General features: G+C 41.8%; 1 protein-coding gene and 2 pseudogenes across 4 annotated transcripts; all 3 read right to left on the bottom strand.

Annotated features, from left to right (window-relative positions):
* Positions 1 to 14,429: 14,429 nt before the first annotated feature.
* On the bottom strand, positions 14,430 to 14,546 carry LOC132000376 (U4 spliceosomal RNA; annotated as a pseudogene).
* A 30,409-nt stretch (positions 14,547 to 44,955) lies between these two features.
* ABHD4 (abhydrolase domain containing 4, N-acyl phospholipase B) lies at positions 44,956 to 63,954 on the bottom strand. Of its 4 annotated transcripts, none has more exons than XM_059372870.1 (7): positions 63,736 to 63,831; positions 60,136 to 60,224; positions 58,517 to 58,889; positions 58,235 to 58,389; positions 56,077 to 56,188; positions 53,137 to 53,323; positions 44,956 to 45,192 (listed from the first exon to the last, which is right to left on the bottom strand). In XM_059372870.1, the coding sequence occupies exons 2-7, from the start codon at positions 60,173 to 60,175 to the stop codon at positions 45,061 to 45,063; spliced, it is 999 nt and encodes a 332-aa protein (XP_059228853.1). In that variant the 5' UTR covers positions 60,176 to 60,224; positions 63,736 to 63,831; the 3' UTR covers positions 44,956 to 45,060. The 4 variants fall into 4 exon arrangements, with proteins under 4 accessions (XP_059228853.1, XP_059228850.1, XP_059228849.1 ...); XM_059372867.1 differs by lacking the exon at positions 63,736 to 63,831 and adding an exon at positions 60,892 to 60,910; XM_059372866.1 differs by lacking the exon at positions 63,736 to 63,831 and adding an exon at positions 63,847 to 63,954 and having other exon boundaries at positions 44,957 to 45,192.
* On the bottom strand, positions 47,480 to 47,574 carry LOC132000438 (U6 spliceosomal RNA; annotated as a pseudogene).
* Positions 63,955 to 71,933: the final 7,979 nt, after the last annotated feature.

Genomic DNA, 71,933 nt, shown 5'->3' with positions numbered 1-71,933 from the left:
ACAAACAGGCATAGGGGATGCCTCCTTGCCTCCTCTTATCCTCCTCAAAACTCAGACACAATGCTGAAATATGCTTGTGGGAGAATCCAGAATTGAATGAGATTTAATTTCCACTATCAGGTTAATGGGGCATCTAGGGAAATTAAGCTGAGATTTAAAAATTAAATTTGGTGTACTCAAGAGTTTGCAAACCGAGATTAATATTTGCTTTACCTGGCATCAGACAGTGTTATAAATCAGTTAATTAAATATGTATGTAAAATGTACAAAGGAGTAGAAGTACGTATATCAAATTGCTCTAAGTAAACTTTGCAGTCTAAATAGAATTTAGATTATTAATTCTTTCTCAATAAAAATGTGGCAGAGTTCTGCTGCCCTAAAGGCTAATGACTCTTAGTCTATTAACTATGTGGTAGAGTGAAAAGATCATTGACCTTAGCATCAGATAAACCTGGATGTAGATACCAGTTCTGGAATCTGCTAGCTGGTGACACTTATTCTCGGAGTCTCATTTTCCTCATAGGAAATAGGTACTCAACACACATTATTTTCCTTCCTTTTTAAAAAAAAATATTTTGCTTATTTATTTGACAGACAGACAGACAGAGATCACAAGTAGGCAGAGAGGCAGGCAGAGAGAGAGGGAGGAAGCAGGCTCTCTGCTGAGCAGAGAGCCCAATGCAGGGCTGGATCCCAGGACCCTGGGATCATGACCTGAGCTGAAGGCAGAGGCTTTAACCCATGAGCCACCCAGGCGCCCCCCCGACTTAAAAAAAAAAAAAAGATTTATTTATTTTAGAGAGAGTGGGAGTAAAGGGAGGAGAGAGAGAATCCCAAGCAGACTCCTCACTGAGCATAGAACCCGACAAAGAAGTTGATCACTTAAAAAAAAAATCTGTAACTCTTGAATAACAGTTTACCTGCTTTTTAAAATTTTTTAAAAAATTCATCCACTTTAAACAATATTATTTCCTTCCTTTTGGAAGGGTGAATAGCTTTGTTCACTTAAAGTAACCCCCTCTCTTCTCAAATGTCTCCTCACAGTTTTATTCTTAGTTTTAGTTCTTCTATACTTTTGAATCTTTAAGTAATATAAATCTCTCTTTTTTGACTCATTGGTTTGAATAGTATTTCTAGGCTTTCCAGGGAGAGGAAGAAATCGTCAACCTCCCTTTTTTTTCCACCTTTCCAAGATTCCTTCGATGAGATTTAATGGTATTTATTGAGACTTCCTTTGTGAATTTCCCAGGGATCAATTTTTGTAAATGATTGATGTGTGTTTAAAGAAATATACGTTCTCCAACTTTTGGATACAAAGTTCTATATTCATGAGAATAAGCTTGTTAATTGCATTCAATTTTTTATAGCCTACCCAATATTTCATCGATTGATATGTCAGTTTCTGAGAGATGTGTTAAAATTTGCGACTTATCAGTTACTCCCTGCAGTTCAGTCATTTTTTTCTTTCTATCTTTTAGGCTATGTCGATAGATGTGTACAGGTCCAGTATTGTTTTATCTTCCTTCCTTTCATTGTATATAACAACCTTCTTTATCCTTTATAATGGTTTGCCTTTCTTTCTTTCTTTCTTTCTTTTTTACTTTCTTTTTTTCTTTCTTTCTTTCTTCTTTCTTTTTACCTTAAAGCCTACTTAGTTTGATATTGAAATAGCAATATCAGCTTTCTTCTGGTATATCTTTCTCCATCCCTTTATTTTTATAGAACTTTTTGTGTTACTATGTATCAGATGTGTTTCCTTAAATAGCTTATAGCTGATTTGTTTTGTATGAGTGTTTGTTTTGGGGATCTCCTGTCTTTCAACCAGGGGCTTAATCTGTTATATTTATTGTGATTATTTATGTGCTTGGATCTATTTCTAGTAAACCATTTATAAAAAAGTTTATTTATTTTTTTAAGTAAACTCTACACCTAACATGGGGCTCGAAGACAGAACTCTGAGATCAAGAGTGGCATGCTCTTCTGACTGGGCCAGCCAGGCATCCCTCTATTAAACTGTTTTGCACTTTACATTTATCATGTTTTCCTTTTCTGAATAAGTAAAATCTTAAAAAAATTTTTTTAAACCAAGGAAAATAACTACCAACTTTTGATTCTGTCTCTAGCAAAATATTCATTCGAGAGTGAAATAAAATATCTTCATATCAAGACTGAGAGCTTATCACTTTTGAATCCTTGCTGAAAGGATTTTCTCTATATTTTCTTCTTCCCTTTCTGTGTTCTATTGGGTTGACCCAGTTTTCTTTATTGTTCATTTCTGACCCTTATTTTTCCATTGTTATTTTGAAAGTTGTACATTTTATTTCTGTGCTTTGACAGTCACCTAACATTTTTTTTTCACCTTACACTTTTAACATGCACTTTTTTTGCTTAACAAAATGCTAAGGTAATCAATAACCTTTCTTTTTTTCTGAACAATACAAATGATATAAGAACATTAACACAGACCAATCCCTCCCCTATCTTCCATGTTATTATCAACCCCCTTTCTTCTTCCATCTCATTTTGTTTTAAATAATATCTATCAAATCAGTCATAATAATTATTCCTTTTTATAGTTAATATTTGTTAGCTCTACCCACGTTTTTACCAACTTGTTGGCTTACCATGACTTTTGCATCTCTTGCCTTACTTCTAGATTCAGTCAGTTATTCTTTTGGAAGTAAATCCTTTAGCAGATCTTTCAGCAAGGATTCGAAAGTGATAATCTCTCAGTCTTGATATGAAGATACTTTTATTTCACTCTTGAATGAATATTTTGCTAGAGACAGAGTCAAAAGTTGGTAGTTATTTTCTCTTGGCTTAAAAAAATTTTTTTTTAAAGGATTTTACTTATTTATTTGACAGAGAGAGAGATCACAAGTAGGCAGAGAGGCTGGCAGAGAGAGAGAGAGGGGGAAGCAAGCTCCCAGCTGAGCAGAGAGCCTGATGTGGAGCTCAATCCCAGGACCCTGGGATCATGACCTGAGCAGAAGGCAGAGGCCCAACCCACTGAGCCACCTAGGCAACCTAAAATTTTTTTCTTTAAATTCAATTTAATTAGCATGTTTTGTATTATTAGTTTCAGAAGTAGAATTTAGTGATTCATCAGTTGCTTACAACACTCAGTGGTCATTACTTCAAGTGCCCTCCTTAATGTCCATCACCCAATTACCCTACTCCCCCCACCTGTCTCCTGTCCAGCAACCTTCAGTTTGTCCCGTATAGTTAAGAGTCTCTTTTGTTTTGCCTCCCTCTCTGTTTTTGTCTTATTTTATTTTTCCTTCCCTTCCCCTAGCTGTTGGCTTTTTGAGTGATTATTTCCATTGTTTCTCAATGTCTCAGTTGTTGAGATTTCTGCTGTCAACTTAGTATCTTTTTACCTTTTATCTCCAATGCCTCTTATTTTTAATGACCTGTAGTTTTACTGTGACAGACTTAAGGAGGATATACTGCTTGGGCTCCAAGGTGCTTTAAAAAAATAAAATAGAAATTTACTAATTATCATCTGTTTTTTTAAAAGTTTATATTCTTTAAAAAATTTTTAATTTTTTAAAAAGATTTTATTTATTTGACAGAGAGAGACACAGTGAGACAGGGAACACAGCAGATGGAGTGGGAGAGGGAGAAGCAGGCTCCATGCAGAGCAAGAGCCCGATGAGGGGCTCGATCCCTGAGCTGAAGACAGACAGTCAACGACTGAGCCACCCAGGAGCCCTGAAGTTTATATTCTTTATCTAAGTCATACATATGCACATTTATTTATTTATTTAAAACATTTTATTTATTTATTTGACAGAAAAAGAGAGAGAGAGAGAGAGAGAGAGAGCACACAAGCAGGGGGAGGGAGAATCAGGGTCCCTGCTGAGCAAGGAGCCCGATATGGGACTCAATCCCAGGACCCTGGGATCATGACCTGAGCCGAAGCTGGCTGTTTAACTGACTGAGCCACCCAGGTGCCCCACATATGCACATTAAAAAAAAATCACAAGGTCCTATAAGACTTACTATGAAAAGCAGTAGTCTCCATTGGTGCTTGAATCCTAGTTTCCCCTTTCCCAGTGGCAACCACTTATTTCTTTCAGTATTTGCCTCCATGTCTCTAAATAATATGCTTGTATGCTACTTCTTGGGTTTTGGTGTTAACATTATCTGTTGACTTCCTTCTACAGAAGATGAGAATTTCACTCTTTCTTTCCCCTACCCCACCACACATATGTGCTCTTCCCATCCCCTGCCTTTCCATACACTTATATTGTAATTTTGGTTCAGTTAATATCTGGTGCTTAAATTATTGTTGCATATGCTATTTACAGTCATTTCCTGTACTTTCTCAATCAGTTTCATTATCTTGAATAAGTCCCTCCCAGAACATTATGACCTGTTTCAATCTCAACTAATGGCCTGTCCTTCTATATCTGATTTATACCTACCACCATTACCTGAGGATCTCCCCCACCCGTTACCTTGTGGATTCACTAAATCTGATCCTTGTGTCCCATTATTTCATGTTTCTTGACTTCATTTGATGGGGTTTATCATCCTATAGCTTCCTGAGTACAGGAAATGTAATATTTTGAGAATTTGTGTGAAAATATCTTTCCCTGACAGATTGATAATTTGTCTGTGTATAGGATTCTAGGTTGGTTTAATTTCTGCAAGATAATGAAGTAACACAACTACAGTTTCCCTCCTTCAAGATTAATAACAGAGGAACCAAAGAGGGAAATTACAAAGATTTGAAAAAACCGTGAGAAAATCCTGGGATTCTGGAGATAAGGGGCAAGGGTGGTTTTCCTGCCTGTGTGTGTGTGGTCTCTTGCTGTGTTCCCCTTTTCTGGTTGCCATTCTCCTGAGTGAGAAATATATCCTTTCCCACCAGTGAGTATGCAGAATGGCCCATGGTGCACACCATCTCCATGTCTCAGCTTTGTCATCTCTTTTCTTTTTAAACAGAAACCTCATTTCTGTTTAACACAGGGCATATAAGCAAGTTCACTGAGCAGAACTGACAGAAATAAAAAAGGAATAAAATGTATTATTTAAGGCATTTCTCATATGGTTTCAGGGAGAGGTCCCCGCCCCCCCCGGCCAAGACCTGCAATCTGTTCCTTCTTGGTAGTTTCCTATATAGACCTATGTATGTGTGCATGTGTATGGATGGGATGATGGTTGGTGGTGAGACTGGTCTGCTCTACTACATTCCAATAAGCCCTAGGAGAAAGCTGAGGGGCTCTAACTGTTATTGGCTTCTCTGACTTAGAATATGGGATACTTACGACATTTTGTAGTCAGCTTTTTTTTTCCCCTGCCCACAATTCTAAGACAATAGGAATGATTCCAGTGGACATTTTACTACACAACTAGTAATAATTATTATAAACTACTCTAAGCCAAAAAATTATTCAAAGAGTATATATTTGTCACCCATTGCTGCATAACAACCCGAAACTTAGTGTCTTAAAACAAATACATCTTGTCTTGGTAATTTTGGCCATTCTAACTGGTGTATGGTGTATCTCAATGTGGTTTTAATTTGAATCTCCCTAATGGCTAGTGATTATGAACATTTTTTCATGTGTCTGATAGCCATTTGTATGTCTTCATTGGAGAAGTGTCTGTTCATATCTTCTGCCCATTTTTTGATATGCTTGTTTGTTTTGTGTGTGTTGAGTTTGAAAAGTTCTTTATAGATCCTGGATCTATACTGTCTATACTGTCATTTGCAAATATCTTCTCCCATTCCGTGGGTTGCCTCTTTGTTTTGCTGACTGTTTCCTTTGCTGTGCAGAAGCTTTTGATCTTGATGAAGTCCCCAAAGTTCATTTTCGCTTTTGTTTCCTTTGCCTTTGGAGACATATCTTGAAAGAAGTTGCTATGGCTGATATAGAAGAGGTTACTACCTATGTTCTCCTCTAGGATTCTGATGGATTCCTGTCTCACGTTGAGGTCTTTTATCCATTTCGAGTTTATCTTTGTGTACAGTGTAAGAGAATGGTCGAGTTTCATTCTTCTACATATAGCTGTCCAGTTTTCCCAGCACCATTTATTGAAGAGACTGTCTTTTTTCCACTGTATATTTTTTCCTGTTTTGTCGAAGATTATTTGCCCATAGAGTTGAGGGTCCATATCTGGGCTCTCTACTCTGTGTTGGAGAGGATGTGAAGAAAGGGGAACCTTCTTACACTGTTGGTGGGAATGCAAGTTGGTGCAGCCATTTTGGAGAACAGTGTGGAGATTCCTCAAGAAATTAAAAATAGAGCTTCCCTATGACACTGAAATTGCACTACTGGGTATTTACCCCAAAGATACCGATGTAGTGAAAAGAAGGGTCATCTGTACCCCAATGTTTATAGCAGCAATGACCATGGCCGCCAAACTATGGAAAGAACCAAGATGCCCTTCAATGGACGAATGGATAAGGAAGATGTGGTCCATATCCACTATGGAGTATTATGCCTCCATCAGAAAGGATGAATACCCAACTTTTGTAGCAACATGGACGGGACTGGAAGAGATTATGCTGAGTGAAATAAGTCAAGCAGAGAGAGTCAATTATCATATGATTTCACTTATTTGTGGAGCATAACAAATAATATGGAGGACATGGGGAGATGGAGAGGAGAATGGAGTTGAGGGAAATTAGAAGGGGAGGTGAACCATGAGAGACTATGGACTCTGAAAAACAACCTGAGGGTTTTGAAGGGGCGGGGGGTGGGGGGTTGGGGGAGCCAGGTGGTGGGTATTAAGGAGGGCATGTATGGCATGGAGCACTGGTTGTGGTGCAAAAACAATGAATACTGTTACACTGAAAAGAAATTTTAAAAAGAGAAGAAGAAAAAAAAAAACCAAATACGTCTTACAGTTTTTGTAGTCAGAGATTCAGGAATGGCTTAACTGGATGGTCTGGGTCAGGGTGTTTTGCAAGGTTGCAGTTAAGATGTTGGCTGGGGAGACCATCATCTGGAGGCCTGAATGGGGCTGTAGGATGTGTTCACTCACATGTCTGACAAGAGGGTATTGGATGTTGGCAGGTAGCTTCAGTTCCTCTTCAACTAGGTTCAGAGCAGCTACTTACTCAGTGTGTAGTCCAAGAGAGAGCAAGGCAGGAGTTGTAATGACTTTTATGACCTAGCCTCATCCTTTCTACAAAATTCTATTAATTACATGGGAAAGCCCTATTCAGTACTGTAGGGGACTGCATGAGGGCATGAATATGAGAGGCACTAACCACTGGGGGCCATCTGGAAGTTGGTTACCACAAGGTATCAGCATACCTTCTGGATCTTAATGGTAAGAGGGCACTTAGTTTCACAAAAGACCTAAAAACCAGATGCTAGGGGCATAAAATTCCTGCCTGTCTTTCTGCTTTTTTCTGTCTCTTTGTCTCTGTCTCTGTCTCTCTCTGTCTTTCCCTCTCCCTCTCTCCATTGATTTCCAGTCCATTGTCTCTGCATCTGCTTTTTCTTTCCTATATGCAAACTGGGTTTTGCTGCCTTGGCTGCATCAGTAAACATGGCTACCCACAATGGCCATCTCATTCTCTGAGTTTCAATCCATGTAATGAAGTGAACAGCATGGAATAACCAGACTCAAAGAATCCCAATTTCAAATTCTCAGGACAAGGCATCTGTTGTATATCCTGGCTAGATTAGCTACGGGAAGGAGTTCAAGAGGAATAAAATAAAGATGTGATCACAGCTTCCCAAAGAAGGGGAGATGGATGTGAACTGGCAAACACATCTAGTATCTGTTATTGTGATCATTATTGTTATATCTTCTTCAGCTTACAAAACTGAATTGCATCAAAATAAGCACCTTCAAGGATCCAGCTCTTACCAGGGCTCTTTTACTATAAAGTATTTAAAGTAGTGTAGGGCTCTTTTACTATAAAGTATTTAAAGTAGTGTGTGAAAGGTAGGTCTTTCACACACTATTTTAAAAACTCTACAGAAACTTAGGATTTCACTCATTGCTCAATTACGTTTTGCATAAATTCCATTTTTCAAACAAGCTTCTATAAAATTTGTTTTGTGTTTATGTCTAAAATTCTCCAAGATATTAGTCATATACTTCATGCTTTGAGAACATTCTGAAAGAGTTGACCTCTGAAATGTCAACAGCCTGCTAGAAGTAATTTTAGAGAGAGAAAAATGTTAAATCATCTCCTGGGAATATCTCTTATTAGGACACTTGCCTGGTATAGGTTGGAGCATTCTTCCTTTCTGTAACATCATAATTTAGAAGAGGTTTTCAACATTTTGGTTAATAGATCAATAGATGAAACAGAAAAAACCACTTAATGACAAAACATAGGAGAATAGATTGCTTTCACTTCAATGAAGTCCCAGTTTTCCTTTCACAGTGTGTTCTGCTGATGGGTATGTTGAAATAAACAAATGACTTGAGAAGCGTATCTTCTCCATAGTACAAAATTTATTATTCTGACATTTGGCAGCAGGATAAAATGATGGCTAAAACCTGGAGTCAAATCACACTGTAAGTCTCAATTTCCTCACTTGCAAAATGGAGTATCCTGGTTATAGTTGCTATATATAGTGAACAACCCTAAGCTTAGTGAGGTAAAACATGGGTCAGGGTGTCAGAAAGAGGAAATTCTCACTTTGAGGATCTCTTCTGCCATTGTAGTGAGAGATCAACTGGAACTGCAGTTATATGAAGGCTCCATGAGGCTGCACATCCAGGATGGCTCCCTCATATGGCTGGCAGTGAAGGCTGGTGCTATTGATTAGAAATACCTACATAGACATGGCCTCACCAGCATAGCATGATGGCCTACCTGCAGTAGGATTTAAGTTGTGGCTGTTTCCCCCCCAGAACAAACATCACAAAAGAGCCTGGTGGAAGTTGTAAAGCCTTTGCTGACCTAGCCTTGGAAGTTATATGACCTTATTCTGCCATACTCAATAGGTCAAAGCTGGCCCTTGTTCAAAGGGAGGGTACATAGGGCTGTGTGTTGATGGGAAGATTAGCAATATTACATTGTAGAAAAGCATTTGAGATGGGAGATATGGTTGTAACCATATTTAGAAAATATAATCTGCTGCACATGAATAATAATAACAATTGCTACTTCAGAAGGTCTTATGAGTACTGAATAAAAAGAGTATGTAATGTAGTATTGAATCAGCACTTAAGTACTGATTTAATTATTTAACTTAATCAAGTGCTTAATCAACACTTAACCAGTACTTAATATATTGCCTGAAACACTGGAAAAGCTCAGTAAATGTTATCATTATTGTTATTCCTACAGTGCTTTTTGGAGAATTTTTCCAGCTTGGGGTAAATACTATTTTGATTTTCTGAATTACTGTTGTTCTCAGATAAATCTGATTAAAATTAGACGGGCCGAGGCCAAAAAATACAACTGAGATTGGATGGAAATGTATTGTGGTTACCTTTGAAGTGTCTTCTTGTCACTTTATAAGAATTATGAAGTGTACAGCAGCCTTTACTTAGAAGTAAAATATCCCAGATCAGACGAAAATGCTTTGTGGCCCTCTTGCTTGCTTCAAGATAATGAAAACACTTTGGATGGGAACTTGCACTAGAGCATAAACAGCCTATTGCTTTTGCCTTCGTTTTCTTAACATTAGATCTGTTGTAATGTTGAAGTCAATGTCGACTTCCTTATCAAGGTTTGCAGTTCTGTTCTTAATGATTGGAAAAGTCACAGATTTTCAGATGTGATGAAATTTAGTGGCAGTAACTTTGCCTTCCCAAAATGATTTGAAATGAGCATCTCTGACAAACTCAGCTTGTGTTTTATTGTCAGTTGTGATGATTTAGATTCTTCTCTCCTTGGTTCAGAAATTAATGTGCCAGCTGCACTAGGTACCAGGCAAATGATATTAGTTTTATCTGCCTTTAGCTATGAAATTGTGTTCATCTTATCACTGTGGGTTGAAGGACATCTTTGTACCTGAACCCTTTGATTTGATGGTGATGTCAAACAGATTTTGACTCAAATAAATATTCAGTTGGGCAAAGAATTACAAAAAGAATCTTGTGACCTTGTTGTAATCAGGAGAAAGGTGGAATGAATTGAGGAAAAATGTATTAAAATAACGTTTTTGGATTTTTTTTCTACCAAAAAATAATTTATATTCCTCATAGGGAATTTTAGAAAATCCAAGCAAAAAGTGAAAAATAAAAAATCACCTGCATTCTTTTCACTTGGATGCAGTAATTAATTCACATTTTACAATAAACATCTTGTGCATACACACTTTCATATACACCAGAAATGTTTTCTAAAGTTTTTATTTATTTATTTGAGATAGAGAGAGTGAGAGAGCGAGACTGCAAGCAGGTGAGGAGGGTAGAGGGAGAAGCAGACTCCCCACTGAACGGGGAGCCTGATGTGGGACTAGATACCAGGACTCTGGGATCAAGACCTGAGCCAAAGGCTTAACTGACTGAGCCACCCAGACACACACCACAAGTTTTTAAAAACATTTTTTATTAACATGTAATTTATTATTAGCCCCAGGGGTTAGGTCTGTGAATTGCCAGGTTTACACACTTCACAGCACTGACCATAGCACATACCCTCCCCAATGTCCATAACCCCACCACCCTCTCCCTCCTTCTCTGCCCCTGGCAACCCTCAGTTTGTTTTGTGAGATTAAGAGTCTCTTATGGTTTGTTTCCCTCCTGATTCCATCTTGTATCACTTATTCTTTTCTTACCACCCAACACCCCATGTTACATCTCCACTTCCTCATATCAGGGAGATCATATGATAGTAGTCTTTCCCTGATTGACTTCTTTTGCTAAGCATAATATGTCGTCACAAATGGCAGGATTTCATTTCTTTTGATGGCTGCATAATATTCCATTGTATATATATACACCACCTCTTCTTTATCCATTCATCTGTTGATGGACATCTAGGTTCTTTCCAGAGTTTGGCTCTTGTGGACATTGCTGCTATAAACATTCAGGTGCACGTGCCCCTTTGGATCACTACGTTTGTATCTTTAGGGTAAATACCCAGTAGTGCAATTGCTGGCTTGTAGGGTAGCTCTATTTTCAACTTTTTGAGGAACCTCCATGCTGTTTTTCAGAGTGGTTGCACCAGCTTGCATTCCCACCAAAAGTGTAGGAGGGTTCCCCTTTCTCCACATCCTCGCCAGCATCTGTCATTTCCTGACTGGTTAATTTTAGCCATTCTGACTGGTGTGAAGTGGTATCTCATTGTGGTTTTGATTTGTATTTCCTTGATGCTGAGTGATGTGGAGCACTTTTTCATGTGTCTGTTGGCCATCTGGATGTCTTCTTTGCAGAAATGTCTGTTCATGTCCTCTGCCCATTTCTTTTTTTTTTTTTTAAGATTTTATTTATTAATTTGACAGAGAAATCACAAGTAGACGGAGAGGCAGCCAGAGAGAGAGAGAGGGAAGCAGGCTCTCTGCTGAGCAGAGAGCCCAATGCGGGACTCGATCCCAGGACTCTGAGATCATGACCTGAGCCGAAGGCAGCGTCTTAACCCACTGAGCCACCCAGGCGCCCCCTCTGCCCATTTCTTGATTGGATTATTTATTCTTTGGGTGTTGAGTTTGCTAAGCTCTTTATAGATTTTGGATACTAGCCCTTTATCTGATATGTCGTTTGTAAATATCTTCTCCCATTCTGTCAGTTGTCTTTTGGTTTTATTGACTGTTTCCTTTGTTGTGCAAAAGCTTTTGATCTTGATGAAGTCCCAATATTTCATCTTTGCCCTTGCTTCCCTTGTCTTTGGCGATGTTTCTAGGAAGAATTAGCTATGGCTGAGGTCAAAGAGGTTGCTGCCTGTGTTCTCCTTAAGGATTTTGATGGATTCCTTTCTCACATTGAGATCCTTCATCCATTTTGAGTCTATTTTCATGTGTGGTGTAAGGATATGGTCCAGTTTCATTCTTCTGCATGTGGCTGTCCAGTTTTCCCAACACTATTTGTTGAAGAGTCTGTTTTTTTCCATTGGACATTCTTTCCTGCTTTGTCAAAGATTAGTTGACCATAGAGTTGAGGGCCTATTTCTGGGCTCTCTATTCTGTTCCATTGATCTATATGTCTGTTTTTGTGCCAGTACCATACTGTCTTGATGATGACAGCTTTGTAATAGAGTTTGAAGTCTGGAATTGTGATGCCACCAACTTTGGCTTTCTTTTTCAATATTCCTCTGGCTATTTGAGGTCTTTTCTGGTTCCATATAAATTTTAGGATTACTTGTTCCATTTCTTTGAAAAAAATGGATGGAATTTTGATAGGGATTGCATTAAATGTGTAGATTGCTTTAGGTAGCATGGACATTTTCACAATATTTGTTCTTCCAATCCATGAGCTTGGAACATTTTTCCATTTCTTTCTATCTTCCTCAGTTTCTTTCATAAGTCCTTTATAGTTTTCTGAGTATAGATGTTTTGCCTCTTTGGTTAGGTTTATTCCTAGGTATCTTATGGCTTTGGGTGCAATTGTAAATGGGATTGACTCCTCAATTTCTCTTTCTTCTGTCTGTTGTTGGTGTAAAGAAATGGAACTGATTTCTGTGCATTGATTTTATTTCCTGACACTTTACTGAATTCCTGTACAAGTTCTAGCAGATTTGGAGTGGAGTCTTTTGGGTTTTCCACATATAGTATCATATCACGTATAGTATCATATCATCCTTTCTTCTTTGCTGAACGGATGCCTTTCATTTCTTTTTGTTGTCTGATTGCTGAGGCTGGGACTTCTAGTACTATGTTGAATAGCAGTGGTGATAATGGACAGCCCTACCATGTTCCTGACCTTAGCGGAAAAGCTCTCAGTTTTTCTCCATTGAGAATGATATTCCCTGTGGGTTTTTCATAGATGGCTTTGATGATATTGAGGAATGTACCCTCTATATCTACACTGTGAAGAGTTTTGATCAGGAAAGGTTGCTGTTCTTTATCAAATGCCTTTTCAGTATCTGTTGAGCGTATCATATGGTTCTTGTTCTTTCTTTAATTAATGTATTGTATCACATTGATTTGCAGATGTTGAACCAACCTTGCAGCCCTGGAATAAATCCCACTTGGTCATGGTGAATAATCCTTTTAATGTACTGTTGGATCCTATAGGCTAGTATTTTGGTGAGAATTTTCGTATCTGTGTTTATCAAGGACATTGGTCTGTAATTCTCTTTTTTGACAGGATCCTTGTCTGGTTTGGGGATCAAGGTAATGCTGGCCTTATAAAATGAGTTTGGAAGTTTTCCTCCCATTTCTATTTTTTGGAACAGTTTCAGGAGAATAGGTATTAATTCTTCTTTAAATATTTGGTAGAATTCCCTTGGGAAGCCATCTGGCCCTGGGCTCTTGTTTGTTGGGAGATTTTTGATGACTGCTTCAATTTCCTTACTGGTTATGGGTCTGTTCAGGTTTTCTATTTCTTCCTGGTTCAGTTGTGGTAGTTTATATGTCTCTAGGAATGCATCCATTTCTTCCAGATTGTCAAATTTGCTGGTTTATAGTTGCTCATTATATGCTCTTATAATTGTTTGTATATCTTTGGTGTTGGTTGTGATCTCTCTTTCATCACACCACAAATTTTTAAAAAAATAGATCATAATGTACATGTTATTTAGCACCTGGATTTTTTTATTTTTTTATTTATTTTTTTATTTTTTTATTTTTTTATTTTTTTTTTTTTTAAAGATTTTATTTATTTTTTTGTCAGAGAGAGAGAGAGAGCAAGAGCGAGCACAGGCAGAGAGGCAGGCAGAGTCAGAGGGAGAAGCAGGCTCCCTGCAGAGCAAGGAGCCCGACGTGGGACTCGATCCCAGGACGCTGGGATCATGACCTGAGCCGAAGGCAGCTGCTTAACCAACTGAGCCACCCAGGCGTCCCTGGATTTTTTTAAAATAAAAAAAACCTTGATACAGTGTGGGGATCTTTCCATGTCAGTAAATACATAAAATTGATTTAAATTATTTCAGTTTGTCTTCTATTCATCTCTCTGTAGGTATTTAGATTGTTTCCAGCTCCAATAATTATAAAGAACATTAGAAACTACATATTTTGCACACATATTTTTAAAAATTGTTTAAAAAATTACAGAGGTATTGGGTTATGGACATTGGGTGCGATGGTGAGTGCTGTGAAGTGTGTAAACCTGGCAATTCAGGACCTGTACCCCTGGGGCTAATAATACATTTTAATATATATAATTTAATAATATATATTAACATATGATATATAATATTATACATAATATGTAATATTATATATAATATATTATAATTATTATATCATACATATTATATACACATAATTATATATTATGTATAATACTATATATTATATGTTAATAAAATGTTAATGTTAATAAAAATAAGTATATTTATTTTATAACAATAAAAAGAATATATTAATGTTAATAAAAAATTAAAAACTAAAAAATATTATAGAGGTAGTGCAGAAATAAAATTTGAACATTATAGGAGGTTATAAAATGAAAAGTAGCAATAATCGCGCCTCGGATAAACCTCATTGGCTACGATACTGCCACTGCGCAAAGCAATTTTCTTTCCTCTTGCCTTAGTTCTGTTCACCACAAGCAGCTAAAAATACTTTCTGATTGGGATTATTCTCATGATTATTATTTTATTTTTAATTAATATTAGTATTTAATTAATATTAATCAATATTAATATTTAGTTAATTATATAGTTAATATTTCTGTCTTTAGTAATATTTCTGCTTTTTTTTCTTGATTTATCATCTTTTGACAGTGTCCATGGTTATAATCTGAAAGATGAGGAATTTATTGCTTCTATAGCACCTCTCACTTTCCCTGATTCCTTCAGCTCCAGATGGTGATAGTTACATTTTTTTCATGTAATTATAAAATAAATAAAATTTAATTGAATCTCTATTCTTATTGTCCTAATATTTTTATCTGTATTGTAATTTTATATTGATTGTCAAGATTTATAGCATTCCTATGCTGTTCTATAACTCCAATTATATCTTTGTATCTTGTCCATAGATTAATTTTAGAAGTGGAAAAAGCAGTAAACATTATTTTTCAATTTATCAGATAAATACTAATATAGTTTGATTCCACCCAAGGAAGGAAATATAATTCATGTCATTAAATGGTTTTTGCTTAGAGAAAAATCTTCCAAATACTAACTATCTAATCAAGGATGGATCCAAGTTTTGTAGATCTTGAATCTTTTACAATTTGGGTGGTCATCTTTAAGAGAAAAAAATGTAGAATTACAAATAGAAACTGTTAGGGCTCATCCCTTGGATTTGGAAAGTTCTGAAGTGTGTGAGGAGCCCTGAGGCTTATTTTCATTAGTTTCATAGGAAATCTGCCTCTGGGTTTAACAAATCTGCCTCAACATATTTTGGTTTCTTTCACTTCTTATTGGTCACATTCAGCTGCTGCTATGTATTTGGTGTCCTGTGTGTCCTCTTTCTTGGTTCCCTTTTCAATTTGCTAAAATCCTTCTCTAGCATTATATTTCCAAAAACTCTATTGGTACTCTCTACTCTGAGTGCTTGTGTGTATCATGTGCATTTATTTTTCCCAAACTCGATCTATTGTTTCACTTGATTTGGGTTGTTTAGAAATCTAAGTTCAGGAATGTGTGGGTGGCTCATTCGCTTAAACATATGCTTCTTCTCATGTCATGATCTGAGGGTCCTGATATTGAGTCCCTCATAAGGGCTCCTTGCTCAGCAGGGAGCTCACTTCTCCCTCTGCCTGCCATTCCTTTGCTTGTGCTCTCTCTCTCTCTGAACAACAACAAAAACACAATAGCAAAAAACCCTTAAGTTCACGTTCAGGGGTGCCTGTGTGTCTCTGTCAGTTGAACATCTATCTTTGGCTCAGGTCATGATCCTGGGAGTCCTGGGATTGGGCCCTGCATCAGGGTTCCCACTCAGTGGGGAATCTGCTTATCCTTCTCCCTCTGCCCCTCTCCCCCATTTGTGCTCTCTCTCAATTGCTCTCTCAAATAAATAAGTAAAATCTTAAAAAAAAGAAATCTAAGTTCAAAACCATCTTCTTAACTTTGAGGGTAAACAAGAAACTAATAGAGATGATTGTTCCTCCACATGAGGGAAATACTAATCAAAACCACAACGAGATACCACCTCACACCAGTCAGAATGGCTAAAATAAACAAGTCAGGAAACAACAAATGTTGACGAGGATGTGGAGAAAGGGGAACCCTTCGACACTGTTGGTGGGAATGCAAGCTGGTACAGACACTCTGGAAAACAGTGTGGAGATTCCTCAAGAAGTTAAAAACAAAGCTATCCTACCACCCAGCAATAGCATTACTAGGTATTTACCCAAAAGATACAAACATAGTGATCTGAAGGGGCACATGTACCCCAATGTTTATAACAATGAGCTCCACAATAGCCAAACTATAGAAAGAGCCCAGATGTCCATTGAAAGATGAATGGATGAAGATGTGGTGTATATATACAATGGAATACTACTCAGCCATCAAAAAATATGAAATCTAACCATTTGCAATGATGTGGATGGAACCAGAGGGTATTATGTTAAGTGGAAATAAGTTAATCAGAGAAAGACAATTATCATATGATTTCGCTCATATGTGGAATTTAAGAAACACAACAGAAGAACATAGGGGAAGGGGGAAAAATAAAATAAGATGAAATCAAACAGGGAGACAAACCATAAGAGACTCTTAATCCTAGGAAACAAACTGAGGGCTAATGGTGGGAAGATGGGTGGGAGGATGGGATAACTGGGTGATAGGCATTAAGGAGGGTACGTGATATAAATAGCACTGGGTGTTATGCGCAACTGATGAATCACTGAACCCGACCACTGAAACTAATAATACACTATCTGTTAATTAACTGAACTTAAATAAAACAAAATTTATTTTAAAAAAAGAGTGATAGGAACAATTTAAAAAAAGAAATGGTTATTATCTTTGGAAGTAGGTGAGTGGAAAATGAGGTGAATGGTGGGGCAGGGGGGATGTTCTGAACATTTTTAATGTAGTTTCATTCTTTTGCCAAGAAAAAGTATTACTATATTTACTTAATTAATTGGGGCACCTGGCTGGCTCAGTCGGTAGAGCCTGCAACTCTAGATCTCTGGGGTGTAAGTTTGAGTCTCGTGTTGGGTGTAGAGATTACTTAAAAAACCAAAAAAACCACAAAACTTTAAGAAAAAAAAATTCTTAAATTAAAAGAAAAATTAAATAAGTAAAGATACACAAACCTCTTTCCACCCATAAAAGCTTGAAAATACTGTTCCATTGTCTTTGAGCATTAAATGTTGTTGATGAGAAATTTGATGCCATTCGTATCCTTATTTTTCAGGTAACCTGTTTTTTCCCTCTTCTTCTCTGAGAGTTTTTGGGATTCTCTCTACCCTTGGAATTCCAAAATTTCATTACATTAAGTCTAAGAGTCAGTCTTTTTAAAATTAATTTTGTTTGCCTCAACTTAAATAATTTCAAAATGAAGACTCATGAAATTTGGGACAATCTTTAGCTCTTTCTCTGCATATTTCTTTTTTGCCATTGTCTCAGTTTGGAAATATTTTTTTTAAAAAAGGTTTATTTACTTTAGAGAGAAAGAAAGGAGGGGGGAAAAGCAGAGAGAGGAAGAGAGACTCCCAAGCAGACTTTGCACAGAGCCCAAAGCAGGACTGGATCTCACAACCCTGAGATCATGACCTGAGCTAAAACCAAGAGTTGGATGCTGAAGTGACTGTCACCCAGGGGTGCCTAGAACTTTTAGACAGATATTTGACTTCTGGATCCATCTTCCATGTGTCTCAAATTTATTTTTATATTTTTACATTATTTAATTTCTTGTTTCTATTATAGGAAATTAAACACAGTTTTGATTTCTGATTTAGTCTTCGTGGTCATTTTATTATTCAGACAGTCCAATGCAATTTTTTGACATTTATATTTTTAATGTCCAAGGATGTTTCTGTTCTCTGATTGCTTCTTTTTTCTCACAGACAGCGTGCTTTTATGCATACCATAGATTTTGAGTAATTACTCAATTACTTTGAGTATTGTAAAAATTTAGTTCCCTAATCATCTCAGATTCCTCCAATGCTAGTTGCTTATTTATTCATCTTTGTACCTTTTTCTTCACATCATTGATTTTTATTTGAATATTTGCTGTTACTCAAGTATCCAATTATATTTATGAAAAAAGTCTTTGTTAAATAAAGGTAGCTGGTGTGGATTTTTCTCCCTAGTTGGGTAGGTCTAGTTCCTTGAAAGGGCCATCCCCTGAATGAGAGGGCCAAAACTTTGGCTCTGTGTTAGTTGGCTGTAATTGTCAAGAGGTAGATTTTTCATTAGGGCAACAGGGTGTGAATTTTGCAGGCCAGTGATCCACGCGTGATGTTTGCCAGAGCGAAGAAGTCTTTATTCTGGTGGTGATACACTTCTGCATATCTCATCTGCTGACTGGGCTGCCTTTCTGTTGTCTTAATGTTTTATTCTGTAGTATGAAACTCAGCTGTTACCTAAACAGGAAACTACATCTCTGTCAGGTCTCAATACCCTCCCTAGGAGCCCTTTCTAGATCATCCATAGATGATCCATAGGTCATCTATTCTTTAGAGAATAGGTCTCCAGCTTTAGTCTAAGAGCAATGGCCCTGGCTATTAGCAATGTTCCTTTAGGGGGTGAAGGGAGGAATCCACAGCTCCAACTATTCCCAAGGTCCTTTGTTTACACATTTGTCTAGGATTTAGGGGACTGTGGGCAGGTGGTCTCTCGTACAAACAGGTGTGTTTGGGCAACAGTGAGTGACACATATAGCCAATTTTTAATTTGTTTGTTGACCACTTGTATTTTTTCTTTTGTAAACTACTCATGCTTGATCATTGCTCATTTTTACTGTGGTATTCACCTGGTTGAAAAATATTTGTTTTAATTTATAAGAACTCTTTATATGAGACTAAGAATCAGAAATAAGACAAAACTATAAATTTAAGACAATTAAAAAAATTTTTTAAAAGGATTTTATTTATTTATTTGATAGAGAGATGACAGCAAGAGAGGAAACACGAGCAGGGGGAGTGGGAGAGGGAGAAGCAGTCTTCCTGCCCAGCAGGGAGCCTGATGAGAGGCTTTATCCCAGGATCCTAGGATCATGACCTGAGCCAAAAGCTTAATGACTGAGCTACCTAGGCGCCCCAAATTTAAGACAATTTAAAAGAATCACAAGAGCTTACATGGAATGCTGTGGCAAAAACATAAAGTCATGACTTTCAAAAAATTTTTTGCACAATATTAATGATGAGGGATGGCTTGAAGAGACCAGTTAAATATTGGAGACTGGAAAGGTGACTAAAGATTTAATAATAAAAAGAGAGCAGAGCCAGCAAGACTCACAGCTATATTTTGTCTGATATTTCAAGACCAGACAACTTCAATGTTATTTAAACTATTCTAGGGCATAAAAAGAGTTAGAGATCTCCATGATTCCTTTTATGAAGCCAACATAACTTTGACATAAGACCCAGAAATAGAAGAAAGGGATATAGAACAAGCCTGCTTTAGAATATAGGAGGAAAATTCCTATATTAAATACTAGTAAATAAAATCCAGTATTTATCAAAGTGATAATAAATCATGACCTGGAAAAGTGTATTCCAGGAACACAATTATGTTCAATATCAGGATGTAGCAATACAATCTATGACAATAACAAATTAAGTGAAAAATAACATGATCATATCAATAGATGCTGAAGTCTTTTGATAAAATTTAGTAGTCATTCTTAATTTAAAAACTCTAAAAATAAGGATAGAGCAGGCTTTTTAAATATAACAAAAACCAATTACCAAAACACACCAGTAAAGCTAATTATATATGATTTCAATTAAAATTAGGAACCAGATAAGGATGCTTGCTATGGACATTATTTGATATTATCTTGTAAGCTTTTTAGCAAATATAGTCTCACGAAATGAAATAGCCAGCTGAGACATTGGAAAAGAAAAGATAAACATGTTTCTTCAAGCTGGTAATATGATTGTATAAAACCCAAGAGATTTAGTAAAATATCACTGGAGTTAATAAGGAATAAGCAAACGGGAAAATAATGTATTCACAACAAGGACTATTAAATGTTGTTTCAAACAAGAGACATCTTGTGAAGAAAATTATTTTATGCAAAACCTGAACGAATGGGAAGACATACCGTGCTCTTAGGGAGTCTTAATATTAAAGAAGTTAATTCTTTCAAAATTAAATTATAATTAGATTACTAGTGTGTGTGTGTGTGTGTGTGAATAAAATAAACTGAGAGTTTGAATAAAAGAATAAGTGTTTCAGAGTAGGCAAGAAATATTTCTTTTGTAGAAACATTAGCAACAATATGGTTGCCTTCTTATATACTACAATGTACTTTGAAGCTATATAGCAAATTGGGATGACTGACATAAAAATAGCAAGTAGATTAGTAGAATTGGATAGAGGATCCAAAATAGATTCCATTATGTGTGAGAACTTAATATACATAGAAAAGGTGTATTGCAATCAAATAGGAAAATGAGAAGCCTTTTAATTCTGTCTGGAATATGTAAATTTCCTTTGTTTTAACCTGGACTTTGTAGCTCTATTATCTGGTGCCTGGCTGGCTCTGTGGGTGGAGGATCTGACTCTTCTTGATCATGGGGTCAGGAGTTTGAGCCCGACATTGGCTGTAGAGATTACTTAAATAAATAAATAAATCTTTAAAAAAGTTTCCTTCTGTATTGGTTAATTTGTTTTCAGTTGAGGCTGCTGGAAATGAGACATAGTTTTATTTTCTTATAGCCTTTTACTTTGATATAACTTCCAGTTTACAGACAAGTTGTAAGGATAGTACAAAGGATTCTCATGTATCTTTCACCCAGATTCCCTGTATGTTAACACTGTAACCACACTTACTTTATATTTTTTTCTCTGGACATATTTCTCTTAACATAGGTGATTTTCATGTTTTTAACTCCAAATATTTGGCAACTAATATTTTCAATTAATAGTTGACATATATATGTATATACATATTCATTTCATTTCATATTCATTTCATTTCATTTTTAACATCATAAATGTATATATTTTTAAATTAAATGGTTATTACTTGAAATGACGTGAATCTCTTCTGGCTGCTAAAACCCTTGTCTCGTTGATAATGCTAGAGTTTTGTTGGACTACTACCTTCATTCCCAGACTCTAACTTTCTATTTATTTATTTATTTATTTATTTGAGAGAGAGAGAGAAAGAGAGAGAGAGTGTGTGTGTGAGTAGGGAGACAAGAAGGAGAGGGACAAGCAGACTCCATGCTGAGCATGGAGCTGACACATGAGATCTCAGCTGACCCTGAGATCATGACCTCATCCAAAACCAAGAGTTGGATGCTTAACCAACTAAGCCACCCAGGAGCCCCTGTATTTGCTATTTTCATACATTAATTGGTACTTTGTTTTTCTTTTTCTTCGAATTGCCTATTCCCATCTTTTCCCTACCAAAGTGATTAACGTGAAAAATAAATCTTCTTACCATGTTTTCCCCCGACACCCAGTTCTACTCTCCAGAGGCTTCTGTACTTAGCATTTTTTGGTGTGTATTCTAGAGATATTCAACGCTTGTAGAAACATACATATTCTTTTTTATTTAGTAAACTTTACTGAGGTATGATTTACATTCAGTAAAGTCCAACTATTTTAAGCATACAGTTTGATAAGTTTTGACAAATGTATACAACTGTGAAACCATCATGATAATCAATACATAGGATATTTCCATCATTCTGGTGAGTTGTCTCAGGCCCCTTTTCATCAACCCCATGGCTTCTCCTTTTCCCTCTCCCTGCTCCCACCCCACAAATGCCATCCCTGGGCCCAGGCAACCAGTGACCTGCCTCTCTTCCCAGTGGATTACTTTTGCCTATTCTATAATATCATATAAATAGAATCATAGAATGTGTACTCTCTTCTGCCTACTAATTTTGCTTACTGTAATGTTTTTGAGATTGCATCTGTGCTGTGTGTATCTACAGTTTATTCTGTTTTATTGCTGAATAGTATTCCATTGCATTTATATACCACAATTTGTGTGCCTATTTACATGTGGATGGAAATTTAGGTTGCTTTTGGCTACTATGAATAAAATGGCTATGAACATTCAGTACAAGTCTGTTAGTAGACTTTGTTTGTTTGTTTGTTTCTCTGGGCCAATAACTAGGGTATTGCTGGGTGATATGGTAAGTGTACGTTTAACTTTAAAAGAAACTGACAGGTTGTGTTGCCAAGTGGTTATACTGGTTGTACACCAGTAATGTATGATATTTTGTTTTTCATATCTTCATCAATTTTTGCTATTATGTCTTTTTCATTTTAGCTGTTCTAGAAGTTGTGCTGATATCTCATTGTGGCTTTATTGATTTTTGATTTTTTAAAGAAGATTTTATTTAAAAAATAAAAATAGAACAAAAGGTTTTATTTATTTAGTAGAGAGAGAGTATGAAAGAGTGAGAGCATGAGAGGCAGGATGGTCAGAGGAGAAGCAGACTCCACACTGAGCAGGGGGCCCAGTGCGGGGCTGGATCTTGGGACTCTGGGATCATGACCTGAGCTGAAAGCAGACTCTTAACTGACTGAACCACCCAGGTGCCCCTCACTGTGGTTTTAATATGTATTTCCTTGATGACCTATTTGCCATCTGTAACTTTTTATATGTGTAATATCTGTCCTTATTCTTTGCATATTTTGCAAATTGAGTTGTCTTTTATTTATTTATTTTTATTTATTTATTTGACAGAGGAGAAATTGCAAGTAAGCAGAGATGCAAGTGAGAGAGAACCAGGCTCCCTGCTGAGCAGAGAGCCCAATGCGGGCCTTAATCCTAGGACCCTGAGATCATGACCTGAGTCAAAGGCAGACAACCCACTGAGCCATCCAGGCACCCCTATTGAGTTGTCTTTTTATTGCTGAGCTTTAAGAGCTCATTATGTAGTCTGAAAAAGTCTGACATAATTTTTTTTCTTTTTTTAAAAAAGATTTTATTTATTTATTTGACAGACAGAGATCACAAGTAGGCAGAGAGGCAGGTAGAGAAAGAGGAAGGGAAGCAGGCTCGCTGCTTTGCAGAGAGCCCGATGTGGGGCTCGATCCCAGGACCCTGGGGTCATGATCTGAGCTGAAGGCAGAGGCTTTAACCCACTGAGCCACCCAGGCACCCCAGACTTACAATTTTTTCTATTATGGTTCATACATTTCAGGTTCTATCCAAGAAATCTTTACCTAACCTAGGGTCACAAAGATTGTTGTCTACATTTTGTTTTGGAAATGTTATGGTTTAAGCTTTTATGTTTAGGTCTATAATCTATTTTTTAAAAGATTTTATTTATTTATTTGACAGACAGAGATCATAAGTAGGCAGAGAGGCAGGCAGAGAGAAAGGGGGAAGCAGACTCCCTGCTGAGCAGAGAGCCGAATGTGGGGTTCAATCCCAGTACCCTGAGATCATGACCTGAGCCAAAGGCAGAGGTTTAATCTACTGAGCTACCCAGGTGCCCAAATCTATTTTAAGTTAATACTTTTGTTTGGTATAAAGTAATGGTTGATGATCATTTAAAAAATACTTATAACCAATTGTTTCAACACTGTTAAAAGAACTGTTCTTTCCACATTGAATTACCTTTGCATCTTTGTGGAAAATCAATGGGCCATATAAATGTGAGTGAATTTCTAGGCTCTATTCTGTTCCTTTGAATTATGTCTATCTTTCTGCCAATGACAAATTGTGTTGGCTACTGTTGCTTTATAGTAAGTCTTAAAATCAGATAGTGTAAGTTCTGAAACTTTCAAACATATATAACCTTGGGGTACAAACAAAACTGTATGTTGTGAGAGTCAAACTCTCTCTCTTCGCAGATGACATGATTCTCTATATGGAAAACCCAGAAGACTCCACCCCCAAACTACTAGAACTCATACAGCAATTCAGCAATGTGGCAGGATACAAAGTCAATGTACAGAAATCAGTGGCTTTCTTATACAATGAAAATACAGAAAGGGAAATTAGAGAATCGATTCCATTTACTATAGCAACAAGAACCATAAGATACCTAAGAATAAACCTAACCAAAGAGGTAAAGGATCTATATTCGAGGAACTACAGAACACTCATGAAAGAAATTGAAGAAGACACAAAAAGATGGAAGACCATTCCATGCTCTTGGATTGGAAGAATAAACATTGTTAAAATGTCTATACTGCCTAGAGCAATCTATACTTTTAATGCCTTTCCGATCAAAATTCCACCGGTATTCTTCAAAGAGCTGGAGCAAATAATCGAAAAATTTGTATAGAACCAGAACAGACCCCGAATCGCTAAGGAAATGTTGAAAAGGCGAAAGATTTATGCGATCTGAAGAGAAACCAGAGTATAGGAAATGTTGAAAAACAAAAATAAAACCGGGGGCATCACGCTACCTTTCAAGCTTTACTACAAAGCTGTGATCACTGAGACAACGTGGTACTGGCATAAAAACAGACACATAGACCAGTGGAACAGAGTAGAGAGCCCAGGTATGGACCCTCAACTCTATGGGCAAATAATCATTGACAAAACAGGAAAAAATATACAGTGGAAAAAAGACAGTCTCTTCAATAAATGGTGCTAGGAAAATTGGACAGCTATATGTAGAAGAATGAAACTTGACCATTCTCTTACACCGTACACAAAGATAAACTCGAAATGGATAAAAGACCTCAACGTGAGACAGGAATCCATCAGAATCCTAGAGGAGAACATAGGCAGTAATCTCTTCGATATCAGCCACAGCAACTTCTTTCAAGATATGTCTCCAAAGGCAAAGGAAACAAAAGCGAAAATGAACTTTTGGGACTTCATCAAGATCAAAAGCTTCTGCACAGCAAAGGAAACAGTCAGCAAAACAAAGAGGCAACCCACGGAATGGGAGAAGATATTTGCAAATGACAGTACAGACAAAAGGTTGATATCCAGGATCTATAAAGAACTTCTCAAACTCAACACACACAAAACAAACAAGCATATCAAAAAGTGGGCAGAAGATATGAACAGACACTTCTCCAATGAAGACATACAAATAGCTATCAGACACATGAAAAAATGTTCATCATCACTAGCCCTCAGGGAGATTCAAATTAAAACCACATTGAGATATCACCTTACACCAGTTAGAATGGCCAAAATTAGCAATACAGGAAACAATATGTGTTGGAGGGGATGTGGAGAAAGGGGAACCCTCTTACACTGTTGGTGGGAATGCAAGTTGGTGCAGCCTCTTTGGAGAACAGTGTGGAGATTCCTCAAGAAATTAAAAATAGAACTTCCCTATGACACTGAAATTGTACTACTGGGTATTTACCCCAAAGATACAGATGTAGTGAAAAGAAGGGCCATCTGTACCCCAGTGTTTATAGCAGCAATGGCCACGGTCGCCAAACTGTGGAAAGAACCAAGATGCCCTTCAACAGACGAATGGCTAAAGAAGATGTGGTCCATATCCACTATGGAGTATTATGCCTCCATCAGAAAGGATGAATACCCAACTTTTGTAGCAACATGGATGGGACTGGAAGAGATTATGCTGAGAGAAATGAGTCAAGCAGAGAGAGTCAATTATCATATGCTTTCACTTATTTGTGGAGCATAACAAATAGCATGGAGGACATGGAGAGTTAGAGAGGAGAAGGGAGTTGGGGGATATTGGAAGGGGAGGTGAACCATGAGAGACTATGGACTCTGAAAAACAATCTGAGGATTTTGAAGGGGCGGGGGTGGGAGGTTGGGGTACCAGGTGGTGGGTATTATAGAGGGCACAGATTGCATGGAGCACTGGGTGTGGTGCAAAAATAATGAATACTGTTATGCTGAAAATAAATAAAAAATAAATTAAAAAATAAACTATTAGTAGTGCTTTTATATTTAACTTAAACTTCTTTTCCTTGTAAAACCTTTTATAATAGAAGCATTTTGTCATACACAAATGTAGAGAAAATAGTATGATGAAAAGATGCTCAACATCACTGATCAAGAGGGAAATACAAATCAAAGCTACCATGAGATATCACCTCACACCTGTCAAAATGGTAAAATCAACAGGACAAGAACAACAGGTGTTGGAGAGGATGAGGAGAAAGGGGAACCCTTTTTTCACTGTTGGGAATGCAAACTGGTGCAGCCACTCTGGAAAACTATATGGAGGTTCCTCAAAAAGTTAAAAGTAGAGCTACCCTATGACCCAGCAATTGCACTACTGGGTATTTAATACAAAAATACTAATTCAAAGGGATACATGCACCCCAATGTTTACATTGCAGCATTATCAATAGTAACCAAATTATGGTGTATATGTATATACAATGGAATATTACTGAACCATTAAAAAAAAGAAGTCTTGGGGCACCTGGGTGGCTCAGTCATTAAGCATCTGCCTTCAGCTCAGGTCATGATCCCAGGGTCCTGGGATCAAGCCCAGCATCGTGCTCCCTGCTCAGCAGAAAGCTTGCTTCTCCCCCTCACACTCCCCCTGCTTGTGTTTCCTCTCTTCTTGTCTCTCTCTCTGTCAAATAAATAGAAAATATCTTAAAAAAAAAAAAAAGAATGAAGTCTTGCCATTTGCAATGATATGGATGGAGCTAGAGAGCATTATGCTAAGTGAAATAAGTCAGTCAGAGAAAGATAAACACCATATGATTTCACTCACATGTGGAACTTAAGAAATAAATGAGCAAAAGGGGAAAAAAAAAAGAGGGGGGGGTAAACCAAGAAACAGACTCTTAACTATAGAGAACAAACTGATGGTTACCAGAGGGGAGGTGGGTGGCAGAAGTGCACTTCCAGGGGCGCCTGGGTGGCTCAGTTGGTTGAGTGACTGCCTTCGGCTCAGGTCATGATCCCGGACTTCCAGGATCCCGGACTCCCAGCTCCTTGGGGAGTCTGCTTCTCCCTCTGACCTTCTCCTCTGCCATGCTCTCACTCACTCATTCTCTCTGAAATAAATAAATAAAATCTTTAAAAAAAAAAAAAAGAAGTGCACTTGTGATGATTATTGGGTGTTGTATGGAAGTTTTGAACCACTATATTATACCCCTGAAAGTAATATTACACTGTATATTAACTAACTGGAATTTAAATAAATACTTAAAAAATAGTATGGTGAAGGTCCATGTACCCAAAATGATAAATTTTTTACTAACTTGTTTCATCTAGATTTTTCTGTCACTGGATTATTTCGATGCATATACTGGACATCATATAATTCCATCTCTATATATTCAATGTGTATCTCTAAAAGCTAAGAACTATTTTTTAAAAAATTACAACTCTAACAGCATTTATGACACCTGAAATTTAGCAATTTCCCAATGTTTATATTAATAATCTTGTAAATTAGTATATGACAATACATATTAAGTCTTAATATATGACAATACATATTCAGGCTTAATACATTAAATAACCTTTTGTTTCATATCCTTATTTTCCTGATTATTTGGAAAAATTTGTGAAGAATTTGGATGAAAATCCAAACATGAACCACGCTTTGTAATTTTTTGGTGTACCCCTAAGACTTTGAAAATCTAGATCTTCACTCTGTCCATCTCTCTCTCCCTTTTTCTCACAGTTTTTTGGTTGCATGAACCCGGACGTGTGTCCTTTAGCATGCCGGTGGTCTCTGCTTATGGTGGACATTCTCATGCTGGGGTGCAATGTTTTCCTCTGTCCTTCTGTATTACCTGAAGACTTTAGAGGCTTTATCAGATTCAAGTTTGATTTCCTTGGTGAGAACCTTTCATAATGGTTGTATCCAATTCTTTCGTACTTTCTTTATTTAGTAGCTGGAATACTTCTATAAGAAAAATATTTATCAACTCTTTGGTTATCCTGTCAAGATTGTTTTCAATTTTTGCAGAAAGGCGTCAATGAATTCTGATACCTGGCTCATCAATTAAAAGCCACTCAAGCCTTATTGGTTGTGAAGAACCATATCTGAACTCCAAGCAGAAATATTTTTTTTTTAAAGATTTTACTTATTTATTTGACAGAGAGAGATCACAGGTAGACGGAGAGGCAGGTAGAGAGAGAGAGAGATAAGAGGGAAGCAGGCTCCCTGTTGAGCAGAGAGCCCGATGTGGGACTGGATCCCAGGACCCTGAGACCATGACCTGAGCCGAAGGCAGGCTTAACCCAGTGAGCCACCCAGGCGCCCTCCAAGCAGAAATCTTAAGGGAGTTCATTGGAAGATCATATTTATTGGAAATGATTCAGAAATATCACTCATAGACTGTAATTATCTCCTTCACTTAGTTTTGCTTCATTATTTCCTATACTTAAATCCAGTTCACGATTCCTGATAAAACTTTAAGGTATTCATTTAAAATGTATAATGAAATAATTTAACAGTGAGTAAAAAATTACATGAATTTATGTATTTATTTTTATATTGAATAGCAAGAAAAAAGAAATCTGTCACTTTTGTTTGAGAACACAGTTAAATATATTCTCAGTTGAGTCTTTTACCCTGGTTGTTTAATCAACTGTGTTTAAACTGAAAACGTATGAATTTAAATTTCTTATCAGCACAGAACAAGGCATTTTATAACAGCATCTGAATTTAAAAGTGTCTCGGGTCTGAGGAGATTACTTTTACAGTGTCTTTTCATTAGAGCTGACTTTCTATGGCTAAAAACTTCATTTGCAAGACTGCATCATAGCTAATTAGCATTCTGCATGAAATTTAGATTTTGTGGGATGCCTGGGTGGCTCAGTTGGTTAAGCATCTGTTTTTGGCTCAGGCCATGATCCTGGAGTCCTAGGATCGAGTCCTGCATTGGGGTCCCTGCTCAGAGCAGAGCCTACTTCTCCCTCTGCCTGCTGTTCTCGCTGCTTTTGCGCATGCACTCTCTTTCTCTCTTTGTCAAGTAAACAAATAAAATCTTTTTTTTTTTTTTAAAGTGTTTAGGGGCGCCTGGGTGGCTCAGTGGGTTAAAGCCTCTGCCTTCGGCTCAAGTCATGATCCCAGGGTCCTGGGATCGAGCCCCACATCGGGCTCTCTGCTCAGCAGGGAGCCTGCTTCCTCCTCTCTCTCTGCCTGCCTCTCTGCCTGCTTGTGATCTCTGTCTGTTAAATAAATAAAATCTTAAAAAAAAAAAGTGTTTAAAAAGAAAAAGAAATTTAGATTTTGTACGTGCAGGAAACTGTATCTGAGACCGTGTTATGTGGGGAGAGCAGGAAGGCATGACAAAGTCCTCAGGGTGTGTTCCAACATAGTTCATGGCAGGCAGTGTGATTGTGGGGCAGCCTTTTCCTGATTCAGCAGCTTCCTGCAGCGGAAATGGCATTATGTCCTATCCTAGCACAGGTACTCTGGGTTCCTGAAAGTACTGCTTCGACCCCTTTCTTCCAGCCCTTCCACTGACTTTGTAAACCACAAAAAAACCACCTTCTCCTTATACCAATTTGAGTGATTTCCATGATCTCCAACCCACTTCTCACTAATAAGATGACTGATTTTTGTATTATTTTTGTCCTCAGCCATCATACTCAATTTATTTATTGGCTATTATAGTTTTTCAGATAATTTTGGAAAGCTTCTATTAAAGTTGTATAATTTTCATCTCTTCTTTGCTAATTTCTTCATCATTTCTCTTGAATATTTGCACCTTGTAGTGCAGGTGATAGCACTTTGGTGTTTTTCTAACTTTAATGGGAAAGCTTCTAATCTTTCTCCATTGAGAATAATTCTAGCTTTGGAGATTAGAGATATGTAATGTTAAGAAGGTAGTCATCTTTGGGTGCTTGGGTGGTTCAGTAGATTAAGCATCTGACTGGCTGAGATAATGATCTCAGGGTCCTGGGATCAGGCTCCCAGCTCAGCAGGGAGTCTGCTTCTCTCTCTCTCCCTCTGCCCCTCCCCCTAATTGTGCACGCTCTCTCTCTCTCTCTCAAATAAATAAATAAATAAATTCTTTTTTTTTTAAAAAGAAGGTATTCATCTTTTCCCATTTTATTAATAGCTCTCTTTTTAAAAAAATTAAGAATAGAAATTGGTTGTCAGAAGTTTATTTAAACTTCTGTGGGAATGACCATTTTTAAAATCTACTCTTATGAGAAATTATATTAGTAGATTTTCTTTTTTTAAAATTTTTAATATTTTTGAAAAGATTTCATTTATTTATTTGAGAGAGAGGGCATGAGAGAGAGAGCATGAGCAGGGGGGAAGGACAGATAGAGAGGGAGAAGCATACTCCCCACTGAGCAGGGAGCCCGATGCCAGACTAAATCCCAGGACCCTGGGATCCTGAACTGAGTTGATGGCAGATGCTTAACTAAATGAGCCACACACGTGCCCCAATTTTCTTTCTTTCTTCTTTTTCTTTTGGAAACAGATTTTTTAATATCAAATTCACCTTGCATCCTTTGAAAAACTCCCCTTGGTCATAGTATATTATTTTTTTTAATGCTTTACTGGATTCTCATTAATATTTTATGATTTTTGCATTGATATTCATAAATGGGTAGTTTTCCTTTTTATATTATTTTTGCTCTTTTGTTCTACATTTCTTCTCAGTACAATGGTAGTTTATGAAAATAATTAGAAAATTTTCATTATTATTATGTTGTTTTCAGTTTCATGAAATTATCTGGATGTGGTGATTTGGGGAGGACTGTATAGAGGGTACAGACTTTGACAACTTTCTTCTATGCTACTTCTGTGCTACTTGGCATATTTAAGTTTTCCATCTTTTTTTAGGGTCAGCTTTGATATATTTCATATGAGTTTTCAAATATATTTTTGGATAGATGTGTGCAAAACAACAACAATATATGTAAGTAATTTCTGCTCTATCTGGTTACTTCTTTCTTTCCTATTTGGTGCGTTTGTGTTCTCCTTTAAAAAAAACAACAACAACACTACACTTGCTAGTTAATCTATTCAGTTGACTTTCAAAAATCCCCTTTTGTATTTGCTCTTTTTAAAAAGATTTATCTATTTATTTTAGAGAGAGGGAGAGAGAGCGAGTGAGGGAGAGAGAGAGTAGGGGGGCCAGAGGGAGAGGAAGCAAGAGAAATGCAAGCAGATTCCTCGTTGAGTGGGGACACTGAGGCGGGGTTTGATCTTAGGACCCTGAGATCATGACCTGAGTTGAAACCAAAAGTCAGATGCCTAAAAGACTGTGCTACCCAGGTGCCTCTGAATCTGCTCTTTCTAGTTACAAAAATTCATTATGTTCTGTTTTCTCTTTATTAATTACTTCCTCCCAATTTCCTTAGGTTTATCTTATTTTTCTTCCTAATTTACTGCTGTGCATTCTATTTTTTTTATCATTTCTTGTTTATTAATATAAGCATCTTAAGATGTGAGATTTACCTTAGGCATTTGTTTAACTATATTTTCCATAAATGAGGCAATTACAATGACAGTGGTGAATAAATCAGCCTTTCATGAAAATAGAGTTTACAACTTTAAGTGAGCACAGAGTCTTCTGAAAACAAACATTTTAGACACATGTGATTCCCAATAATAAATACATTTAATTTAAATGGTATAAGACAATTATCTGTGGAACTATTTAAAAAAATCTTTTGATAATGTCGGAAAGTGTTTTGTTCTCTTTAGTTGGCCGGTTTAGACAAATGCTTAGTTCTGTAAGCACAAGATACAGAAAAGATATAGATTTAACTAAATTTTTGAGTAACCGGTATCTAACTATTTTCTTATCTATCTCATAAGGTGAAGTGGTTGGTGTAGGGTTTTGTTTTCTTAAAGGATCTATGTCAATGGTCTCCCTTTCTTTCAAGTCACCTCATTAAGTTATTAATTAAGACTTTTGTCTTCAGTTACAATTTCTAACCAAGATCAAATGAATAAATACAGAGCTTACATTTTTCTGATTTCAAAGTTAGAATTATTAATATTTCACCCTTGAGTATAATCATTAGTTAGTTTTCTTGTGAATATTTGAAATTTCTTTCTATGCTTAAACATTTCATCTACCCATAAAAGCATTGACGCTTACTAAGAGATTAAAAACTTGGATCAAGTGGTAGGGGTTTAGTGCTCATTGTACTATTATTTATGCTTTTCTCTACATTTGGACGTTTCCACAATAAAAAGTTGGAAAAATCAGAAGTATTTATATAATTACAAGAGACATCTAGGAATACTACAGAAATGAAAGAAGAAAGAGGAAGTCAGCCGTGGGAAGGGACTAGTGACTGTTTGAATTTTGAATTATAGCAGAGAGTTGGTACCCTCTGTTGTTTTTCCTCATGGAGAGCAGAAATGCTCAGGAGTGGGTCAGGAAATATTTAGGTTAGATATTACAAGGGATGTCCTTCGGTAGGAGACCACGCAGCTGCTCTGCCTTGATGGTCCTTAAGAGCTCCGGAGATGCTCTCTGTCTAACAAGGTGGAGGCCATGTATGGGGGTGAGATGGCTCTTGCTTTGATTGGAGAGAGGAGGCAGTGGAATGGTTCTTCAAACAGACTGGGTGCAGCTGCAACTCATATGAGTGAATGGATTTAGTGGGATGGTGTCCAGTTGCCCTGAAAAGAGTGGGAAGGCACCAGGCAAGGATGCAGATTAGGTTCTGCCTCAGCAGACCTGCTGGGGTCCACAGGTTCCCTCTGTGAATCAGTGTCTGCTTTGCATCTGATCCAGAACAGTTCCATGACAACATTGAACACAAGGCAGGGAGGTGCCCTGGAGTTCACAGAGCCTAGCTCTTTGCTCTTCTTGGAATGAAGAACTCATACCAAACTGACACTCACAAAAGCACGGGATTTTCCAAGGGAAACAATCTCCATGACACTGGCCGGGCAAAATGCCCTGACAGTAAAAAGTCATTCATGCAAAGCAATAGTTGGTGCCCACTGTGTTCAGAGCCATACGAATTATATTCAGGATACTGGATAGTTTCCAGAGTTCCATGTACCTAACACCTAGGAGTACAGGTTCTGGATTCTGAGCTGGATTTAAATCCTGACTCTTCTATTAACTAGATGTGGAACTTGTAGCTCAACCACAGGCAATCCCAGTGGCATGCAGGATTATCCTTCATCTACATTCTGGAGTAATAGTCCAAGGACTTGGTATAAGCCATTCTGGGGAGACTCTGTGACTGTGTGTGCATCTAGTACAGACTTGGAGTAGGTGCATTTTTTTCCAGTTTCTATGGGATTTTGAAACTTGAAGTCCCAACTACAGATCCACTGAGAGAAGATTTCCCCTCTCTGGAGAGAAGTTGTGGGGTTTCTCCAGAGACTCATTACGACGCTGTGATAACAAGGCCCCAGCCACTTAAAATCCTTTGGCTGTTGATTGCTCTAATTTTAAAAATGGAAGTTTAGGGGCACCTGGGTGGCTCAGTTGGTGGAGCATGTGACTCTGGATCTCAGGGTTGGGAGTCTGATCCCCACACTGGGCGCAGAAATTACTGAAAAATCAACCAACCAACAAACTGGAGTGGGTGCCTGGGTGGCTCAGTGGGTTAAACTTTGGCCTTCGGCTTAGGTCATGATCCCAGGGTCCTGGGATCAAGTTTCACATCAGGTTTCCTGCTCAGCGGGAAGCCTACTTTTCTCTTAAACCCTGCCCCTCCACCCTGCTTATGCTTATTCTCTCTCTCTCTCTAATAAATAAATAAATAAAAATTCAAATGAATAAATAAAAACTTAAAAAATTTTAAAACGGGAGCAAAATAAGTCAGTCAGAGAAAGACAAATATCAAATGAATTCACTTATGGGTGGAATTTAAGAAACAGAACAAACACAGGAGGGAAAAAAGAGAGGCAAACCAAGAAATAGATTCTTAACTATAGAGAACAAACTGAGTGTTACTGGAGGGGTGGGGGTGATATGGGTGATGGGGATTAAGGAGGGCACTTCTTGAGATGGGCACTGGGTGTTGTATGTAAGTGATGAATCACCAAATTCTACGCTTGAAGCTGATATTACACTGTAAGGTTTACAGTATGATAATGTAATGTAACACACAGTGTTACACTGTGTGTTAACTAGCTGGAATTTAAATAAAAACTTGGAAAAAAAAAAAAAACCAAACAAACTCTGGAGGTTTTTCCTTTTTCCCTCCATTTGCAAAGCATAGGAACTTTGGAAAAGTTTGATGAGTCTGGTTGAGGGCGTAAGGGGAAAAATGGCAGGTAAGCTCTCTCTAAGGGCTAGACCAGTGAGTTAGGACCATGGGCATTGTATGGCTGTGGTACCTGGGTGGGGACCATGCTCCAGGAGCTGCAAGATAATTCCTCCTCTGCCCCTTCCTTAGGGGTCTCTGCCTGCCACTTGACCTCTTCATCCTCCTGCTCACTGAGCTTGCTCTAGCCATGGCTTCCTTCCAGCTCTTCAACCACACTCTCATCTGTCTCAGGGCTTAGACCCCACCCTTGTGGCATCTGCTCAGTGTCACCTCTTTAGATGGGCTTTTCCTGTCTACCTAATGTAAATAGATCCCTCCTTGTCAATCCCTGTCCCCTTCCCCTGCTTATTTATTTTTATTCATAACACCACTTAATATTTTATTTACATATTTATTTTTGCCTCTTTTTCCTACTAGGAGGAAAACTATGAGGATAGGGACTGATCTGTTCATTGCAATATCTCCTATGCTTAGAACAGTGCTTGACAGAGAGTAGGGGTTGAAAAAATTTTTTTGTGAAACAGACAGCAACACAGCTCTTGCCCAGAAGCATTTTTGCATGGAACAGAGTAACTATGGGGTACATATGGTCAGAAGGGGAGGCGTGAGCACACTTTGCAGCATTTTGCGGGGTTTGGGGCATAAGTTCCCTTTTGAGAAGGGGATGTGAGGCATGAGAAAACCAAAGGTGAATCATTTAGGCTAATTCAAGTCTTCTTGGGATTATTGGTCTCTCTCTTAAAACCAGCACCAGTTAACTCAAGATGTCTTCAGCACCTTTGACTGCTCCACTGAGACTGCTTTAATATATTCTCATCTCCGGGCCTCAAGAATGGGACCTACAGTGATAAGAAATGTGGAGGATGGGTACTCAAGAATATAGACTTGCTTCCAGCCAGACAGGAGCATTTCTTGTTTAAAGCATACCTCACACCTCCATGCTTTGGCCGCTGTCATTTCTTCTATCAGGAGTCCTCTTCCCACTCCTCCCTTTTTCCAGTTGCGACCCCCTCTTCAAGAACCAGTTCCAATTCTTTTGTGAAGCCCTCCCAGCCATCATGGGCAAGAACACCTCTTCCTCCCTCTGAACTCCTTTAAGTCTTACTGCTCACAAATTATGATTTAGCTATGAACAAATGGGGAAACGCAGGTAACAAACTCAGAAGTCTTTTTTTTTGGCTTCTCCAAAATCTTCAAATGGCATCCCTCCCTTTGGTGCTTAAAGTCACAACAGACCAAGCCTGGATCCTGATGAACAACCTGAACGTTCACGAGCCTCCTGGATCCCATGTAATTCCTGTAATTCCCAGAGGATGCTTACATTTTATGCCTATCCCCGCTGGTTCTGTAGTTCAGCTGGTCTTCTGGCCATCTTGTGACCACCTTCTCCAACTGTCACTCTTTTTCCAGACCTCCCACTCCATGTGCAAACAAAGGCCCCCTCTGTTATCTGTCCAAGTACATGAGAGACCAGCTGCATCAACTTCCCAAACTTCACAGAAAGCTTTGGGATAATAGGAGGAAATTCATTATAGAAAATGGATGGGGGGGAGGATCCCATGGAATAAGATACAAAGAACAAGAAGAAATTATTTTTCTTAGAGTCCAGTAACCATAAAGCTACATAGGTTTTTTAAAAAATAAATTACTTCCTTTACACTTTCCTCATCCTTCATTCTACTGCCACCATTGCTACAAAACTTGCCTTCAGCCATGTAGTGTCCTTCCCATATCTCTTCTTCTCCATTCACTGCTAGATGCAGGGTCCTGATCTCTGAGGGCCAGTGGGAAGTGAAAACCCCATTTGGGCCCGAGGACACATTCTGTTCAGCAGAGATGGAGTTCTTTCCCCAGTGTAAGCCGACTCACTGTCATCATGAGCAGTATAGCTCAGCATCGTCTTAACCTATTGAGGACATTATCTTGGCTTTACAGCCATAAAGCCATTGAAGTGTTTTTCCCAAACACACTAACAAACACAGTCTAGTCCCTAGTCCCCAAGTTGAATAAAAAAACTGTTGGTAATTTTAAAATAACTTATCTTGGCTTCTAGACATTACTTTAGATATTTAAAAAAAAATTGTGGTTCAAGCTTATTAGAACAGCCTGGTTTTTGTTTTTGTTTTTGTTTTTGTTTACTTTAAATGTGTTTTATATCTTACAGAAATAAAACAGTAAAGCATCAGAACAGTAAAGCATCTAGGAAGAGAATAGTGGTGTCGTCCAAATGAAGGCCAGGGAGATCTGTCCCCCACTTTTGGTGTGTCTAGGCACGCGTGGGTCATGCTTGAGAGAGAGTCACACTAACAGATATGTACTTGAATGATGAACATTTCAGAAAGACATTTTATTAATATCTCTGAGAAATAAGACTGTGAGGCGAGAAATGTTCTACCCAGTGCATTGTCCTATTCCTCATCTGAACCACTTGTTGAAATCTCTTTGACCCTTCATAACCAAGAAGGGTGTTCTTCCATTGCCAGTCCGTGTATGCTTAGACTGGAGAAGTCCAGGGAAGCAGACAGTACTTTAGAAAGAGATGAAAATTCCTCCCAGTCATGCTGCCAGTCAGGGAGTAGACAGTGATCTGCCTGCTGGATGAGCCCAAAGTTATCCAAAATTTCAGGGGCAGTCAGGCCCTGGATGGGGCTGAGTCCCCGGTTACCTCCTGGTACCTAGGGGACGATGGCAATCATGAGTTGTACTTCCCTCCTCTACCGCCAGGAGTCTGCCACGAGCTGGCGAGGAAGGCGAGTCAGGCACACAGGAACAAGTTAGATACCCAAGAGGTGCTGTAAGTGCTTGGGTACCTGCCAAGAGCTTAGAAATGAAGGAAACGAATGGTCCCAAATCACTAGTTTTTTTTTTTTTTTTTTTTTATAAAAGATTTTATTTATTTATTTGACAGAGAGAGATCACAAGCAGGCAGAGAGTGAGGCAGAGAGAGAGAGAGGAGGAAGCAGGCTCCCTGCTGAGCAGAGAGCCCGATGCGGGCCTCGATCCCAGGACCCTGAGATCATGACCTGAGCCGAAGGCAGCGGCTTAACCCACTGAGCCACCCAGGCGCCCAAATCACTAGTTTTTAACCATTTGAGAATTTGACTCTTCCCACTTCCCTCCTAAGCTGAATAGACATGCTAGTTTGCGTGTGATGTATGGGATTTCCCAGAATACCTGAAGTTCATCCGTAGGCTTTTTGCTCTAGGCTATCAACTCTTGGAGGGCAAGGACTGGGCTTATTCTCTGATGTGTGATAACTACTTGTTTAAAGTGCCTGAGATAGGGGCACCTGGCTGGCTCAGTGGGTTAAGCTGCTGCCTTTGGCTCAGCTCATGATCTCAGGGTCCTGGGATGGAACCCCACATCGGGCTGTCTGCTCAGCAGGGAGCCTGCTTCCCCCCCCCTCTGCCTGTTTCTCTGCCTCTTTGTGATCTCTCTCTCTGTGAAATAAATAAATAAAATCTTAAAAAAAAAAAGTGCCTGAGATATAAGCGGTGTCAGTAAATGTTTATTGAGTGGAAAGGAGCGGAAGCAAACCCACATGGGCTGGGCTGTGCAAATGCTAGAGGCATCAGCACCTCAGGAGGCTTCGGTAATGATTCCCTGTCCCTATTCTTTTTTTTTTTTTAATTAACATATAATGTATTATTAGCCCCAGGGGTACAGGTCTGTGAATCATCAGGCTTACACACTTCACAGCACTCACCATAGCACATACCTTCCCCAATGTCCATAACCCAACCACACATTCCCTACCCTTCCCCCCGGCAACCTTCAGTTTGTTTTGTGAGATTAAGAGTCTCTTATGGTTTGTCTCCCTCCAGATCCCATCTTGTTTCATTTATTCCTTTCCTACCCCCCAAACCCCTTACATTACCTCTCAACTTCCTTGTATCAGAGAGATCATATGATAATTGTCTTTCTGTGATTATCCCTGTCCCTATTCTTGATAGGAAAGTCGGTTAAAGCATAACTCTTGATTTCAGCTTGGGTCATGGTCTCAGGGTCCTGGGATGGAGCCCCAAGATTAGAGTGGAGAGAGTCAGGTTCCCTGCTCAGTGGGGAGTCTGTTTGTCTCCTTCTCCTTCTGCCCCTCTTCCCACTCATGTATATGCGTGCTCTAAAAAAATCACTTTCTGATGAGAAAAGTGATATTGTTTCCTCAGCCATCACACTTTGAATTTAAAAAACAGAGGCCTATTCAAGCTAGGTAACTAAACGTGCATGTGTGTGCAAGTGTGTGTGTACAATGTGCATGTGTGAGGGTGCATGTGGATAGCACTGAAGCTAAGTCACAAATAATGTGGTTGATTTTTTCCAATATAAGGTTGAGCAAAAGATGTCAAACACAAAACAACACATGTTATATGATTCAATTTATACGAATTTCAAAAACAAGCAAAACTAACACATGGTGTTAGAAATCAGGATGAAGGTTACCTTTGGGATGGAGGGAGGCAGGTTGAGAGCAACAGCTGGGATGCTAGTGCAATTTTGTCTCTTGATCTGGGTGGTGGTCACATGAGAGTGTTTACTTTATGGTAATTCATTGAGCTTACGCTCTCTGTGCATTTCTCTATATGTGCTATATTTAAATAAGAAAAGATTAAAAACACTCAAGTTCTACACTACAGATTCCTGATTCCAAGTGCAAGAGAAGTATGTCTAAAGAGGGACAACCTGGCTTAGGTTTAAGCAGGTGGGACAAGAGCTGGGCTCTAGAAATTAGGTGTATGAAGACTTTCCCAGTGCTAAGACACATGGGGTCCAGGGCCCATTTGGGGCAGGGTGAAGATAATGGCTTGTTGGAAATAAATGGTGTGTATGGAGTGTATCAGGTGGGAGCTGAGGTTAGGAGGTAATTCTCGGGGAGTCCAGGATTGGCGCTTTTGAGTGCTGGGATCAGTAGCGTGCATTTTTTCTTTTGGATGGTGGAAAATCAGTTAACATTTGGCATATTGATAGCAGTACTTTAGAATGTTCCAGAAGAGGATATTGGGGAGCATGGAGTCGTAGTTGGAAACAGTCGTCATGATGGGACTAGAGATGGGGAAGATGGAGGACTGTGTCCTGTGGGATTCTCTGAGGTATGTCTGGTGCTATTGATCTTGGCTCTGCTCCTACTCTGGTACCTGCTCATGTACACATGTTTAGGTTTGCATTCTTTCCTACATGGGCTTCAAGGTCATCAGGCTCAGGCAGTGGCAGTTCAGAGATAGCTTTGTAAATTGTGTCCCTGAAGACTCCCTATGATTGTATCCTTCTCAGGAAGTGCATGCTCCTACCTGAGCCAAACCTGCCCCCCCCCCACCATGGGGTCCAAGCATGACCCCAAACAGGAGACCATTCCCCTGTGTTGTCCCTTTTGGCCCTGAGAGTGCAGAGTCTGCCTGTGGCAGTAGAAACCTCAGCATGACAGTGCCCAAGCCTGGGAATACCCTGTGGGCACGACATGCTGGGGACTGGCCAGTCTGCCTCATTTAGGCAAATATGAGTATTGTTGAGTTCCATCTGTGAGAGTTGTTCTGAGTATTACTGATCCTTTTGTAGAATGCAGATGGTGGAGGACAGGGCGTTGGTTTCTTTATTCCAGGAATCCTAGGCAAGCAGGGTTAAGCAAAATTCTCCTGTATATGAGTATTTTCCCTTTGTATGCTGTCCAAGGAGAAAACAATTGATTGAGTGGGCACTATGGCCTGACAAGATATATTGGTAGGTTGGGCGGGATGGTCAATATCTCAGTAGGGACAAGGAAAACAGAATCTGTTCTTTGCTAAAATTACAGAATAGCAGAGCTTCTAGAAATAATGGCAACATCTTGTGATTTTATAAGGTACCTCATATGAATTATTTTCCATTCTGATTTCTCAACCAGGCTATGAGAAAGATGGGGAAAATAATATTATCCTTGATTATCAGGTGAGGATTCATGTGCGTATGTCCAGAAACGTGAGGTGATGGTAAGGATGGTAAGAGGTAGGACTTGACACCAGCTCTCTTGGCTCCAAGTCCAGAGTTTTCTCTGTGCACTAGTGATATTGCCCCTTGGCAGGATTCTACTTCCAGAAGAAGTTTAGCCCTACGGACACTTGGCCTTCCAGTCTCTGACGAAATCTGATGGGGAGGTGGTACCTGTTGGATTGAGGGCACATGGAAAGAGTAAATGAGAGAAGCAGAATGGTAATTGTTGCCCATCAGGTGAATGAGGTGTTCCTCTTCCCAAGAAGCAATGAAGACTGGGCTACAGGTATTGGACAGAAGACTGACGGGGCAGGGAATATGCTAGCAGGAGAGGGGACAAAGCACTATCCAGAGGGGCTCCTGGGTGGCTCAGTCAGTTAGGCCTCTGTCTTTGGCTCAGGTCATGATCTTGGGATCAAGTCCCACTTTGGGTACCCTACTCAGATATATAGATAGATATCTATAGATATCGATACCTATCTAGATATCTATCTAGATATCTAGATATCTATCTATATCTATCTAGATATATCGATATATCTAGATAGATTCTATATCTATCTAGATATCTATCTAGATATCTAGATATAGATAGATATCTATATCTGCTTTTAGTAATTGCCGTGTGTGTGTGTGTGTGTGTGTGTGTGTATAAGCTAGTGTGTCTGCCATACCTAGGTGGGTCAGGGCTTCTCCCTGAGGCCATGGCCTTTTCTTCTTCCACATTCTTTCTTCAGGATCCTTGGCAATAATCCATTCCACAACATGAATGAACCTTGAAAACATTGGGGTAATTGAAAGAAGCCAGACCATGTGATATATGATCCATTTCTAGGAAAATCCCACAGATGCGAAAAGTAAATTAATAATTATTAATAATTATCAGAGGTTAGAGGGGGTTGATAAAAAATGTTCTTAAATTGATTGTTGTGATGAATGCACAACTCTGAATGTACTAAAGCTATTGATTTGCATACTTCAAGTGGATGGATGGTATGGTCTATAAATTATATCTCAATAAAGCTTTCAAAAAAAAAGAAAGATCCTTGTGCATAGCAAGTTAGCTGGAGAGATTGTCCATGCGACATGGCTGCACGGATGTGGGGACAGGTCTTGGGGACAGATTCCAAGTGGAAGTGGCTGATACAGAATTCTGGTTTGGTTGGGATGAGCAGAAGTTACTTCAGTCGTCAGGACTTTTACTGTCTTTCCTTTATAGATGTATTCTGTTTTTCCTGTCCAGTCCCTAGACCTCTTGGTACTGGCAAGCACATGGTCCCTTCTATCTAGTGTTCAGCCCTGCCACCTGGTTATCTGAGCCCTATTTGACTTTACCCCGGGAATCTACCCATTTCCTTGGCATTTGGTTTGCTGTGTAGACTAATGGTCCAGGGCAAATATCCTATGAAAGTAATTTTGCTCTCCCATAATTTTTTCCTCTGTTTCTGTGACTTTCCCTGAACTCAGGTTCTTCCACTTGTCTTGAAGAGCAAGGGCTGTTGATGCTTTCCTGCCATCTCCAAAGACTCAAATCAATTGTAGACCCCTCTACATAGTCAGCTGTTATTATGTGCTTGCTCATATACATTTCCCTCCTACCCCTCAGAGCTACAATTAAATTACACATACATATTATTTAAGGATAACTCTAGCTTAGAGTCCTACCATCAGGTAGGTAATAGCCACTGTCTGGGTGGCTCAGTCAGTTAGGTGGCCAGCTCTTGATTTTGGCTTGGGTCACGGTCTTGGGGTTCTGGAATTGAGCCCTGAGTTGGGCTCTCCGCTCAGCAAGGAGCCTGCTTCAGGATTCTCTCTCCCTCTCCCTTCCCTCTGTTTGCTCACGCACTGTTCACATGAAGGCATTCTTTCTCTCTCTCTCTCTTTCTTGAAATAAATGAATCTTTTTTTAAAAGATTTTTTTTTTAAGATTTTATTTATTTATTTGCCAGAAAGAGAGGGAGAGGGAGAGAGAGAGCGCGCGCAAGCGAGCACAGGCAGGCAGAGTGGCAGCAGAGGCAGAGGGAGAAGCAGGCTCCCGGCCGAGCAAGGAGCTTGATGTGGGACTCGATCCTAGGACGCTGGGATCATGACCCGAGCTGAAGGCAGCTGCTTAACCAACTGAGCCACCGAGGCGATTTTTTATTTATTTGACAGAGAGATCACAAGTAGGTTGGGGGGTGGAGAGCAGGCTCCCCACTGAGCAAAGAGCCCAACTCGGGGCTCCATTCCAGGACCCTGGGATCAGGACCCAAGTTGAAGGCAGAGGCTTTAACCAACTAAGCCACCCAGGTGCCCCGAAATAAGTCAATCTTAAAAAAAATAATTACCATTGTTAATAGTTTGGCATATTCCCTATCTTCTTTACATACACATACATTTATATTATCTTTTTAAATATAAATTTTGGCATACACTAAAGAATATACTTAACATGTTAAAAAGAAAACTGCAGACCCCAAATGGTATCATTTAGATGAAGTCCCCAAACCATGGCTTGATACCTAATCTAATTGCAGTTTCAACCTCTCCCAGAGATGTAGTCTTGCCCAGTCAGTCAGGAGTTTTTCACTGAGCACCAATGAGTCTGCCACATGGGCCCTCTCCGTCTCTCTTAGGAGGATGAGGTAATCTGTGTGACAAGGCCCCTTACTTCTCCCCATCAGGAATAGTGGCCTTGCCTGGAATAATCCTTTGCTTTTGCTAATAACTTTCTTTCCTCATCTTCCTTCTATAAAAACCTTCCATTTTGTGCATCCCTTCAGACTCCTGTCTACTTGCTACTAGATTCATGAATCATTTAATAAAGACAACTGGATCTATAAAATTTACTCAGTTGAAATTTTGTCACTTAACACAATATTTATTAGAATCTAAATTATAAAGCTTTACAATATACTGAATGCCACTGAGCCCACTACCCGAATCCAAAACTAAGAATTACTAATATACCGATTCCTATCGATTCCTATGCCTTGCTTCCCACCCCAGAGATAACCATTGTTCAGAATTTTGTTTATCATTTCCTTCCTGACCATTCTGGGCTGACTACTGCACAGCTTGTAGATTGTTCTCCTTGCCTAGCTGCTTCAGAGTTTGTGGGCCCGAGTTGTCCTATCATATGTGGTCTGGTTGTTGGCCATTTCTGTATTCAGCATCTGAGCTCTTAATTGCATTGAAAGTTCTCACATTTTAAAAATTTGAACTGACAGACAATCCTCCCAAAGCAGACAGGGTTTAGATGTAAAAGTAGTAATGTTACAGGAGTTTTTTGCTCCATTGGTACCTCAGGTTCTTGGTCATGCTGCTTGGAAGAATGATGAGGTAGACCAGACTAGAGTGGTGCGGAGCGGAGCTTATTGAAGGATAGCTAAAGTATTGTACAAAGCTCCTGAGGAGGGAGGGGACCTGAGAGGGTTGCCACCAGAGTTTCTAGGTCTAGGGGTTTTTATGGGCTTGTTGGTGGGCTGTTTTAATCTGATAATCTGTTGGTGGCCTGTCACCCAATTAGATTTTTGGTCACCTATCTATCAGGTGGGAAAGGATGGAGGGCTCCCCAGGGTGGTACAAAATCCTTTGAAGGGTGGTTTTCTCTGAAGGCCGAGGGCCCCTTGTCCTTGCCTGCCTTTCTTCCAATTATCCTTTATCAGCAACATATTTCTAAATCCTTACTGGGAACCTTTAGCCAAGCACTTCCATTCTCAGTAGAAAACCAATCTTCCTTTTAGGCCTCTTCATCTTTTGTGGGTTTGGTGTGCTGGTCTGTCTTCCCCAAGAAACAGCAAATGCCACTAAGGCAGAAGACTGGGTCTTAATTTTTTGGGTTCCCAGCCATTTTTCTCCAGGAACCTCCATTAGTTTTTCTCCCACTAGATATGCCCAAAATATGTTATTAAAGTGAAGCTGTGTTCGGTTTAGTAAATTCTTTTTAAAAATGGAAATCTTAGCTTGGACTTGAGCCATTGGGTTGGGCCCAATTAAAAAAAAATAATTAAAAGGGGTGCCTGGGTGGCTCAGTCAGTTGAACGTCTGACTCTTGGCTCCAGCTCAGGTTCCCTGCCAAGCCCAATAACCTCGCCCCAAAAGCAGAAGAGAAAGAAAACAACTTGACTAATGAGTAAGAATGTGATTGAAAGAGGAGGACTTCGGCTGCCTCCATTTTGACCTCAAACTTTCTAGTTGGGTTCTTCTTTCCAGCTCGGCTCTTGGCTCAGATGGAAGACCCTGAGGGCAAAGTCACCCCATGGGAAGACTACCCCCTCAAGCAATGAGGACTTTCCTGAGCCAGCAAGATCCCACTTGTGACTGACTCCAAGACAAGGATCAATCTGGCCTTCACTGCCCACCTGCACCTATTCACCCCACACTTAGCCCCGCACCTTCCCTATATAAACTGATTTTCGGCACTTTGGAGACCGTCTTTGAGATACTAGTGCTGGTTCACTGTCTTCTTGGTGTTGGCCTCACTGAAATGAATTCCTTTCTTGTGTCACCAGCACTGGTTCTCTGACCTTGGATTTTTTCAGCAGCAAGCTGAACCTGGTCTGTTTGGGATCCTTGGAGTCAGGAGCTCTTGCAGCCCTGTACCGTCCCTGTTCCATGCTGAGCATCCCAGGCAACCCTCTACAGAGACTGCAGAGAGAGGAAGAAATCCCACCCTTTTCTACCGCTCCAACAGGTAAGAAGAATTGTACACATTTTGTCAAGATCAAAAACTAGTCCTCAGGTAAGAGGGCTTGATAGCACCATTTGTTGCCCAGTTCATCCCATAATCACTCGGTAATTGGGATGAGCATCTGTTAGCTAGTTGACTTTAATAACAGGAGGTTGTTTGGGAGCAAAGGAGAGAAGCGCACTTTCTTGAAGATGGCACTTCAAGGAGATGGTTTCCAGGTCCTTAAGAAAGACACTGTGAGGTGGGGAGGGGGGTGCCTGCGCACAGCAGGTGCTCACGCCCTGACCCCACCCGAGGAACAGGGCACGTTGGTCCAACTTGCAGGAAGGCTTCTAATAAAATCTTCCTAAGATTCTGAAAAAAAAAAAAAGAAAAAAAGAAAGACACCGTGGATTACAAAAATGGCCAGAGGCTCATTCAGATTTCTAAAAGATTTATAGAATGTATTTCAAAAAGACTGAGAAAGAACTTACAATTTTTTTTCAAGAAAATGTCTAAGAAAAGAAAGAGGGAGGAAGTCTGTTTATTTGCAGCAGCAAAAATTAAGCCTCTCTTTTTAAAAATTAATATATAATGTATTATTTGCCCCAGGGGTACAGGTCTGTGAATCATCAGGCTGACACACTTCACAGCACTCACCATAGCACATACCCTCCCCAATGTCCATAACCCAACCACCCTCTCCCACTCCCCTCCCCCAGCAACCCTCAGTTTGTTTTGCGAGATTAAGAGTCTCTTATGGGGGCTCCTGGGTGGCTCAGTGGGTTAGAGCCTCTGTCTTCGGTTTGGGTCATAATCCCATGATCCCAGGGTCCTGGGATCGAGCCCTGCATCGAGCCCCGAATCAAATCGGGCTCTCTGCTCAGCAGGGAGCCTGCTTCCCTTCCTCTTGCTCTCTCTGCCTGCCTCTCTGCCCACTCGTGATCTCTGTCAAATAAATAAAAATAAAATCTTAAAAAAAAAAAAAGAGTCTCTTATGGTTTGTCTCCCTCATGATCCCATCTTGTTTCATTTTTTCCCTCCCTACTCCCTACTACCCCCTGCCCTGCCTCTCAAATTCCTCATATTGGAGAGATCATATGATAATTGTCTTTCTCTGATTGACTTAAGACTTTTTTTTTTTTTGGCATTTGTCTTAATACAACTGGCCCTGGGATTCCAGTCCCACAGTGCTCTTTGCTTCCATAATGCTTTGTCAATTCCAGGTACATATTTGTGCTAGACCATGTATAAAGCCAGGCAAGCAGACCTGCTTCCTGCCTAAGGGAGCTCACCCCTGAAACCGACATCATGAATGTAAATCAAAATTAGGATCACCTTTGACTGGAGAGCTTTTTTTGTCTTTAATTGTAAAAACACACACTCATTGCCAAATTTTAGCCAGGATGGAAGTGCGTAAGTAAAACATGGGAATCTCACCAGCCAATTCCATCCACTCTGTAACAACAAAAATTGTTAAATATATTTTAAGCTTATAGGACATACATCTATTTATCCACACAGAAGTAGCTTTTATTCTACAAAAATGGAATGGGGTTACATGAATTATTTACTACTTGATGTTTTAAAATGTCTTTCCAGGGACGCCTGGGTGGCTCAGTTGGTTAAGCAGCTGCCTTCGGCTCAGGTCATGATCCCAGCGTCCTGGGATTGAGTCCCATGTCGGGCTCCTTGCTCAGCAGGGAGCCTGCTTCTCCCTCTGCCTCTGCCTGCCATTCTGTCTGCCTGTGCTCGCTCTCTCCCCCTCTCTCTCTCTGATAAATAAATAAAATCTTAAAAAAAAAATAAAATGTCTTTCCATGTCAGTACCTATAAAACCATATAATATAATTTATATGTCACTTTTATAGCCAGTGGACACAGATTGTTAAATGGTGCTAACATTTATTGGCATAAATTCCTACTATTAGGACTCATGGCTCAAGGTGTATGCCATTTTATCTTATTTATCTATTTAGTTATTTATTATTTTAAAAAGATTTAATTTATTTATTTGAGAGGGGAGTGAGTGTGAGAGAGAGAGAGCAAGCACAAGCAGGGGGAGGGGCAGAGGGAGAATCAGACACCCTGCACAGCAAGGAGCCCACAGCAGGACTTGATTCCAGGACCCATAGATCATGACCTGAGCCAAAAGCAGAAGCTTAACTGACTGAGCCACTCAGCTGCCAGATGCTGTCAGTCTTAAAATTCTTCTGACAATATTCATGTAAAAAGTAGTATCTCATTATTATTTTGTATTTACTGTATTACTAGAGATGTTGAAATCTTTTCATATGTTTATTGGCTATCTGTATATCTTTTGTGAATGGCTTATTCATATACTTTTTAAAGATTTTATTTATTTACTTGACAGACAGAGATCACAAGTAGGCAGAGAAGCAGACAGAGAGAGGAGGAAGCAGGTTTCCCGCTGAGCAGAGAGCCTGATGTGGGGCTCGATCCCAGAACCCTGGGATCATGACCTGAGCTGAAGGCAGAGGCTTAACCACTGAGCCACCCAGGTGCCCCTACTTACTCATATTTTTTATCCTATACACAAAGATAAAACATTTAGGGGCGTGGGTGTGTGTATTCCAAAATGTTTAATGTGGTTATTTCTGCATAGTAAATTATGGATGGCTTTTAAGTAATTAATTCTTTTAAAAATATGAATTGCTTCACAATTTTGCTTGTCCAGGGGCCATACTAATCTCTGTATTGTTTCAATTTTGGTATGTATGCTGCCGAAACAAGCACTGGATGCTTTTTCTAAAAAGTATTTGTTTTTTTTTTTTAACAATGAAATTGTTTTGTTCACATAAAAAAGGCAAAATGTTCTCGGAATTGAATCTCCTCTCAGATCAGGGAGTAATGAGGTTTCCTAATTGAGTCTCCCCCATGAATGCAGGTTTCATTTACCTTCCATTATGTTAGGGTTCTTGGCAGCTTCATTCTTTACTGCTTCAAACGGAGCACCCAGCCCACTAAAACATTCATTTTAGTTGAATGTTTTCATACAAACTGTCCCTGCTTTGCTTGTTTGGTTCATTTTTTAATGTAGGAGATGTGACCTTCATCTCTGCCCACAGTTTGATCACATCAGAAGACAGAGTGTGCAGCTGCTTCCTGATTGGTGAAGCCCTCCTTCCTCCTTCCTTCCTCAGCAGGATCCTTTGGGAGAAAACTTCTAGAACTTCACATTTGAGAGCTTGCTGTCCCTTTCGGGCCTCTTAGGTAATTTTCCTTGGAACATTTTAAGATCTGACTTCTCAAAATCCGTAAAAATTGCATCTGGCCATCTTCCTTCAACATTCTAGCAAGTGAAATTGTTAGCAGGGCAAAAATGTACTAGGTGCTCTGCTTCTAGCAAAAAGAACTGATGTCCTGATGCTTGCGACCTCTGGCACAGCTGTATCCTGCCTTAAATCACATTTATCATCTGAATTAAAAAAGCATTGCCCATGTCCTCTGTTTATTTTAACATCTATTCTGTACTCCTACCAGGTTTTATTTCCTGTTCGCTTCTTCTTTTATCCGCAGCCAAATGCTTCTTTTCGGAAGGTTTGTGATTTCCTTTTTGACATATACACTACTGTTGAAAACTGTAATTAGATCTACTTCCTCTGAGCCCTGTTATCTTTCCTGGGTCATCCACCAGTCATAAGCTCCTTATAATCTATTTATTTTCTTGTGATAAAATTCAAATTCTCATTCTGGTCTTCTTCTTCTTCTTCCTCTTTTTTATTTTAAGATTTTATTTATTTATTTGACAGGCAGAGATCACAAGCAGGCAGAGAGAGGAAGGGAAGCAGGCTCCGCACTGAGCAGAGAGCCTGATACGGGGCTGGATCCCAGGACCCTGAGATCATGACCTGAGCGGAAGGCTGAGGCTTTAACCCACTGAGCCACCCAGTCGCCCCCCATTCTGGTCTTCTATAATATAGCACTTCCCAGACTTTAGGATTTTTACTAAAATTAATTAAAATTTTGGGGAGAAAAACCCCCAAATTAATGTGTTTGGCAACAAGAAATGACAGTTCCTCCCACCCCCACACAATCTTAGAATATCATTATCTTTTCATAGAAGAACAATAAATTCATCCTGAAAAGGCTAGAAAGGACTTAATTTCAAAATTAATTAATTTCAAAATTTATTAATATCGAAAAAAGGTGTTATTTCATTGTAGACCTGAAATCCAGCTCCAGTCCACAGACCCATGTGGGAAACCACAGATAGAATATATGGTTTTGCAGTTCTCTTTGGATGCTTTTCCCTTTCCTCCGAAATTTTAGGAGGTCTATGATGCCCAGGCTTTGTGTTAGTTCCCTTGTCATTTATCAGAGGCCCATAAATCTTCTGTCACAGGCCACAAGCAGTCCTCACAATCCTGGTCTGTGACATTAGCCTTAGTTGTCAGGTTGTCCAGCCTCGTGCTCTTTCTTTTCCAGTCACTCTTCGAATTGGGTAGTTGAAAATATCACCACAACCACAAGTCCTTCAGAGTCCTCTGTAGTAACTAGCATGTCCCAGGTTTCTTTTGCTTGAATAATTTGTTCTCAGATGGCTCAATTAAAATACGAGGTTGCCGAATTACAACAAGCTCTATCTCAGGCCTCAGAATAACTTGGGGAAGGATCTTAATCATTCACAAGGCCAGGGCTGGCCTCCTATCCCCTTACAGAGTTACCAACTAAAAGAATAGGGTCTCATCCTCCTGGGTTGGAGGGAGGGCTGTGTGCCTCTGTTGGCATCAATGAAACTCAATCCTCCCGGGTACTCTACCAAAGGACGCATTATTCCTGTGGAAATATCAGGATGGGATTGTCTTTTCTCCTCAACTCTCCTGAAGAGTGATATTTAGTAGGATAAAGACAAAGACTTTTCTAGCATAATAATGCTGAATTTATGCTATGAAGAACAGTCGACATTCACAAGAGAAAAGATGGTTTGTTTTGAGCTATTTCATCCGGATGGGCTTCAGTTCTGACCCTCAAAAATCTCATGTCTGGCTTGCTTCTGCAAGATAGATGAAGACTTTGGGGGGAAGGCAGAGAAGGGAGGGATATTGGAGAAAAAGGACTTTCCAGACCCTATCCAGGAGGACCCTGTACGAATTGGAAGGTCATATGATGAGAGGAGTGACGTTTCTCACTGCCCATGGCAACTTGTGCTTGCTATCAGCCGGTAGGGTTACTTTCTTTCTGGTCCTGAACTGCATGCACCTGCACTCATGGGTTGACAGTGTGATAGTCAAAGCAGACAGATGTATTCACCATGTTTTTGGCAACAAAACCAGACTGCATTTTTAGCACGCATATTTTGTTGTCTGTCCCAAGAAGGAAGTTAAATTTAGCACATTCCCTGCTAGCCACTGAATAGGGAAGGACCTCCCCAATCTTGGGTTTCTCAGTCCTCTATGTCTGTTTGTGGAATCTCTCCTTGCAGACTGCTAGGCCTTTCAGCAACTCAAGTTATAGAGTGAACGGTACCCCAAATCCTTAGAACCCACCAGGAAAGGTGTAGACAAGTGGGAGAGTCATAGTGATTTCTTAGTCCCAGCCCTGAGAACATTAGGAATGACCCAGTCAGATGGAATGTGTGTGCGTGGGGTGTGTGTATGTGTGTGTGTACGTGCATACGTGTGTGTGGGCCTGGAATGTAAACAGGGTACTGTGGGGGTCCTTTCTCAGACTCTTCTTGCTTGTGGTCCTGAGGAATGTGTCTGCGTTGTGTTGGGTTCAAGAAAATCGGGTCAGCATGTTATGCAGGTTCCCAAAGAGAAGTGGTTCTGGAGTAAGCAGAAAATGGAACTTCCAGGGGTGCTTGGGTGGCTCAGTTGTTAAGCCTCTGCCTTCGGCTTGGGTCATGATCTCAGGGTCCTGGGATCGAGCCCTGCATCAGGCTCTCTGCTCGGTGGGGAGCCTGCTTCCTCCCACCCCAACCCCATCTCCCTCTCTGCCTACTTGTGATCTCTATCTGCCAAATAAATAAATAAAATCTTGGAAAAAAAAAAAAACAGGAGGGGGTGGCGTGGAAGCAGGTAGCTCTCTGGCCCCCTTCTCCGACTCAGGAACCACCCATCACTCTTGTCAGAGCTTCAAACATCACTGCCTCCAGTTTTTACGCATTTCTTTATTAATATAGAAAAGGAGCCCAAGGCAGCTGGACCAGTAGTACAAAGCACCAGGAGTTAATACTATTCTGGTGAAAGGGTCAGCTTTACAAAACTCAAGGGGCAGACAGAAGCTGCCCTGGTTCTGGGGCCAGGCCCAGCCCACGGCCCAGAACCTCAGAGCAGCACCTGGAACCAGCCCCTGGGAGACAGTGACAGGTAGGTCGGGGGCAGGAGGAGCTGAAGACCATGGGACAGATGGCAGGGATAGAGGGCCAGGCAGTGAGAACCATCCTGTGGCTGATGAGGACAGGGAACTGCTGGCTTGAGGCTCTTCATCAGACCATGGGCAGGGTAGAAAAACTCCGTGGATACTAGTGGGGACAAGGAATCCAGACACAGCCCTGGGGTTGAAGGGCCTTTCCCTTATCTCTCCACCAGGGGCCATCTTTGCTCTGTCCTACAGGTGGGGCTTTAGGGCCCAAGGCACAGAGGGAGGCCAAGAGGCCTCCCAGTTGGGACGATGAGGGGGCAGGGAAGGAAGCACTTGAGTGTCCCCCGCTTAGGCAGCCAGGGCCGAGACACACGGCCGGACAATAGCACGCCTGCACAATGGGGCTAGAAAGTGGGACAGGGATGGGCTTACCCTCGGCCAGTGACTAGGACCAGCCTCATGGCAATGGTGTCTGCCTTGAACTTTAGCAAAATGGAGTCTGCAGTGGGTACTAGGTGTCAGCAGACCTGGGTTCGAGCCTTAGCTCTCCCGGAGCAGAGCTGTATCACCATGGGCCAGCCATGTCCTGCCCTGGCCTGTTCCTCATCCGTTAATGAGCGCTTTGGATAGGACTTCTTAGGTCGTGGGAGGGACCTCACAGGTCAAGGGCACTCTGAGACCTGCTCTTGGTAGTTAAGAAGTTAGTAGTTAGTTGGTAGTTAGCTCCCAACCAGACTCTGGACAAAACTGGCATGGAATGGAGGCTGGGGGTGACGTAGGAGGATGCTTTTGCTTGGAACCTACCCCCACAAGCATTCCAGAGCTGGGAAAGGCTGCCGGGAGCCTCTCCCTCACCCGGGGGAAGAGGCCGCCCCCCACCCCCCACCTTTGGCACGGGGAGGGAACGTGGCTCAGTGCGATCCCGTCACAACCACCATCTGGGTAACACTTGGCATGGAGAGAATGGGTGGCACTATGCAACCCTTTATGTTCTTCCCCGGGGTGGGGTGCTCAAGGCCTCGTGCGGCTTCAGCCTCCAACCCTTCGTGTGGGTTCGGGAGTGCTCTTCTTCACTGTGGTCCTGCCCTGGGGACAGCCCAAGACTGCCTGGCTGGCACATGTTAGTTGGTAAGGAAAGGACACAGGGGCGAGTAAGCGGACAGGGAGGCGAGAGCAGCTCTCTGGCTTTCTCCTCTTCCTCCAGGGGCAGCAGCTCAGTCAACTGAGTCACAGATCTCTTCCACCACGGAATTGAAGATGTGTGGCTGGTCCGCATAGACGTGGTGCGAAGCACCCTCAATCTCCTGTGGGGAGAGAAGGAGCCCAACACAGGTGGGAAGGCCCTTTATTCCAAGCACTAGGCAGCTGGCACACCATTTCTTTCTCCTGTAGACCTGCTTGCCCATCGCCTGGGAGCACTTATCAGAAATAACATTCCAACTTTCTCCTAGAATTTCAGCACTTTCCTGTGGGGGTCAACAAATCCCAGCATCCCATTTTGGTTCTCCTCTGACTGTTCACTCTACCTCCTTCAATGCGGCCCCACTGCCATCCTGTTTCATCCACGGGTCTGGTACACCAGGGCCTGTAGGTAGCCCCCAGCCTCATTAAGCACACTGCTTAGCAAATGAGGGGCGAGAGGGACAAGAAAAAGGGAAGGCTTCATGAAGGCAGCCTCTACCACCTGCTCTACTGTTCATGGCACTGGTTTTGGGGTGGCCCAGGGGGTCCAGTGTGGTAGTATTGAACAAGAACCTGTCATTCAGCTGAACTGGACGCCACAGAAGGGAGAGCCCCCTAATCACAGTATCACAGAGTCAAGCCTTCCAAATCCACTGCACAATCTGAACCCACCTGCTCTCTTGCCCCCTGACTCTTGGCTCCCCCGGCCCTACCCCGAGGCTCCTCTATGCCCAGAGTTCCTTGCTGTGTGCCGGCATTCACCACACACTTCTACCTCAGTCCAGCTCCTTGGCTGGCCAACAAACATACCATGTCTCGGACGTAGGAATCTGGCCGCTGCATCTTTACTTTCTTCCCTGTGCTGGTATCTATCCAGGTGTTGGCCCCGTAGATCATGGTGATGGGCACATCTTTGCGAATCAAGTGAATCCGCTCCAACATGGGGCGCCGTGCCCAGCCGAAGGACTCCATCATGGCTTTGAACGCTGTCTCCCCACTGAAGGAGCAAAACACAGTGAGACTGCGCCCAGAGTAAACCCCGCTGCGTCCGGTGTCCACGTGCTGGCTCTTTGGAGGCTGGAGACGGGGGTACAGGACCCCCGGCATGTGTGTACTCCTCCCGGGACCCTGCACCTGGCTCAGGAAATACTGGGACGAGGAGACGGGTCCCAAGCTGCCGAGACCTCCCAGCACAGGAGACAGCTAGGGACGCACTCTGGAAAACTGACGCTGACAGCTGTCCAAAGATGCAATGGGTTAACATTTACTCAACAGATATTCCCCTGTCGTGCCCTGGGTGGAGAGTGAGGACATCCAAGTCAGACAGAGGTGGTGCTGGCCCTGCCGGTGCTCACAACTCTCTCATGCTTTAGGGAGGTAGGCATTACGTAGCTAATTATTAAAAATAAACAAATAAAGGGGCACCCAGGGAGCTCTGTCAGTTGGGTGTCTGACTCTTGGTTTCAGCTCAGGTCGTGATCTCAGGGTCCTGGGGTTGAGCCCTGCATTGGGCTCCCTGCTCCAGGGCACAGTCTGCTTGAGATTCTTTCCCTCGCCTTCTGCCCTTCCCACTCATGCTATTTCTGTCTCAAATAAATACATCTTTTAATAAATAAATAGCTATGATATGGTTATTTAACTTTGTATTTCTCAAGAATTATGAAAGGCTGGTGAACGGGCAAAGGGAGTTAAGCTTGCTGGGGGTGGAAGAGAGAGAAGAGGGGTTCACGTGGGGGGGCGCTGTGAGGAGCAAACACGAGCAGTGCCAAAGGCTTCCTGACGAGACTCTGGAATGGAACACTGGTCTCCAGAGGACACAGTGGGGGAAGCAGGGCTGATCTAATCTACCTTGCTCCCTGGCCACTTCCTTAGGCATCGCTGACTGAGAAGCGGCAGGAGGGGTCTGCAAGGCTGAGACGAAAGCTGACCTTCTGGGCTGCTCTGCAGTTTTTGTGGGAGGCAGGAGGGACGGGAGGTTCGGGGGACAGCGGCCTTCCAGGCCCAGCCTGTTCGGATATTGTCTCCCAGCCTCCTGTATCGTACCCTGGGATAAAGGTGAGCTTAAGTTTTGCACAGACCATAAAAAACAGAGTTCCTCTATAAGACATGGCAGCATGGTGGAGAATTACGGACTTTGGGAGTCAGGGAGATGTGAATTCAAATCCTACCTGTTTTCTTAGCAAGCCAGGTAACCAGAATACACTTTAATTTTTTTATCTACAAATTAGAGAATTATATCCTCTTTATTTACTCACTGAGGAAAATGAAAATATGCACAAGGCCTCTAAGATGAGGTGAAGCCAAGTAGGTAACCCCAAATATTTTTCCCTGGCTGGATTTCATGCTTTCCAAGGAATGGGTAAGAGTTACCATGAGCATGCCAGGGTTACAACTCAGAAACATGTGGGCGGCTATAAAATTGAGTGATGGCATTGTGGGGAGAGGCCTGATGACCACTGATGTCATCTCTGCTTCCCCCAGGACCCGAAGGAGTTGCACGATTATACATTCTGAGGCTGACATCAGGAGGCCATTCATTCCACACAACTAGGTATGGGACTGGAGAAGTTCTGAGCAGGCAGCTGGGGTTGGGCCTTGAGTGGGTAGGAAGACTGGCACTGAGCCCGGTGGGGGCTGAGACAGGGGTCGAGAGCAGGAAGCAGGGACTACCTGATTCGACTGCTGAGCGGAGTCTCAATGCCGCTGCTGAAGCGGGACACTTCAATTAGCTGAGCTCCTGCGGGATGCTGGGGACACAGTTCCCACGCTGCCCCAAAGCCCGCTGGGTTTGAAGCTAGTGCTCAGACAGCACCTGCTGCAATGCAACCCCCACTGTCTTCACAGCTTTGGGCTCACCATGGGTGACCTGGCCAGGCCTGGAATGAGGCGGGGTAGGGCTGCTGCTCCAGTGACCTTAACTTCTGAACCACACGCCTCCCAGCAGGCTGGGTGAGGCTTCCAGAGGAGTGCCACCAACACAGCCTCCTGTGTCAGCCGCTCACAGGGCACTGCCTGGGGTAGAAGACAACCTCTCCGCCTCTCAGCTGCCAAGACTGCAGATCAGCGGGCTTGTGGGGCCTGCTGTGTGAACAGTCAAAGACTGAAACTTCTCCAGTTTTGGGAACCCCCCCCCCCAATATTCAAAAGGGTATGGAAGGAATTCCTATCCCAATAGTGAGTATTTCAAGGTGCACATAATGAAATTTTAAAATGCACATTCTTTCCATCTGCGGTTCTATTTGTAGGAAGGTATTTTAGATATAGGCACGTATGTGTGTGAAGGAAGATACACAAAGAGGTTCTCTGAAGCAGTGTCACATAGTATCTCAGACTGGAAATAGCAACAGAATTAGTGGAACTTCAGACTGCAATGGAGAAGACTTTTTTCCCCCTGACTTTTAAAAAAATACCATATTCATTTCACTTTTTCAATTAAAACAAACTTTTAAAATGTTTTCCAGACTCTTCCCTGCCAGGCTAACTGCCTATCTCCAGGGAAGAGTTAAGAGTCTTCCTCTAGAGAGATGGGCAGCATGATTAAGCAATCTATTATCTTCTCCATCCCTTTGTGCCTCTCCCTTGGGAGGTCTCTGGAAATAATGGAGCCTGCTAGCGCCCGTGTTTCCCTAATTGAATGCAAGAAGAAATGCAGCAGAGAATGATCCTGGGACAGTTCTGGAGTGTGGCCAGCAGTTGGGAGTTTCATCTCCACACCTGTCCACTCCGAGCTGGCCCTGGGAGGCCCCTCACCTGGGATTCTGAGCATTGCAGTGGTAGATATACTCAGATATAGTATCATCCTCAAAGAAGTCTGCAAACTTGCGCTTGAAGTCCGGCCGGAATCGCTGAACCAGGCCAGGTCCTGGAAGGGGAGAGAAAAACATGGGAGTAGCCAGTCTGGGGGACAGGGGTGGTGGTGGTGTGGGAAGACCGCCCCCCTCCATGTGCATGTTCGAACAACTTACACCAAATGTTATTTCTCCATGGGTATGTGCGCTCTGTACATTTAACTTTATAGTGGCGGACAGACTGTGTGAGTTGTCTGGAGCCCCAGAGGACTGCAAGGGAGTCAGCTGGTTACCAAAGACCGCAGACAGCCCAATGGAACCAGCTTAGTCTCAGCTCCATCAAGTCCCAAGTTCATTTCCTCTGAGGATCTCAAGCCCTGTAAGAGGCCCCGGCTGAGCGGTGCCTGGGTGGCTCGGTCAGCTGGATGTCTAATTTTTGACTCTAGATTTTGGCTTGGGTCCCGATCTTGGGGTTGTGGGACTAGCCCACGTTGGGCTCTGTGCTCAGTGGGAGTGCTTGTGTCCCACTCTCCTCTTCCCCCAACTGCACATACGCTCTTTCTCAAATAAATAAAATCTTAAAAAAAGAAAAAAGAAAAGAGCTCATGGCCGAGATGCCTTTTTTGTTTGTTTGTTTGTTTTTTAACAGTCTGAGCTATGTTGCTTCTCTAAGACCCTTAGGACCCTTAGGCATTTTTTTTTTTTTAAAGGTAATCTCTATATCTCTATATCTCTGATGTGGGGTTTGAACTTTGACAGATGAAGCTCGACTACCTGCCCAGAGTCCTCTCAAGTGCAGGCCTGTATGTAATAGAATGCGAGTGGAGATGTGAACTTAAGTCCAGCATCTCAGACTTGGGCCGTGGTTTTAGAGCAATCTGTTCCTTTCACCTTCCTTTCTAGCACACGTACAAGCAGGAGGGCACCCACAATGGACTAGAAATTGGGCCTAATGGTCAACTTCTGATCTCTCTCCTGGTCTTCTCTCCATGCGTGAGGACTGAGGTGTGAGAGGGAGGCATAGCTGGGGTCCCCTGGGCCCTGGCCTTCCTCCGTGGCTGCCAGCCAGCTGCTCAACCATCATGGCTCTGAGGCCCGTGCACGAATTGGGCCTGATGCAAGTCCAGAGAAGGGGAGAACGCTTAGAGCAGGGCTGCTCCCTGGAAAAGGACTACAGAGGGTTGGCTGGAGTGTGAGTGCTAGGAAGGTCAGCTCTCTGATCATTCTTCTTTGGCACCTGTGTGTCTCAAAAACTTTCCTTTCTTCCCAAACTCCTACCTTCTCCTCAAATCCATTTTTCCTCTTTTTCCTGAGTTACTCTGTTTCTCTTGGAGGGCCTTAAGAGATACTCTTATGCAGCCATTGGTAATTAACTTGCAGTAACTGGCTACATTACATATACCTCACTAGGTATACAAAAGCCATCATTACAGGATAGGAGGTCACCTATCTTTTCTATAAAGGGAATCTGCTTTCTACGTCATCACATTAAAAAGTACCCCTCCCCCGACCCCCGGAAAGGAGGAGTGCTGGCAGTATGAGGTCAGAAGGCCAAGATCTCCTAATTTTACTTACTCTGGCTGGCTCCCCCCTTTCCTTCCCTTTCCTCACCCACAGAACTGGAATAGGCATGGTTTAGAGGGGCTTGCCTAGCACTGTGGGTTATGCTAGGGGCTCTGGCTCCTGCAGGTGCTGGGTGAGCTGCAGAGACGGGATCTGATGGCAGGGCGGGTACCACGGTGAGTCACCAACAGGTTGCGATAAACTCATACATGTACCCTACGACCTCAGCAGAGGACGAGTCCCTTCGTGGCCCTGTTCTCTCTCTCTGGCGGTCTAGCCAAGGCACAGTTCTGCCTAGTTCTACTCCATCTGTCCCCTACATAGGAAAGCTTTTTGCATGTGGATGAAGGAAAAAAGAACCTTCTGAAACTGTAGACAAAGAGATCTGGTCCAGATTTAGAACTATAAGTAACAATGCTAGGCCTATTCCTAGTTCTCATGGACAAGAGGGCACGGTGGGAGTCTAGACAGTGGGGCTGTCTAAAATGGGGAGGGGGCTTCTAGAACGGAATGGCCTTGGTGTAAGGAGAAAATTTCTTTATCTGCAGGCTACTCACCCCAAGGCCCAGCTACTCGAAGAACAGCCAGGGGATTGGAACGCCCTAGGACAGACACTACAGCCTTGAACCAGGTTGGGGGTGCACGGATCTCACTGGGGTCAGTCGGTCGAAGAGGAAAGCCCCATGGGTCCACCAGGATGAGGTGTTTAACTCTAAAGGAAGAAAAAGTAAAAGGCAAGTTGTATGGGCTTGGAAGAACCATAGACCTTAACTTGCCCAGGAAGAAGGTTGCCAGTGAGATAAGGAATTAGGTCATGAGCAAGAGGGGTGACTCCTTACCTTTCAGGGTACTTGATAGAGTAAGAGGTGGCCAGGAATCCTCCCAAACTATGCCCCAGGAGGATCATGCTGGGGATCCCCATGGTCTCCCGCCACGTCTCTATGGATGTCACGAACTCATCTTCGGCCCCTTCGGGGTCCCTAGGGAATGTTGGCCTCGAGCTTCGCCCAAAGCCAAGCAGATCAAAGGTGTGCAGAGTGCGGCGGGCACTCAGTGAATCCATATTGAGGATCCAGAGGCCCACACCACCCCCGAAGCCGTGCACCATCACCAGGGGGGTGCGATCCCTCAGCTCCGGGCTCACGGTGACTGTCCAGATCTTGTTCTGGTTCGGGAGGGACACATATCGGGCCAGGAACTTGTTCTGGAGGCCTGGGGAGAGGGGAACGCAGGGCAGAGCAAGAAGACTGTTTTCTGACAGCACTGTCATGTGTCCTTCAGCTTCCTGTCTCCATTGCCAAACCCATCCCAACCGTCCTCACCTCCTTCCTTTCGTAACCCTCTGACCACATGTCCCAAGAGATCAACTCCAAGTGCGATTCGTAGGCTATCTAGTCTCTAGGAAATTAGAGGAGCCATCTTACTCCTCCAGATCGTGTGTCTGGCCTTTCGGGCCCAGTATGGGAGTGACCCCACTGACCTCACAGAGCTCCTGTATCCATTACTCTTGTACCTGCATGTGCTTGGGGCTCAAGAGAGGGAGAGAAGCATCCTCCCTGGGGGTGTCTGCGGGGATAGCTTCTGACAGGAGCTGAGGCAGTAGAGGGGGAGATGGGTATGGACTGAGCCATAGGCTTATTCCTCTTAGAGACAGTCAGTGGGCAGTGGCTGCTCTGCGGGCATGATAACAGTCACGTGACTGAGCAGCTGCCTGGACCCCGGGAGGAGGCTTGAAAGCTGTGGCTGTTCTGCAGCTGTGCTCACGCAGGCCCATAGGAAGAGAGGGTATCCATGGCTGGGGCAGTGGGTCCGGGGCAGGGAGGATCATAAGGGAGATGTGGGCAGACCTGGCCCCAGGGTCTTGTTTGAGCCTGTGGCTGCTGCCAATCATGGGATGCCCTGCCCCAACGTAATACTGCCCAGGAGAGTTGGCCCGTGGGAATCCCAAGTCACAGTAGCAGCCAGGTTAAGTGGTGGGCCTAACTGGATGGTACACAAGCAAGGTCATATTAGAGAATACAGGACTGCTGCTGGGCCTTAGGTAGGAAGGTGGTAAATCTGAGAAGTGCTTGTGTGTTTGGAAGAAGAAAGATGGAGAATAGGAAGAAGGGAGGAACAGGGGAGAAGGAGAGAAGGAGAATGCGTAGTGGTGTGTGTGTGTGTGTGTGTATGTGTGTGTGTGTTTTGTGGAGATAGCTGGTATTGGGTTTGAAGTGAAGTTGTGAGATGTGTCAGGAATTAGCATGATGGATAGGGCGGGAGCTGTTGAGAAATAGTATCATACAATATGGTGTCCCCCATGCAAATATCTTCTCTCAGATCACTGACATCCTTTCCTTCTACCCCAAGCGCTGATAGTCAGGAAGCAGTGGGCTCGGTTTAGGAACCTCTGGGGAGATATCCTGTATCCTCTTTGGGACTCCTGATGGAGGTGGGATCAGCCATCCCTTCTACTTACACTGGAGGATCCTGGCTTCCACATTCTTCAGCTGAGACATGGAAGTGGGGCGCCAAGCAGGCAGCCAGCTGCTCAGCCAGCCCTGAGGCCTGGGACAAAGAAACACAGTGATACCCACTGGCAACATTGATGCTCCCAGCCTTGCTGACAGTTACAGGACTTATCAGGGTGTTCCCCAGGCTTAGGAGACCAGCTCTATGGCACTCAGCAATTCCCTGCTGCCTGATAGACTGTTACTTTTCCCCAGCAAATGGCAATTAACAACATGCCCTTTGTTTCAACAGATACTCAGGGCACCATGTGAATCCCACTTTACAGTTTGCAAAGCTCTTTCACATGTATTATCTCATTTGGGCTTTGTAACTCCCCTTTGTTACTGGTTATCATAATGTTCAAGATCACAAGGGGTGAAAAAAAGCCAACTATTAACTAATGTTTCAGTTATCTTTATCTTTTGCCATGCCCAGGACTGTATGTTCCTTTAGGGTAGGACAAATTCCCATGCCACCTGCCCTCCTGGCAGGGCCTTGGGGCTTGTGTGTGCCCTATTCCAAGCCCCTGGAAGTAGAGTGGGGTTAGTACCCAGCTGGGCTCTCAGGCAGTCAATCAGTGCAGCCTGAAACAACAAGATGGGACAGGAAGGGAGCCAGAGGCAGGAGACCTGGGTTCAAATTCTGTTGGAACTGCCTTGCCAGGTTGCCTCTGGCCTTGTTTTCCAGATTACAAAATGTGTACAAAGTTCACATACGTCCTTACCTCCAATGGCACACAGTAAAATGATGATAATCCATTCCGTTGTCTTTTTTATTCCCAAGAAAATTTAAGGCTGCAGGGCAGAGATTGAAAGCACCAGGGTTTTTTTTGGTGGGGGAACCCTCTGGTTCTGCATCACACTATCGTCATTTACAAGCAAAATGGCTTTGGTGTGATAAATAACCGTAACCGGTCTTCGAGCATCTAGATATGTAAGGCAGGTCAGAAGGTGCCTGGGACAAATTCGGTGCTAAGTGAGTTTTTTATTCTTTGTCCATCATATGTGATATTTCTCTTTTCTTGAACTCTGCCTGAATAAAGGGGATTACAGAATGGATACCACCAGCTATGGGAAGGGTCTGTGAACATAGTTAGGCTGGGTGTTCTGTTCTGTGAGAGAATGAGAGGAACCATTACCGATCCCTCTTGCCACACACTGGACATCCCAATACATCATTCGAAGCACAGGATTTTAGATTAGGATGGCTCCTTAGGAGTCATCTGGTCCAGCCTCTTTATTTCACAGATGAGGAAACTGAGGCCTAAGTGGGCTAAGTGGCTAGTTAGAAAAAGAAGCAGAGCTAGAGCCCACATCTCAAATCCAGGTTTCTCTGTACCGTTCCTCTGGAAGTTCTAGCTTCAGCTTTTTCTTTTTTTCATTTTCGAAGGAGAATTATTTTAAAAGTTTATTTATTGATTGACTTATTTTTAGGTAATATCTACACTCAGCGTGGGGCTCAAACTCACAACCCTGTGATCAAAAGTCACATGCCTGGGTACCTGAGTAGCTTAGTTGGCTAAATGTCTGCCATGAGCTCAGGTCATGATCTTAGGGTCCTGGGATTGAATCCCATTTGGGCTCCCTGCTCATCAGGGAGTCTGCTTCTCCCTTTCCCTTTGCCCCTCCCTCCTGCTCATGCTTTTTCTCTCAAATAAATAAAATCTAAAAAAAAAAAGAAAAAAAAATCACATGCTCTACTGAGCCAGCCAGGGCCCCCAGGCCAGCTTTTCAAACCCATGGTATATAACCACACGTTCACACTCTGTTTTCTGAAAGGAAGTGTGAAATAAATCAGAAGACCAGAGTTCTAATCCTGACACTGCCACTTACCAGCAATGTGGTTCTGGGCACATTACCGAGCCACTCTGTTCTTGTCGTTAAGAGAAAGGTAGTTAACAGTATCTACTTCATAGGGTCTGTATAAAGATTAAATGAGCTTATGCCCCTGAAACACACAGAATGATGCCTAACATAAGATAAGCTCCCATCAAATGTTCTTTTCCCCCAGCTAAGTCGTAAGTTGCCTACATCCATTCAACTCGTCAATGACTATAAGAAATCCCGAGGTTGCGGCTAAGAGTGGTGTCTCTGTGACTTCTGCCAGACAAGAGCTGTCAGTCGCAATCAATCCAATTCCATGAAGATACTCAACCCATGTAGTACTCTACTGGAATTCCTTATCGTAGACTTAAAGCATGGGCACCAAAACTGCAGAATTTTGCCAGTCTTAAAAGATGAACTTTCTCCCCTATATCAGAGGCTGTGACAAGTCAGACCATGACATGTGGACCCCACCTTGCCTTGTACCTGCCCAAAGGAGTGCTGAGGCAAGATGTCCGATGCCAATAGTATCATGGGCTGCTCAGCAGATATTCTTCAGGGAGGAGCTTTAGTTTCCTCTCTTCACCAAAAATGTTACAGCTAAAGCACTGGAAATAGTATCTGCTGCACTGTTACCTCCCCACTACTGTTGGGGAGGTGAGGGCTAGGGTGGGAAATTGAGGCAAGAGGCAGAGAAGCCACTCAGCCATGAACTTAGCCTGGCCAGAGTGATCTCTTCCCTCTAGAGGGCTTTTATCCCGGTGGTGGGTGAGGCAGAAGGGGTTCTGTGTTGGGTCAGAAGCCTGTTCTGGACCTCTGGGACTTGGGCAATCTGCTCTATCTTTCATGGGCCTGACTTCTTCACCTGTAAAAAGGAGCTGAGCTATTTGCATCTCTAACATCTCTAAGCTGTGTTTCCCTAAGTCATTGTAGCCATTGTAAATTTCCCTTTAGGAAGGTCATCTTTAGAAAGCAAAACTCTTCCTAAGCAGTTCCTTCAAGCACAGGAAGCTATTACGGCCATAAAGTTAATTAGTGCTGCAAGCTGCCAGTTCTGCAGCTCTGAGGAGCAGGAACACAGGATTCAGGAAAGGCCCTGTTCTGGTGAAACCTAGGCTTGGCTGGGAGCTGAGTCATTCTTCTGGAAGCAACTTTTCCTTGCTTCTATCAGACTGCGCACTGCTAGTCACACCACCTACAGGTGGCATCCCAAACCTGATGCCCTTGAGCCAGTGAAAACAAATCCCAAAAACTGTAATTCTGAAACCACGGCGTTAAGGATCTTGTGATGATTAAAAACGTTATCAACTAGGATCGCAAGCGGTTGGCTAAGTGTCTCAGCGGTGGAGAGCCGAAGAAACTTGCGTGCCCATTACTCCAGACAATCCTAGCGCGGGAGCCTTTTCTTCTTCCCATGACCTCTCCCTGCCCGGCTAGGAGAGGCCCTTCCCCCCACCCCCCAACAGTCCTGGGGAATCTCGACGAGCAGACTTGACTGCTAACTGCTACCCCCGCGCCCGCATCCCACAAGCTGCTTGGGGGGATCCGGGCCATCACCACTAAGTGTAACCCCTCTGTACCGCGACCAGAGGAGCGAGGAGCGATCGCGAAGACTACCATGGCAAGTCAGAGTCACTCAGCTGTAGGCAAGCTTATCTACCATCGCTCCCCGAGCTCTGCTGCCTCCTCTTCTGGGCAAAAGCAAAGCAAGCAAACGCAACCCCTGGCCCTCCCTTGAAGCCGACCTGAAAAAGGAAAGGCGGGAAGGTGTCTACAACTGTTCCTCAGTCACCGACAGTCCCGGGATCATGGCCCAGAGAGAGAGAGAGGAAGAGAAAGACACAGGATTAACTCACTGTTGCTCCAGATCATCAGCCATAGTAAACAAGCCCTGCCGGGTCGAGCTGAGCCAGCCCATCCCTCCGCCTGACGCCAGCACCAGCTGACCCAGAAAAGGGTCGGATAACAAAGTGGGGCGTGGCCATGGCCGGGGGGCGGAGGCGGGCTCTGAACCCGGCTGGTAGTCCAGCCCGGTTCCGCCTGCCCACCGAGGGCGCTCTGGGGGCTCACGGAATAGGACGGTAATCCTGCTCACAGGTTTGGGGGGACAGTGAGGGAGACAGGCAGTTCTGAGAGGGCTGGGTCTCCCACAGGACCTTCTTCAGCCCTCCAGTCTGTCACAGTTAAAAAGTGACCCCACTACCCCTGAACGCTCACAAAACTGTTTGGGCTTCCCCGTAGAGCTCCTCTGATAGCCTCCTTCCGGAGTTTCTTGTAATGTGATGTTTAAGTTGCTTGTGGAAACTATACTACTGGTTTAATGTTTCTTACAAAGGGGCGGGGGCCTGACAAGTAAATTGTCAGGTTTTGCAAATAAAGAACAGGATGCTTAAAGTTGAAGTTGAACTTCAGACACTTTTTTTTTTTTTTTTTTAAAGAATAAACACATCCCAGGACGCCTGTGTGGCTCAGTGGGTTAAAGCCTCTGCCTTTGGCTCAGGTCAAGATCTCAGGGTCCTGGGATCAAGCCCCGCATCCGGCTCTCTGCTCAGCAGGGAGACTGCTTCCTCTTCTCTCTCTGCCTGCCTCTCTGCCTACTTGTGATCTGTCAAATAAATAAAGACTTATTAAAAGTAAATTAAAAAAAAAAAAGAATAAGCACATCCCGTGCAATATTTGGGACATAAGTGGGCATCCGAAATTTTATCAGGCAACCCTAAACCTTAGCGACTGATGTCAAGATGCAGTTCCTCTGCTCTGGAGATTTCCCAACCTAGTTCCCAGGAAATAATGGACTCAATCCCAGCTGTCCCTGTTTGGAGGATTCCTGCTTCCAAATTTGGAGGATCAATGGCCCTGACCTGTAAGCCCTAGCTGCTTTAAGTTGCTGGAATGGGGTGTGGGGCCTCTGGCTTATCTCTTAGGTCCTGAGTGTACTTCAGGCTTGTTCAGCAGTGGAGCCAAATGTTGAGGCTGGCTCCAGAACTTACCTGAAGTGGTAAACAAGTCCTAACGTCCCTGGAGTTGTTGGGGTTCAGGTCATCCCCTTCATCCCCTTGCTTAGGTTGAAACCAAACTGTGGTGGAGGGTGGGTGGGAGATTCCTCGTGGGGAAGGGTTTGTCTAAGTGTTTTTGGTTAACCCTCTTGCAGGTCTTAGATTCTGAGATTTCTTCTGTTTTGTAAGTGTTAGATTGCTCTATCACTCTAAGAGCTCAAAGTTTAAGAGAATGGGCATTTATAGAATTTAGGGGCCTAGCAATTTGCAAGATGTGGGGCAAAGCAGTACAAATAGAATATTTGTCTCATTTCATTCTTCCAACAGAGCACAGTGATTCTAAACTTTAGTGTGCATAAAAGTCATCTGAAGGCCTTGTTAAAAATTCAGGTTTCTAATCCGTAACCTCTCAGATTCTAAATTAGTTGGTTTGGCTTGATGCTAAAAACTGTATTTTTAGGAAGCCCTTCAGATGCTGGAGCTCAGTGAGACTCATTGGTTAATCAGAAGCATAGTTTCTAGAGTCAGAAGTCTGGCTTAAGGGTAATCTTGGTTTTGCCACATACCCACCACATGCCCCTGGGTAAGTTACTTAGCATCTCTTAATTTTCTTTCCCTGACTTGTGTCTTGTTGTGAGGATTAACCAAAATAATTCTAATGAACAGTACATTTAAGCTAAAATTTATTATTATTATTATTTATTTGTTCAAAGCCAAGCATTATGTTAGGCTCGCTCTAAGAATATCATCTGCTACCACCCAAGGCTATTTGTCCCTTTGCAGAAGTGGCAACTTTAGATTTTGAGCTCAGGTCAGACCTCCCCTCTTCTGAGGCCTCTCCTGACCGCAGGGTCTAAAAGAGATCTCCAGTCACTCTATCACACCATTCTGTTGTATTTTCTTCGTTAACACTGATCACCATCTGAAATTATTGTGACTTTTTGTTTACTCATTTATTATCAGTTTCCCTCCACTAGAACTTAAGGTTCACATGGGGCCTTGTCTGTTTTGTTCTCTGCTCTGATGCCAGCACCTACAAGGTGACTCAGAGTGGCAGGCATGGCTCAGAGTAGATACATGGGTCTACTTATTGGATGACTACACGGATACAAAGTCTAGCTAGGAGGCAGGGGTGTGAACAGTGACCTATAAACTAATATTATGAACAGTGACCTATAAACTAATATGCTAAGTGTCAAGGGCTTGGGGAGCTGTATTCTGAATTGTACCATATAGGAAATTCTGGGCTACATCATTCCAAGATAGAGCAACAAAATCTCTTTACTGAAAACCTATAAGACGTAGAATTTTTTGCAGCAAGGATGGCCTGACTGGAACTGGTTGTATCTCTCTAGACTTCATCTCAGGAGGTGGTGTATTATGTTTCTATGTGCTAAGCCATTCTTTACAAAAGAGGTCGCTCAGAAGTAGGAAACGTGTATGTATAGAAAATCCTTTTATAACCAAAGTTAATAGGTCCTTTAAGGTATCCCCAGAGCTAGGATAATTTAGGATTGTGCTGGATCTACTAGAATTATAGAGTGGAGAAGGCTCTCAGTGCCTGCTCTTGGCAGGCCTCTGAGGAGAAAGAAATGTAAGGTACTTTCTTTCTCCTTAAAGACAAGACACACTGTGTAAGTACAAAAGAAAAGATTTTCCTTCTACTGCCATCATGTGTGATTTTATGGATGATTAAAGTATTAATATGATCTTTATTGATGGAAATGAATTTTGACAAACCCTCTTTTCTGTACCTGTAAGTCACATTAAATATTCTAGAAGTGGGTGGAGCTGGTAATCTGATACCTCAGGCCTGGCAGGGATAGATCATTCTTCAGTTTCAAATGTGTGTCACTGCCTTTTGAATGAACTATGAACAAGACATGAGCCTTAGATTAAACATGGGAACTGAGTGGAATGGTTCTAAAGTAGTTCTGTCCGACATGATAGTCACTAATTACATGTGGCTACTTAGGTTTGTTAGAAAACAAAATTTAACCAAGTTAAGTGTTGAAGGTCCAGTTGCCTTTAATAAACAATTCATGAATCAGGCAGCATCTGATCTAGCAAATAGAGGGGAATGCCAGGAGATTTATGAAATGGAAGGCTTTTACAGAAAGGGGGTGAGCAAGAAAGCTATTAGCAAAAGAATTGATCTGGCCACTGTGCCACAGTAGGGAAGGTAAGGGGTCTTATCTTCTTTTGGGGGAGGAAGAGGACCCATGTGGCAGATTCCTTGGGACTAATGGAAAAATTCTTTCTTAACCCATTAAGACTACATTTCTGGGAGAGGATGAAACTGCAATTAGAATAGATATTAAGTCTTGGGATTGGAATTTGGTCTAAGTGAAACCATTTTGGGCCTGTAGTTTTGTTTTTGTTTTTGTTTTTTACAACAGATTTAAATTAGAAAAAAAATGAAAAAGTTTCTTAGATACAACTAGCTGTATTTGAAGTGCTCAATAGCCATGTACATCTAGTGGCTGCCATATTGGACAGCACCAAGACATTTACATCATCACAGAAAATTCTGTTGGATGATGTTGCTCAAGCAGTGATAGGTTCAGTCTCCATGACACCATGGGGAGTGCTCTGCCCTTGCGAAAGACATACACTGGATTCTGGATGCTAGGGTGAAAGAATGAGAGGTTCTCTTTATGGGACTCCCAAAGATTATGTTAGGGAGGAAGAACTTCCTCTGACCTTCTACCTGGACGAAGAATCAAACTGACAGGACAAATTAACAGGAGAAAATCAAGTCCAGGTTGTCACCTGTGCTTCTGCCAACTGGCTACAAATTGAAAGTTCTCATAACCCCCTCCTCAGGTTCTGTAACTTGCTAAAATGGCTCATAGAACCCAGGAAGACAGCTTACTATATTACTGGTGTTAAAAAGAAACACAAGATCTAAAATGGAGTTACTTTTGCTAAGACCCCACCAAGACTTAATACTTAACTGCAGTTGTTGTCTTTGGAACTTCCTGGTCAGTGAGGTAATCTGCTTGAGACCCTGGGACTTCACCTATGGGGAAGTAACCTTACCTGAAATCATCCTCTTTTCACTTCCTGTCCTACTCTCCTCCGGCCTAAAATACCTACCTGTTTTTGTACGACTCCTTGGAGCTCACTTGTATTTGCTAGATGGGATGCTCCGTGATTCAAAAATTATCATATAATGCCAACTAGATTTTTTTTTCCTAAGATTTTATTTACTTATTTGACAGAGAAAGCACAAGCAGGAGGGGGAGCAGAGGGAGAAGGAGAAGCAGACTCCTTGCTGAGCAGGAAGCCCAATATGGGACTGGATTCCAGGACCCCAGGATCATGACATGAGCCAAAGGCAAAGGCTTAACTGGCTGAGTACCCAGGCACCTCTAGATCTTTATATTTACTCAGTTGAGGGGGGCCCGGCTGGCTCAGGCAGTGGAGTATACGACTCTTCATATCAGAGTTGTGAATTTAAGCCCCACGTTGGGCATAAAGTTTAATAAAAAAAAGTATTTTAAATTTACTCAGTTGAATTTTTTAACACTGATTTGATATAAAAGGATACAACTTAGGCACAGCGATATGGAAGAGATGCATAGGGCAAGGTATTGGGGGGAAAGGGCACAGAGCCTCCATGTCCTCCCCGGTTGTACTACCCTCCCAGCACCTGGATGTGCTCAGCAACCCACAAATTTTCCAAACTCCTCTAGTTAGGTTTTCTCATTTTTCTTTCTTTCTTTCTTTCCTTCCTTCCTTCCTTCTTTTTCTTTCTTTCCTTCCTTCCTTCCTTCCTTCTTTCTAAATGGAAGCTTTATTGCATAGGCATGATTGATTAAACAACTGCCCATTGGTGATTGAACTCAATCTCCAGCACGTCTCTCTCCTCTTGGGTTGTGGCTTAAAGTTCCTAGCCTGAAATCATAGAGTTGGTTCCCCAGGCAACCAGTCCCAACTATTAAAGACTTTCCAAAAGTTACTTTATTAACTTATATTCAAATGTGGTTGAAAAGGGCTTGTTATGAATAACAAAAGGCACTCCTTTCACCTTTATTGTTCTGGAGCTATTTCAGGAACTGGGAACAAAACCAAATATTATAATAAATAATGCTTCTTGTAATGAAGGATAGTTGTTAGGAGAGGCAGGCAGTGACAAGTGGCACCCCCCCATCCCCAAAAGGAGACCACCCTTAAAAGGATTTTATACCATCCTGGAAGGTGTCCTCTACCCTTTCCCACTTGATAGATAGATGACAAAAACCTTATTGGGTGACAGGTGCACAGAGGATTAATTAGATTAAAATAACTCACCAACAAGCCCATAAAAACCTTTAGACTTAGGGTGCCTGGTGGCTCAGTTGGTTAAGTGTCTGCCTTTGGGTCAGGTCATGATCCCAGAGTCCTGGGATCCAGTCCCACGTCCCAACATCAGGCTCCCTACTCAGCAGGGAGCCTGCTTCTCCCTCTGCCTCTCTGTCTCTCATGAATAAATAAAATCTTTAAAAAACCCCCAAAACTTTAGACACTTGGGGCAACCCTCTCAGGTCCCCTCCCTCTTTGGGAACTTTGTACTATCACCCAATAAACTTTACTATGGCTTGATAAACTTTGCTCTGCTCCCCACCACCCTTTGTCTGGTCTACCTCTTCATTCCTTGAAGCTGTCTGACCGAGAACAGCAGGCACTGAAGGAAAAGAAATCCTGTAACACTAGTGCTTTTATCATCACTTAAGAAATTACTAGGGTTTTTAGGAGCCCTCCCACAGGAAAAGGAGTGAAGACTACACATTTCTTATGTTAAAATATAAAAGGAAAGGGGGTTTCATTTCTTACTGTAAAGATGTGGCCTTTGCTTGTAAGGGGACTCTCTTGCCCCTCCACTTTCCTATTGTTTTAAAATGTTGAGTGTTGAATAGCAGAACATGCCACCCCAAAATGTATCACTTGTAGCATAAGCATTATTTTGAGCTGAAGGTAACTGAGAAACAGATATAAGAAAAGCTCTCTGCCCTCTTCCTGTTTGCCTAAAAGTGGGACATAACTTTGTAAACGTGCCCCCCCCAAACCTTTATAAGAGAAGAAAAGAAGAGCTCTAGATCCTTATCAATCCAGAGAGGGTACCAGAGGAATCTACCTAATGAACTTTATTAACTAATCCTTATTTTTATTAATTCCCTCATACATTTTTACCTTTCCACAATTTGGTGCCCTAGAAACTCGAAGTCCTTTGTATTGTTACTTCTTCGAAAGTGTATTCCTTTTTTGGTAAAATGCTATTGCTACAAACAAAACAACAGTCCCCAAATAGAGTCACTTATAATAGGTCCCACATCATCAAATGTTAGTTTTGGCTTTCCCAGAAATGGAATCAATCAGGAATTACCTAATTAGCTTTCATCAGGAAATGTGCCTGATAGATCCCTGCCATCCCCCAAAGGAAAATGACCTTGACATCACCAATCTGCTTTTTTTTTTTTTTTAAAGATTTTATTTACTTATTTTATATATAGAGAGATCACAAGTAGGCAGAGAGCCAGGCAGAGAGAGAGGGGGAGGCAGGCAGAGAGAGAGGGGGGGAAGCAGACTCCCCACTGAGCAGAGAGCCCGATGTGGGCCTCGATCCCAGGACCCTGAGATCATGACCTGAGCCGAAGGCAGAGGCTTAACCCACTGAGCCACCCAGGCACCCACCAATCTGCTTTTTTTTTTTTTTAAAGATTATTTATTTATTTATTTGACAGAGAGAAATTACAAGTACACTGAGAGGCAGGCAGAGAGAGAGAGAGGAGGAAGCAGGCTCCCTGCCGAGCAGAGAGCCCGATGCGGGACTCGATCCCAGGACCTTGAGATCATGACCTAAGCTGAAGGCAGCGGCTTAACCCACTGAGCCACCCAGGCGCCCCACCAATCTGCTTTTTATCTAGTATAATTTCCTAGTTCTTTCTCCCATCTGCCTATAAAAGTCTTAAATTTTATATAGCTTCTTGGAAGTCCTTTCTGTTAGATTGAATATGCCTGATTCATGAGTATTAAATAAAGCCAGTAAGATCTTGAAAATGTACTCAGTTGACTTTTGTTTCTTACCATGATTTAAGCCCAAGTTCTAACCACCCCTTTGAGTTACTCATAACTGAGTATTCCCATGTGTCTATGTGATGCATATGTTAATAAAATTGTTTATTTTCTCTTGTTAATCTTTTTTTTAGTCTAATTTGCATGGTCAATAAAACCAAGATGGTTACAGGGAATTTTTTCTTCTCCAACAATATTTTTATAATAAAACTCCCAAGGTCTATTCTGACTTCCAGCTTCAATTTATAAATCTATTTTGCCCCTTTGAGCCATCTGAGTGGCAGTTTTTCAGTGTCCTTTCTTGCATGCCCAAAATATTGGGACTCTGTGGTTTGCCCAACTTTTAGTCAGAGATAGAGGAAGGATAGTTAATTACCAGCATTAATGATTGTTAAGAGCAAATGTTTATAGAACATTACTGTGTGTCAAATACTATGTTAAGTGCTGAGTGTTAACATCTCATTTAATCCTCAAAATTGTCAAAAAAATTCAGCCAAGTAAATTTTAAAGATTAATTGGTTTAAAAAAATGATTCATAAATTGAGGAGCATTTCATCTAGTAAATAGAGGAGAACTCTGAGGAGTTTTGCAAAATGGAGGGCTTTTATAGAAAGAAGGTAGGGCAAGAAAGTTATTAGCCAAAGGGAAGGATTGTTCAGACTACTTTTTCATGGTGGTTAAAGCAAGGGGTCTTATCTTCCCTAGGTGCACGGAGAGGGCCCATGTGGCAGACTCACTGGTGCTGACTGAAAAATTTCTGACTGATTAGTTAAGAGTACATTTCTGGGAGAGGTTGAAATTGCAGTTAGATTCTATATTAATTTCCTGGTCTGGGGACTCAGCCTAAGGTGCTATTTTGGGCCTGTGCTTTTCTCTTTAACACAACATTC

This window comes from Mustela nigripes, chromosome 13, assembly GCF_022355385.1.
Source record: "Mustela nigripes isolate SB6536 chromosome 13, MUSNIG.SB6536, whole genome shotgun sequence".
Taxonomy (NCBI): Eukaryota; Metazoa; Chordata; class Mammalia; order Carnivora; family Mustelidae; genus Mustela; species Mustela nigripes.
This window is presented reverse-complemented; position numbering and strand designations above follow the sequence as displayed.

Bases quoted from the DNA above. Each gene is read 5' to 3' on its own strand.
- ABHD4 (XM_059372866.1), bottom strand. From the start codon at position 63,908: ATGGGCTGGCTCAGCTCGACCCGGCAGGGCTTGTTTACTATGGCTGAT. The intron at 60,225-63,846 runs GTGAGTTAATCC...TCTTTGTCCCAG, and splicing joins GCTGATGATCTGGAGCAACA to GCCTCAGGGCTGGCTGAGCA. The intron at 53,324-56,076 runs GTGAGGGGCCTC...TTGCTCCTTCAG, and splicing joins TGCAATGCTCAGAATCCCAG to TGGGGAGACAGCGTTCAAAG.